This window comes from Neltuma alba, unplaced genomic scaffold (assembly GCF_004799145.2).
Source record: "Neltuma alba isolate B1F8T4 unplaced genomic scaffold, ASM479914v2 tig00010325_pilon, whole genome shotgun sequence".
NCBI classification, from domain to species: Eukaryota; Viridiplantae; Streptophyta; class Magnoliopsida; order Fabales; family Fabaceae; genus Neltuma; species Neltuma alba.
The window spans coordinates 21479-91468 of record NW_021635236.1 but is presented as its reverse complement, the minus strand read 5'-3'; the positions used below and the strand labels follow the sequence as shown (position 1 = coordinate 91468).

At 34.2% G+C, this 69990-nt stretch overlaps 1 protein-coding gene across 3 annotated transcripts; it reads left to right on the top strand.

Annotated features, from left to right (window-relative positions):
- The first annotated feature begins 23669 nt into the window (after positions 1 to 23669).
- On the top strand, positions 23670 to 28962 carry LOC114755735 (probable inactive leucine-rich repeat receptor-like protein kinase At3g03770). 3 transcript variants are annotated; one of them, XM_028944599.1, is made up of 7 exons: positions 23670 to 25388; positions 25629 to 25759; positions 26258 to 26498; positions 26710 to 26912; positions 27005 to 27054; positions 27865 to 27976; positions 28522 to 28962. In XM_028944599.1, the coding sequence occupies exons 1-7, from the start codon at positions 23843 to 23845 to the stop codon at positions 28786 to 28788; spliced, it is 2550 nt and encodes an 849-aa protein (XP_028800432.1). In that variant the 5' UTR covers positions 23670 to 23842; the 3' UTR covers positions 28789 to 28962. The 3 variants fall into 3 exon arrangements, with proteins under 3 accessions (XP_028800432.1, XP_028800431.1, XP_028800430.1); XM_028944598.1 differs by having other exon boundaries at positions 23671 to 25388; positions 26713 to 26915; XM_028944597.1 differs by having other exon boundaries at positions 23672 to 25388; positions 26710 to 26915.
- Positions 28963 to 69990: the final 41028 nt, after the last annotated feature.

Here is a 69990-nt window from a genome sequence, read left to right as displayed (position 1 = left end):
AAAAAGTATTTTATATTTATTAGAATTGGCTCTTCACCATGCTGATATATCAAAATCATCATCAACAAGGGTATCATCAGCTAAAGAAGATGAAAGATATCTATCTAATTCAAATTGTGGGTTTGAGGAGCTTTTTTCTTTTTGGGATGCTAACCATCTACGACCTGGATCTCTACTACCTTGGCCTTGTGGCATAGCTGATGTTGATGATCTTGGTATAGAAGAAACATTGCTTGAACTACTACTACTTGCTTGCCCCATAGAATACTCATCAAACATATGATACAAACACATCTCTAATCTTAATTTTCATGGCCATGCAAACTTCTACATTATGCAAAAGCTGATAAAAAATATGATATACAAAGCAAGCTTGTAGCGAGGATTCAAAATCACTACTACAATGAGAAAAGGATTCATGTTCTCTGTTTGACATCAATTTTTATTTATATTTACTTCTCATGCTAAGGGACATCTCCATAAGCAAAGGATCGGCATTCACAATGTTCTCTTCCAACAACTCATGAATTAGAGCAATTTGGTGGAAACAAGTGTTAGAAGTGACATTTAGTGAACTCAAAACATCAAAGTTAGGTCATAAAAACACCTTCAAGAATTTAAGAAACATTCTTGCCTTATTCCAATCACTAGCTTTAGGAGGGCCTTCATTCTTGGAACCTCTAGCAAAGTATGCCTTATAGTCATCATCTTCATCTTCCAACCGTTCAAAATCCTTTTGAAATTTCAAAGCAAATTTCAACATCAAATATGTTGAATTCCACCGAGTATTAACATCAAGACAAACAAGGCTGGTGGTGTCCACTTTCTCTAATTCAGCAATATTCTTGAACTTTTGGAGACTAGCTGGAGAAGAACGAACATATTTAATTGCATTAAGGATTGAATTAAAGCTATTCTTTAAGTCCTTTAACCCATCATTAACTACCAAGTTAAGTATATGTGCAGAATATCTAAAATGAAGGTAATCACCTCCACAAATAATGCCTTTCTAATTCTTAAGCTGCTTTTTCAAATATGACAAGGCAGTATCATTAGATGATGCATTGTCCATGGTTATGGTAAACACCTTCTCTATTCCCCACTCTAATAGGCACTTCTCAATGGTCTTCCCTATTGTATCACCCCTATGATTTTCAATCATGCAAAAATTCAATATCCTCTTATGGAACTTCCAATCAGGATCAATACAATGACAAGTCAAACACAAATAACTAAAGTTTTGAGTAGATGTCTAGCAATTAGTTGTTAAACAAAAACAATATGTAGACTTTTTCAACACCTCTTTCAATATCTTGATTTCTCCAAGGTATAGTTGCCAGCAATCTCTAGCAATTGTTGCCCGTGATGGAATCCAAAATCTTGGTTCTAGCTCTTTGACAAAAGTTCTAAACCCATGTTTCTCAACGATCCTAAATAGCATCTCATCACAAATAACAAATTTAGCCAATGCCCTTCTGCATTGTTTTTGATTAAAAATATCAGAGACTAAGCTCCCCTTTTGCCCACTTGGTGTCACATAGTTCAACATTGATTTGCTTTGTTATTGTGTCGACCCTGTTTGGGTTCTTGTGACATTTTGAAAAATGTCTTTTCAAGGATGTTGTGCCATGCTTGTTTGGGTCACAAGCATAAATTGCATGACAATATTTGCAAGCAACCTTAACTTCTCCATTTGTTTCTTCTAAAGGTAACTTGACAAAATGCTCCCAAACTTGTGATTTGTGCTTTTCTTCTCAGGCTCTTTCTCTTTCTACTCATTGTCTCCACCTTTATCTTGTGTATATGGAAATAGGATCATAGCGGTAGGAGGAGGAGGAGGGACTGGTTCATCAGGAGGGGGCATTTCAGTTTCACTAGTCCTCGTTAATTGTGTTTGTGTAGACAAGGATTGCCCATAGTAGCTGAAGTTCATCCACCATTTCTAACATGAAAAATAAATAATCATGCATTAAACACTAAACATATTAGATAATACAATTGGAAGATAATAAAATATAATATATTACTATTAGCACATGGGGCTAAGACAATCAACACCGCATTGGTCATTAATTCCTATTTTCCTTACTTTGAATATTCTATTTCCTATACCAAAAAAAAATCATCAAAGAAAACCAAAATATGAAGTTAAAAGTTCATAAAAGCATGATCTTTAATTATTTGTGTTCTTGTCATTTCATTGATCTTGATTATGATTGTTATCATGATCTCTCCTTTTTTTAATCTACATCCGAGAATATAAAAGAGGTTTCTCACATTTATAGAATTACTTCTTTTCATTTTGTTCCAGTTTGCAAACCAAATGGTACATAAAGCAAAGTTAAAAGGTCACGGCAAAAGTAAAAATATATATCAGAATAGGAAGGTCAAAGTAAACTTTGATTGAATGAATGTTTGATAAATATATATACATTCAAAAAGAGCTTCTTTTTTAAAAAATTTTAACATATGTCGGAACCAACAAATGTAAAGATCAAAATTGTTATTTTTGATAGTTGAAATTATAAATGGATCTTGACCCTGTGAAATAACTCAAGTAACATACATGAAAAAGATGTACAGAAAATACCCAGTAGCAACATTTGAAATCCCCATTGTCCTAAAAATTACAGATCGCAATCTTTTATAAATATTAAATAAATTTGACCCAAAAGTGTTAGAAAGACAGCTTGCAGGAAAAAAACTGGGTTTGAAGATAAGAGGAGGAACCATAGAGCTTTACTACAAGTAAATTTCATAAACCAAACAGAAAAGATATTCAAAAGAGGTAAAGGAGAAGAAGTTATTTTAACTCTTGGAGTTTCGAACGAACCTTTTGAGGAGAAAGGGCTACTCTAATGTTGATGGAGACAAAGATGAAAGGCAAGTCGGCAACTATTGAAGTCTCAAAGGAAAAGGAGGAAAGAGTGGCAGAAAGGTTAGGGCACAAAAGTGAAACTTGAAAAGGGAAAAGACGAAAAGTGTCTTGGTTGACTGATTATTGGGTTGGGCTTGGGCTCATATTTTGTATTCTAATAAGTCACATATATTTTTGAACATGTAATAAAATTCCACCTAGATCGGGCTAGACTATATGATCTGATTCATCAGTCCTTATCCCAGTCTTACCTGGTAATTTGGTCTAACCGATTGGTTTGGTCTCCTCTTCGGGTTGTTTTTTACAGACCGGGTCGGTCCGGGTTCATCCGGGTTAGACCGGGTTGACCGGGTCCCCGAGTTTTTTTGCATAGCCCTATCTTGAACTAACCAAAAAGGGCTTAGGTTTTGTCATGAGATTTCAACCAAAATAACACTTAAACCTAACCAAAATCAGGCTTAGACATACCTTAATGGATCCTTACTTGAAGTTTGATGATTTTCTTTTGATTTGAAAGGTTTTAGGTGTTATTTATGGGTGAGGTTTCAATTGGATAGAATTTTTTCTCTTTTTCCTATTTTTAGCTGAATTATGTGTAATTAGAAGGGTATCTATAGAACTCAAGATCTGACCATAATCCCTCTGAAATGGTGCCATTTTTTGTGACATAAGGGGACATGTGTCCCTCTTCATAAACCCCCAATTTTCAGCTCATGCCAAGTATCCTTTCCTCTTGATTTTTCTTTTGGATTTTGGGCTTAAATTGGGTTTAAACTCTCTTTTCATAACAGATCATGGCTGCACAAAATTTCTCAGCTCTCTTGGCTCAAAATGAAACAAAACTTATTACAAAAGAAGAGGAAGTGTGGCCCAATCACAATTATCAATTTCTAACCAAAACTCACTATTCCGGTTACTATTTCCAAAAATAGTTCTGGACCTTCAAAAATTTATTTCATTTCATCAAAAATCCTCTTTTGATATAGGAAAGCTCCCTGAAAATTTTTAGAATTTATCTCAACCTCTAACTATTTATTTTGAATTTTCTCCGAAATAGGGCTTTACCAATAAGATTTTGCTAATAAATATTTTAAAATTAATTCTTACAGTTTGAGGACCTGAAAATAATTTTATAAACTCAAATAAATCCTTAAAAAAAATTTCATAATTTTTTCAAAATTATTGAGGCCTCTACATATTTAAATTAATTATTTCTGCTCAATTTTCATTATTTCTCCCGAAAAACCTTTGTTTTTAGGAAATTTTGTAATAAGTTATTTTCATGCCATTTCCACCTTCACGACCTCAATTGTGGATCAAAAACCTCTAATTTACCTATTTACCATTTTTTTTGGAATGTTCTAGAATTTTTCTTAAAAATTTCCATTTTACCCCTCCTAAACTAATAATTTCAAAAATATCAGTCTGGATCTTGTCTGGATTTTATGTTATATTTGGCTTTGTTAGCCAGTTTACTTTTCATATTGGCCCTTGAGTTAATTTTTCATACCTATTGTCAAAGGTAAATTTTGCGAGATGTTACAAACTCCTCCATATCTTCCTAAAACTTATCTTTAAGATGTGCCTCTACCCTAACTTGATATGCCTGGACACTAATGATATTAATAATATCCCCTCTAACAATTAATCTTAAAGATATTATTCTATTCTCAAATCTTTTAACTTCCACCACATTCTTCTTCCATGCTCCATCAACAATGATACAAAAATCATTTCTTTGTACTCACTTTTTCTGTGTACCAAAGTTTATACCCTCCAAATTCCTTGAAAACTCCTCCAACCCATTTACTTTTTTGGAGGCACAAGATATTAATCCTTGTGTCCCTCATAACTCCTACTACCTGTATAGATTTCTCATTCAAAATCCCAATAAAGTGGGTTTTATCGATCATTCGATTCTAGTGCCAGCATCTAATGATCAAGTCTTCTCGACTTGGGAAAGATGTAATACAACGGCCCTGTCTTAGCTCACCCAAGCTTTATCACCTACAACTGCACAAAGCATTCTGTAGATATACAAATCTTGTAATGTATTGGAGGATCTATGTGACAGGTTCTCTCATAATGACATTTTTCGATTAGCTGATCTACAAGAGGAGATTCAGAATTTGAAGAAAGGTGACTTGTCTATGACTGATTATATGATTGATTATTTCACAAAGCTTAAAATACTTTGCGATGAGTTTCTCACTTTACGCCCTGTTATACCGTGTTCTTGCTCTCCCAAATGTTTTTGTGGTGCTGCCGATGCTTTCAATATACACATGGAACAAGAATGTGTGATCCGTTTCTTGAAAGGGTTAAGCGACAAATCATGTTAATTGATCCGCTGCCAATGCCAACAACTTACTCAAGTTCACTAAAAAAAATAATGGTCAAGTATATGACTCGAATATTAGACTCATTTGGCATAGCGAACTAAGGTTACAGAGATATTGTTCAAGTTGATGGCTACTCGAACAACTCGGAACATTTTGCACAGGTAACTTTGACACTTAAACATATAACATCTATTGTGAATAGATTCAAATGACTCATTCAGCTTTTATGCTTATTTGATAGGACTTTTGCTAAATAATCATTTCAGCTAATAATCATGTGAAAAACTTCAACCAATTTTAAAAATAATTGCTCCAAATAAGTTTTATATTATTTTTATTTTTAAATGCAGGTTTCAATCAACCAAAAAACAATTTTTTTTCCTCCCCAAAACTTGTTTTAAAAAATAATTTTATAAAACTATGCTAAAAACATAAAAACAAGAAACAGAATAAAGAAAAACCTAATTTCTATTAATATTTGCAGGGAGGGGAATGGAGGGAGGGGAAGAAGAGATTTTAATAAGTTCAACTTTTAAAAAATAGAGAAATGAGGGTAAAAATTTTTAACAGTGATAACGTCTAAGAGTATGCTTTTGTAATTTTATTGTTATAGTCATTTGTTTTATAATTGTTATCCCATTTAATTTTATACTAATTGAACTCTTGTAAATTTGTCCTTTTCTGTTATCACTGAATTAATAGAAGAAACTCTTGCACCTATAATACTCACAGAGTCGCACAATCTCGTGTTTAAGCGAGAACTAGCATTGACTTCCTTGTGCATTCATATTTAATAATATGAAAAAAAAAAATGGCCTCAATAGAAAAATCAACAAATACAAAGCAGCTAAAAATATCTAACAGCAAGAACAGAGTATTCTTGCCTCGGCATCAACAGAATAATGTCACCCACATATAACAACAAACGCGCTAAACAGAGGCATCAACATTCCGCAAGCAAGGGGGCATCAACTTCTCGTTGACATACTCGAGAAGGGAGCATTTTCTGCTAGCCATTTCGTAAAAGCAAGGATGACAAGGAGTTCAGGCAAAAGTCAATGTGAATATCTTAATAAGCTCTTGCTTGTGTGCGTAAAACCAACAGACCATATCATAACATATAGGCAAGAGAATTGACCACTTGGTGGGAGACCAATTTGAAGGTGCTTCAGATTCAGATATTGAAGTGAAGCTGCCCAATTCATTATTAGCTTCTTCATAATCCAGATAATGGCCACCTAAGAAATTTGGCTGAATTGACATGGAACTGCTCAAATATTTTCATGTTGCATGTATGTATAAACCATATTGGGCACACATGTTGGAACATGTGTTGGATTCTGAATAATGATGCATGATTAAGAATTACATGATTTCAATCTCAATTAGTTGGGACCCTCTTATATGTGTGGACGCTTTTTAATGAAGTAACCATACAAGCATAACTTATAAACACTACCAATTAGGATGTGTGGTTCAGTATTAACGATTTAACTATGAACTATTAACTAAGTAGTGAATAAATATACATGAAATCTCATGTGCTTCAATAATTAAGGGAATAAGTAGTTAAGATCAAACGTATGCAAGACTTTACCCACTAAACAAACAATATTCAAACAGTATTGCATGTCTCACTGACCCTGTAATCATAGTTTTGGGGTAGGATGTTACAACGCATGATGCTATGTAATTTTAATTGCAGTAAATATAATCTGCTGCCAAGATTTTCTGAGGCAAATCTGTACGCTGATTATATCTCTAGTATCACGGACAGCAACGGGTCAGCATCATTCATATAAAGGGTCCATAAGCAAGCACTAAGAGATATTGCTCAAATTAACATCAGCTACTTCACCTACATCTGATTCACAGGAACTCGTATACAAGTATTGGGAAGGAAAGAGATTTTGTTGTCATAACAGTGAGATCGCATAATATCTTCTTGGAGCACAATGTGATGATGAACATATAAACCAAAGGAGCACCGGCATAAAAAATGGAAGCTTGTCCATTGATAAACACAGAGGCCAAATCCTCATGATGGCATTCCATATCATGTTTATCAGGTTCTCAATGATATGGTTCTCAATCAAATTGAAAAGTTTACCCAGGAAAAAAAAAATGTAGCTGCCAAGACCAGTGAGACTGCAAGGTGGGAAAGCAAAATAACTCATAATAACAGAAGATGAGTGGATCTGAGTTTTGGATCACAAATTTAAGATTGAATGACCCATGTCTCGTGGCTCAATTACATGAAACCTAAAGGTGCAAGGTAGAATTGTTAACAAATCAACAAAATCATTTCTCACTAGCACCTACCCGACTAATTCTTACGAGTTATTAGAATAATTGCTTGCGAAACTGATATGTGATGGGACGATATATAGAGACCTGATTATGTCCTAACGCTATAAAGAAGAGAATTAGGGCTGGTTGCGTGTGTGTGTGTGTGTGTGTTGTCCCTACTCTTTTTATTAAAAGTATAAACTATGTGTTAACACTTGAACATCAGGATAACGGGCCTTAGCTCGGTGTCTTGCTGGATCTTGGCTAACTGCTACCTTTCAAATTCCTACTCGATTACAATGTGTGAGTGCTACTAAGATATCATTCTGTGATTTAATCAATTAACTAATTGTTATGATTCTCACAACTTTTTCATGTCAAATTAAGATATGAAATATCTTATACGTACTGATATTTGATTTCATATATGACATAACCCAATCTACCATATTGCAAGTAGAGCTATTAAAATATCTATGTTGTCAGCAGTCCTAGAGGCAGCTAGATGACATTCTAGAAAAGCTCCACCATTTTCCCAGTGGAAGGCCAGCTGCAAAAATCTTCCACCCCATTTAAACCAATAGAAAGCACTATACCAGGGATGACTCATCGGACTACTATGAACAGTGACCAATAAAAATAAAATAAATATATATATATATATATATATATATATAGTCCCATCTCTTCAAATTAGTGTACTGGCACAAAGATGATAATGCCTTAATGCATCTTCAAACGGGTATTAAATAACGTTGAGAGTCTCAGTGCATAAAGCAAATCTGCAGAAAATCCACATATATAAGGTGACATTATTAGCAGAAGATTGGCGAAGTCTAGTTGACGTTTTCCATAATGTTCGACGCCTTGACGAGGACTGCAGAAAACCTATACCTTAACATATGAGCAGTGACCATATCTTGATAAATCCGTTACAAATGATGGATTTCGAGCTCACCAGATAAACATATTACATGCCAAGCAATAAAAAGCTGTCACTCACAAGAAACCTGTAAAAACCAACAGCCAAAACAAATCCATGAGAGAGCGGGTTGGGGAAAAAAAAAAACACAGCTTCTACGCATATCAGAGCCATTGTGAATTCCAGCGTCTCCTTTAACAAATCAAAACTGTGTCGCTGACATGGCATACATACATCTCAAATAGCGTGAATTATATACCAAAAAAACAACATCACGTCCAAACATGAAAAAAGATAATTTAAAAAATTGTATTTGTGTGTGTGTATGCATGGGAGAAATATGACTCAGCTTTGTCCCTTTATTAATATCGGCAATATATATGCATGGGAGAAAAATATGCATGCAACATTGGGTCAGGAAAAGTTTTTAAATCTTATTACCCAAATTGCGAGGAACTAACTTCTTTTACTAGATTTAATCTTGTTGGTTTGAGAAAGCTATTGGATAGCTTGCAACGGCAGCCCATGCTAGATCCTGTCTACCAACGCACGTGTGCCTTGCATCGGGACAGTAAAACATTGGGCCCAATATATAGAGAGCAAGCGGGAAGCACGTAGCCCATCATGCTGAGCCTCAAAAGCTAAATCAAGCCACTACTGTTCAAATGGGGGAGCAGTTGATACATGGTGATCAGCTTGGCTACTTTTAGGTCATGCATGTTTCAGTTATGGAGATAAGAAGGCAGCTGGGGCAAACAACCTGACATTTAACACATATTTTTTTCATAAAAAATAAGCTTAATAATACTTATCCACTATTTAACTTTTATTAAATTTCAATGTTTCTGTGCATCAAAGGGTGTAAAATTTAGCTATGCATATATAGATCCATAGATAAACAGGGATGCTGAAGTGAGTGAAGTGATTTGTTTGTATCCCAAGACTCAACCCTGACCCGTGAACTCTGGTCGCACTCATTTGTGCAGCGCTTTGTCCTTTCCCAAAAGCTTTTTACCCTCACGGGCTCCCCATCATGCGCAACACAACAAAACTGAAGTATGGTGTAAATATTACGCCCAAGAGTTTTCTTCTTGTTTAAAAAAATGACACCGACCTTCAAAATTCATAAATTAATGTGTGGTGAAAATGAAATTTGTTTATAAGGATCATAAAAATAAGTTATTGGGCTGCCTAGTAACTCTTAAATGAAAAAATTATCCTACAAGTACCTATACTTTCTGGAGCTTGGATCCGTCCTTGATGAGCCGGATTATTTGACCAGGTATAAAGAGAATATATCAGTCAAATATCCAAGCGATATTGTGATATGTTTGACTTGGTCAAACACCATGAATCATATCCAATCGGTTACGATATAAATCTAATTAATTTATATTAAATTAATTAATTTATATTGTGTAGATTAAATATATATTAAGTATATATATTTAGAATTAGTTGTGATTGATTCTGGATTTAAATTCAAATATCATGATATTATGAGATAAGAATATATTATATCTTATCTCGGATTTTATCTGATGGGCTCAATGGATATTTTTATGCTACCCAAAATATCCCTGACAAAAGCTATAAATAGAGGCTTCCCCCCACCAGTTCAAATCACTCCAGTAGTAGAGTTTTCCTACTATCTCTCTCTCTCTCTTATTTTCTTTCTTGCAAAAGAGGTGCTCTGCTGTGCACTTAAAAGCTCAGACTTTTATAGTCTAGCTTAAGCGTGAGCTAAGAAGATCCGACCGACCCGACCCGAGATCCGACCCGGTATGTTTTCGATCCATTATGATATTTTTCTATCATTGGCATCAGAGCCGAGATGTTCTTGAGGCTCTCAATATATGTGTGCATATATATATTACACGCTCATTTTTTTTTCCGCTGCATCGTGAATATGCCGTATGCAATTCGAACTCTATATGCTTGTGTTTTAAATTCACATACACACTTCGTTTATATAAGTGAAGTTCGAAAGCATTACCTGTTATTCCGTAAGGCTTAAAAACGTGATCGAAGTCTACTTTCTGAAGCTTCCAACGTCGGTTGTTCGAACCATTTTTTTGGGTCTTTAAAATTGATGTTTTTAAAGAAAATAAACCCATAGAGTTGTAGAGCACGAAAATACGAGTCCATAGACACCTAAAATGCATAAAACGGAGCTCGGAGGAGGAAGATACGACGGTTTGAAAATGACGGGTCGCGACGGACCCGCCGGAGCTCCAGCCGGATCTGGGGCAACCCGGCTGGAGGTCAGGGACGACCTGACCAGCCCAAAACGGCGTCGTTTTGGGCTGGCCAGGACGCAGCGTTTCACTTTAAGTGAAACGCTGCGTTTCGGGTCCGTGGACCCGGATCCCCCTGGAAGTCGGGTCGGTAGACCGACCCGACCGAAATTTAAAAATAAATAAAAAAATAAAAAAATTTTGAAATAAAAAAAAAAGTTTTTTTGAAATTTTTTTGGACGCGCCATGTGGGCGCGTGGGGTCCACCTAGGGACCCTTTGGTCATAAAAAGCACATATATAGACTCCTTGAGACGCGGGGAATCAGATGGAATAGGTCAGGTGACGGCAAGAGGCTGGAAAGGCGGCGTGTGTATGACACGCGCCGGTCCCGAGAGTGGGCGAACCTAGCCCTTAAAAAAAAAAATTTTTTTGCTTATTGGGGCGCGTGAGGGCGCGTGAGGGGCTATTTTTGAGCCCTGTTTGACCTGAAATATTTCTAAAATCATGAGCTATGAATTAATATATTATGTGCTGATTTTTTATGACTTTTTGGGTACGAAAAATAGCAAATAAATGTTTTTGAATATTTATTTTTATTTTTCTTAACTTGTTCTTTTTGGGTTTAGGAAATGGCCAACTCAAACTCAAATTCTAACTCCTCTTTTGGAAAATATCTAACTTATTCTCCTCTTTCTGATGATTCGAAATCTTCAAATTATTATGCTGCCGAAAGTACAAATAAAAGAAAAGCGCCTCAATCACAAGTAAACTCTAATATACCTGAGGGGAGCAGTGGTGAAAGGAAATGTGTTCCTGACCAGACAAGAAGAAGTCTGCAGACCCAAGGACATAAATTTAATAGAACAGATAGCAGAAAAGCATGCTGATGAATACAAGCATTAAAAGTGCCTCTTTTCAAAATTGACTTATTATGCTAAACAAATTGTCAATGAGCAAGACGCACTCTTTTTCTCAAATATTGCAATCCAATAGCGAGAGGAACTGGCGAGGAGGGGACACATATTTACTGAAGCATTTTTTAAACAAAGTCTCTGTAGATGCTGGAAAGATGTTAAAGAGGGTTTGAGAGAACCAATGATAAAATATATCATGAATGAATGAGTTTCTGTTCACATTTATTTTTTTCTTTTCATTTAATGTTTACTCTTGAGACTTTTTTTTTGGAATTATCCAAATTTCTTTTGTAAACATTTATGCTTCAATAAATAAAGTTTTTTTCTTCAAATGCTTTATTTGAGTGGGAGTTTCAGGAGGAAAACTCCAATTAGGGATATGTTCAAGGAAAGTCAGAGGTAAGAAAGGTAAGAGACTAACCAGGAGTAATGGGATGGGAGCCAACCTAGTTGTCTCCTGATCATGAAAATGGTGATGAAACTCTTATCCGGACGACCTATGACCTACTTGAATAAAGTGTGTGTATTGCATATCATACTAAAATGCATTGTTGTCTATGTGATAGCACGATGTCTCAAAGAGGAATCAAATCCATTATAGCTGACCTCATAGGAGGTGACAAGCTGAACGGAGACAATTACAGCATGTGGCGTCATAAGATATCGTATGTCCTCGAAGAACAAGAAGTCACTGATGTGTTGACTACTTTTCTTCCAGAGCCTGAGGCGAATGCATCGCGAAGGGACCAGGACGGCTACGCGGCCTAGAAAAGAAGGGACACTATCGCCCGAATAACCATGCTGAGTGCCATGACTGACGATGTGTTGGTGCAATTCGAAACACACCCTTCCGCCTCTGCCATGTGGGCAGTGCTGAAATCTGAATTTGACGGTACCTCTGCTGCGAGGCTTAGGAGACTCACTGTCAAACTTGATAATTTCAAGCTGGGTCCTAACACTCCCATAAGGCATCACCTAAGGGCAATGCAGAACTTAATCAGGGAGCTTAAGGAAGCCGGAGGTGCCTTATCTGATGAGCAACAGATTCAAGCTGTCATGAGATCTCTCCCAGCAAGTTGGGATACCATGAAGCACACCATTACTCATAATGAGAGTATAAAAACCTTTGCTGATGTAGCTCGCCACCTCCAATTGGAGGATGATCGGATGGAAACTGTGAAGCCTGTTAGTAAGGCATATTTAACTGAAGCAAAGGGAGGGGCAACCTCCCAAAACCAGTCCAAGAGAAGCAAAGGCTCTCAAAATAAGAAAGGCGGCCCTAAAGTAAAGAAGGGAAAGAGTTCCTTCAAGAAAGGCAAGAAACCTGCAAAGAAGCGGAACATAGCAACCATCAAATGCTATACTTGCCAACAAAAGGGGCATTATGCCAAGGACTGCCCTGAGCAGAAAAAGACTCAGGGGCCACAGACCACGTGAGCAAGGATCGTGGGAACTTCACAGAATTTCGTCGGTTACCAGCAAGAAGCAGATGGCTTTATGTTGGGAATAACGCGAGAGTAGAAGTCAAAGGGATCGGTACTTGTGAGCTGACCCTGCATGGAGGAAGGACCCTAGTCCTGCAGAATGTCCTCTACGCTCCGGAAATCCGACGAAATCTTGTGTCTGTCATTTCCTTAGTTAAATTTCGTTTTAATGTCTTTTTTCATGATTTCACAGCAGACATTTCGTATGGGACCAACTTTTCAGTTTCTGGTTATGTTTCGGATGGTTTCTTTGTTTTAGAAAATTTCAATGATACTTTTTCTAGTTCTTGCTATGCGCTTTCTTCCGATGTCAATTACGATATATGGCACGCTAGATTAGGACATATTGGTCAAGAACGCATGACCAAACTGGCAAAAGAGGGTTTGCTAGGAAACGTGTCCAAAAAGGAAATGTCTCTGTGTGAACATTGCCTTGCTGGCAAGAGCACAAGGAAGCCTTTCGGAAAGGCAACCAGGGCTAACCATCCTCTTGAGTTGGTACACTCTGATATTTGTGGACCAATGAGTGTTAGGGCACGTCATGGAGCATGGTATTTTATTACCTTCATCGATGATTCTTCCCGATATGGCTATACTTACCTGATTTCCCACAAATCTGAGGCATTAGAGTGCTTTAGAAAATATCTCAATCTAATGGAAAATCAGCTAGGTTCAAGAATCAAAGCCTTAAGAACTGACCGAGGCCAAGAATACCTCTCTGATTAGTTCAAGGAGCTCTGTGAAGAAAGGGGTATTGTTAGGCAACTAACAATCCCTAGCACTCCTCAACAGAACGGAGTTGCTGAAAGGAGAAATAGAACTCTCCTCGATATGGTTAGATCAATGATGGCACAAGCTGAGCTTCCAACCTCATATTGGGGAGATGCTCTTTTAACTGCCACATTCATACTTAACCGAGTGCCTTCTAAATCAGTCACTACAACCCCTTATGAATCATGAACAAACCGCAAACCGGATCTAAGCATCCTAAGACCATGGGGGTCAGCGGCCTATATTCGTGATTCTTCCCATAAATATGACAAGCTAGAACCAAAGGGCAAAAAGTGTATCTTCATAAGATACTCTGAGAACTCTAAGGGCTATGTCTTCATTGGTGAAAATGATGACAGCTCAGTGACTGAGATAGAGTCAAGGGACGCAACATTCATAGAAACCGAATATCCTAGCAGAGGGAGTATTGATCGAACAAGCCGTCTTTATGAGGATGATGGCAATGAGGTACAACAAAGTGTTCCTCAGTCTACTGATCCGAGTGGGAGGGTTGAGCCATTTTCACAACAAGGTTTAACCCAGTCACAGGAAGTAAGTCCTACAACAACCCCACTTAGGAGAAGTAACAGAGATAAAACTCCTAAGAGACGCTTCTCAATTGAAGGAGCAACCTTCATCGTTAGTCCAGAACACGATGAAGAAGACCCCGTAAGTGTTAAAGAAGCATTAACAGGACCTGCTAAGGAAAAATGGCAGAAGGCCTTACAAGAGGAAATGGATTCCATGGAATCCAACCAAGTATGGGAATTAGTTGATCTACCACCTGGCCGAAAGGCAATTAGGAGCAAGTGGGTTCTCAAGTACAAACGTAAGGCTGATGGATCAATTGATAAACCCAAAGCAAGGTTAGTTGCCAAAGGGTATACACAACGGGAAGGAGTGGATTACGCAGACACCTTCTCACCCGTTGTACGTTTCAACTCGATACGACTGATACTGGCTTTAGTAGCAAGTTTAGACTTAGAGTTACATCAGATGGATGTAAAAACCGCTTTCTTGAATGGAGAACTAGATGAGGAAATCTATATGGAACAGTCTGAGGGCTTCATACAGAAAGGGAACGAACAAAAGGTTTGTAAACTCTTGAGATCCATTTATGGACTCAAGCAATCATCTAGGCAGTGGTACTTAAGGTTCCACAAAGCCATAAGCTCCTATGACTTTGAAATGATCGAGGAAGATCACTGTGTTTATATCAAGCGGTTTGGAGACAACTTTGTCATTCTATCCCTCTATGTCGATGACATACTACTGGCTGGTACCAATCTGAAACTAATAAAGATGATCAAAGAGTGGTTATCCTTGAACTTCGAGATGAAAGACATGGGCGAAGCAGAATATATCTTAGGTGTTAAGATAAGAAGAGATCGTTCTAGAAAATTGCTGTCATTGTCACAAAAGGCATACATAGCAAAGATTCTTGAGCGTTTCAATATGAGAGACTGCAAGCCTATGGATACCCCTGTGGTTAAGGGACATAACCTAAGTGAGGAAATGCACCCTACAAAACAATGCGATATAGAACGCATGAAGAGAGTCCCATACTCAAGTGCCGTTGGCAGCCTAATGTACGCCATGTTGTGTACCAGGCCAGACATATGCTTCGCAGTCGGACTTGTGAGTCGATTCCAATCCAATCCAGGAGTCAAACACTGGGAAGCTGTAAAGAGGATTATGAGATATCTAAAAGGAACCATGGACTATGAGCTATGCTATCAAGGAAATGGCCTTCGTGCGGAGGGTTATTCCGATGCTGATTGGGCAGGAGACCTGGACGAGCGACACTCGACGTCAGGCTATGCTTTCCTACTGAATAACGGAGCAATCTCCTGGAGCAGCAAGAAACAAACGTGTGTGTCTCTTTCATCCATGGAAGCAGAATATGTAGCTTGTTCTGCAGCTGTCCAAGAAGCTGTGTGGCTCAAAAGGTTCTTAGTACAATTAGGAATCCATGGTGGGAGTGAGGGACCAACTCTGATTCACTGCGATAGTCAAGCAGCAATAGCCTATGCAAAGGACCCTAAGTACCACAATCGTACTAAGCATATAGACATAAAGTATCACTTTGTAAGGGATATGATCGCTAAGAAACAAATGACAGTTCAATACTTGTCCACTCATAAGATGTTGGCAGATCCCCTAACCAAGCCTATAGCTAGAGATCCTTTCGTTAAGCATGTAAAGGCCTTGGGCATGCGTAGAGCATAATGTATTGAACTTCTTTTTCTTTTTGTTTTTTTTTGTTCAAATACGCAGGCATAAGGCATGTTGTACTGAACCCTTTTCCTCTTACTTAGTAATTCAATGCATTTCAAAGAAATTTTTCTTGTATATTTGTGTATTTATACATGCATAGGCACAAGGTATGCAATACAAATATGTCGTACAGGTCACAAGGTTGGCTCACTCACACGAGCAACCGCCTCGCTATGTTCTCATGGGATATAGAAGGTTTGACAGCAAATGATCACCATGAGATGGTAGAGAAGAATCACTGCACAAATGTCACCTCAGCTAGACTGAGATGAGACCCATAAAAATTTTGGGCTGAATCATGGATAATGTGTCGTCCATGAGACCTGTAGCCAGACAAGGAACTCTTCACTAGTAAGACGTCATATATAGTTGTGATGAAAGAGCTCCTGGTTCAAATGTTGGAGTGCATTTGGAACTTAAGTCTGTACGGTGCTATTAAAACCAAAAGCGACATACTCCACTTGGTGGATTGAGCACCGTAGCATGCAATTCATACTGCATGAGCTCACTCAAATCCGCAACAAGGGACGTAGATGGAAGATCCCTGATCCATTACGGTGTGAGTCCCAGAAAGGAAATAAAACTTTCATAATGCCCTTAAGACTAAGACAACATCACAAGGTTTTGGTTTAGTGGCAGCTACTCTAGCCTAAACCCCATGGTCAAGAATGATGCGATCTAACGGGTCAAGACTGAGAAAGCGACTATGTCAAAACTAAATGATGAACAGTCAGAAGGAAGATTTATCCTGAAATACACATCTACGTTGGTATCTGTGACATGTCCCTTGCAGGTTGAACAGAACAACTAAGCAAGTGTGGATACCATACGTATGAGAAGGCAATCTGAGTAAACAAAATAACTCGAGAGGGATTAGATATGCCACAAGTAAAGTGTATGGATAAAACTAGGGCATTCGAGGCAACAAGCATATAATTTGCAGGTACACCAAGGGTGTTCTTGTGTGCTGGTCCTGAATAAAGGATTCCTAGTGCACAGGCGCCCGAATCGATGACGTCATGCCCACGCGGTCACGGCAGACACCTAGTATGAAGCAATGAAAGATTTAGCTATCGCACGATGGGCAGCCCATCAAGTGCGAGTGGGAGATGTTAGATTTTTGGGCTTGGATCCGCCCTTGATGGGCCGGATTATTTGACCAGGTATAAAGAGAATATATCAGTCAAATATCCAAGCGATATTGTGATATGTTTGACTTGGTCAAACACCATGAATCATATCCAATCGGTTACGATATAAATCTAATTAATTTATATTAAATTAATTAATTTATATTGTGTAGATTAAATATATATTAAGTATATATATTTAGAATTAGTTGTGATTGATTCTGGATTTAAATTCAAATATCATGATATTATGAGATAAGAATATATTATATCTTATCTCGGATTTTATCTGATGGGCTCAGTGGATATTTTTATGCTACCCAAAATATCCCTGACAAAAGCTATAAATAGAGGCCCCCCACCAGTTCAAATCACTCCAGTAGTAGAGCTTTCCTACTATCTCTCTCTCTCTCTTATTTTCTTTCTTGCAAAAGAGGTGCTCTGCTGTGCACTTAAAAGCTCAGACTTTTATAGTCTAGCTTAAGCGTGAGCTAAGAAGATCCGACCGACCCGATCCGAGATCCGACCCGGTATGTTTTCGATCCATTATGATATTTTTCTATCACTTTCACTTAATTTTAATATGATATTTATATATTTTGTTTTCTTAAATTCATTTTTAATTTTTGACTCAGTGCTAACAGATAGAGCTGTCAAAACGGGCTGAGCCCATCGGGCTAGCCCGTTTAAACCCTTTTAAGTGAAGACCGGGCTTGTATTTGAGGATGCTGAAAACAAAATTGGGCTTAAAAGGCTTAGCCCTTTAGGGCTCAAAAATAAAAGGGCCAATCCATTAGAACTGAGGGCCAGCCCTTTTAAGCTCGCCTATTTTTTTAATTATCAAGATATTTATATAATTATGGATTCGTTTTTTATGGATAAGTCTAAATTAGAAAATTATTTAGAAGAACTAATACTTAATCCATATAATTGAAAACAATTAGATGTCTTGAACTGGTGGAAGGACAATTAAAATCAATTTTCAATTCTTTCAAAGATGACAGTTGATATTCTTAGCATTTCAATTACTACAGTAACTAATGAATCTTCCTTTACTATTGATTCACATGTCTTAACAAAGTATAGAAATTTTCTTATTCTAACAATTGTTTAGGCTCTCATTTGTACTCGTAACTACTATATGGTTTTACTTTAGACAAAGTGATGAAAACAAAAACCTTGATATTTTTATCATGAAAAAGAGCACACCTCTAGTGAAGAACAATCAAATATTGTTGATTTTGATGATAGTGATGAAGATGAAGATAATAATCATGTTGATGTTCTTAATTTTTAGTTGCTTAGTTTTTATCATTCTACTTTCCCTATTTTATTTGGTCTTTTTTTTAGTTTGGATAATAATTCATTAATGTTTGATGTTTTTCTTTATACATTATTAGTTTATTTTACTAATATTATAATTTGAATAAAAAAATTTAGAAGTTTTATTTTTTTTTAAAAATTCAAAACGATTGAAAAGAATTTAAATTTTAAACAAATAACATAAAAGAGCCGATCCTTTTAGGCCCTGAGCCCATACGTCTGAGGGCCGGGTTTTAATAACATAATAATTTTAAGATATGTGGGCTTTAAAGTGTTGGTCCTTTTAAGCCCTAGCCCTTCAAAGGCTAACCTTTTAGGGCTAGGTCGGCCCCTATTGATAGTTCTACTAACAAAAAATTTACAGGACTCGTGATTTTAACGAAACAAATTTAAGTAATTTAATTAAGAAAATAGATATAAATAACAAATTAAAGGAAAGTATAGGTAATTGCAAAATATTTTTTCTTCTAAAATTTATAACTTGGTTTACTTCATAGTTTAAAGATGTTAGTATTTATAGGGATCATAAAAAGCACAGTTTCAAAAAATTACGTGTAATTATGTGTTCTTACTTAAATTATAAGCTTCGTGAAGATATTTTTGTTTTTCAAATTTTGTACAATTAATTTTTGTGAGCTTGAATTTTTAGTCGTCATTTTCCTTAATCTATAATAAAAATATTTATTTCAATAAACATTAAATTTAAAAATTATTTTGATGAATTCAATTCGTCGAAGCTATAATTATAGTTTCCTTGCGCAGCTGAACTTTTTAGTTTTTGAGAGTGCAGCCTCTCGGAATAATATTTGCAAATTCATTTTGTGTCCATATATTTTTAAATATTTCTTAATTTAATTATTTTAAATCAAATATTAAAAAATAATCACAAGCTTAATAGTAGCATTATATATTATTTAAGTGCTTTGTCCACATTTTAAAATTATTACAGGAGAACGTGGAAAGACACCAGGACAGGAAAGTAACTAATATAGTATTAATAGTCATGCACTCATGCTTAACTTTATAATAATATTTTTCATGCTCAATATTAAAATTTAGGCTAAATTATATGTAGTTTTTAATCAACTTTATTGCATATATTAATAACCTTTAGAACTTTTAAAATTTTAGTTGGCCGGGGAATTTAACGCTTTCTATGCCCAAACGGAGATCGAACCCCTGACCTTGATTAAGAGAATATGAGCCCTTACCACTCAACCACACACCCTAGTTATTAAAAGAACAGTTTTCGTATGACCAGTAATAGAATATTAAAGTTAGCCAAAAAAAAAAAGTAACAAAAACATAAAACTGCCTACCGAAGAAACTGGGATTATTATTAATACAAAAATGAACATTTGAGAAGGATTTAAACATTCGAAGAATATTTTCTTACTATTAGAGTACCAGCTTTGTTTATAATTTATATATACATAATCTAAAATTTAAAGTGTTATTTGTGTATCAGTCAAAATTTGAGAATAGAAAACTAAAATTTAAAATGCATACAATTGATGGTTAATGTTTACGGGTACAAATTTAAAAATTTAGGAAGTTGAATATATAATTGACTGTAATGAGGCCTTAAGCATTTAAAAAAAAAAAAGATAAGGTGTTCTTTTGTATGTTTTTCCCTGAATATGAAGAACAATTAAAATTGCAGTTTAGGATTTTGTGTTGACGATATCATATTAAAGAGCGTTTTAAATTTAGAAATCAATTAAAAATAGTCTTACAATAAAAATGATCCGAAATTGACTAAACAGTAAACAGTTCGAATAAACATTTTTAATATAAAATTTTAAAATTATTACTAACGAAAAAAATTTAGGTCAAACTGCTTATATCCATTACACCAAGCTTTTCAATCACATGTGGCAATGTATCTTCTTTTGTTTCATATAGATTTATAATTAAATGTGATTAAATATTAATATTTTAAAAACAGGACACATGGTCATATATGATTAGAATACTTGACATAATAAATTTAAGTAACTTGATATTAATATAGTCATTAATTTTAACTAAAATTTTGAATTATACTTTTTCTTTTTCTCTTTCTTTAATTGTTTTATTTTATAACCCTTTGGCCACCAGATGATCAGTGCTTTTTATAGATCTTTTTATATATTCGAGTAATCCACTAATTTGAATCGAGGCTTTGTCATAATGATGCCTCTTCTGAGAAATCGTTTTTACCAGGAGGGTATTTATACTTAGTTCGTATCCACCATTAAACCAAATAGCTCAGATTCTCCTTCTTTAATTGTGCCAGAAAGTAGAGTGGAACTTAACTTGGGAGACTAGGGGATGTATAAAAACAAAAGAAAAGAAAAAAGGGTTCAACCTCTACCGTAAAAGACAAACGACGTTGTGGTCTTTATAGAAACACTTTTTTATTTGGCCTGTTTCACAACAATACCTTTTTAATATGCCACAGACTGGTTTGTGGAATCTCATGTGCTTGGGGAAGGCAAGACTTAGCATTATTGATCATCCTCTACTGCTACTTGTTTTCAACAAAATATATTGTTGTTCCTCCTATAATATTTTCTAGTTTTTGCTCACTTTTTAAAAAAATTAGGTTAATTCTTAAAATTAAATTCTGTCAACCACTTTCTTAAAATTTATAATTCTTTCGTTTGATATAAAAATTTGATATTAAGAAAATTAATTAAATTGGTTATTTGTTACTAATGTGAGTTGGTCTCTCTAAACTATCATCTTTAATCATATGCATTAGAATATCCTTTGATAAGAATTTCTAACAATCAATAGAGATATTTTAGAGAAAAAGAAAGACAAAATAAATTAAAATTATATATTTAGAACCAAATTTAACTTCTTAGCTAGCTCTTGTATTATGAATAAGATGTTATATATTAATAAACTTGTACTTCTATACGAAAAATACAGACGGGGTGTCAGCTGCCCTCAATTTTTAGGCGCTTCCCAACATTTTTGAGTTTCTTTTCATCATTAGATTTTACCTAAAACACGTGACATTTTGATAAGTTAAGAGTAAAAAATTGGTTTAGTTTTAAAATTTTTTTAATTTTTCAAATATTTAATACTCTAGATTAAAAAAAAACTAAAACATGTAGAGTATTAAATTTTGTTTTTGGTCAAATTTTAGTCTATTTGTCTCCCAAATTTATAATTTATTATCTAAGGTATCTATATTCATTACACATTAAGAATTTCTATTCAAAGATAATCATGATTGCAATCTTTTTATTATATCAAAATGAGTGAAAGCTGAATTTTGTTTTTATTTTTGGCTTAAAAAAGATTCGTTTAAATGCCTTATAATTATTGTATCTGTACATTAAGAAACATGTTTCAAAGCAAAAGAGGGACCACGAGTGGCTGTTAAGGGAGGAAAGTGAAGCAGTATAGGTCGGTACTATCATATCGTACTCATAATAAAATCTCATTTTAATGAGACACGCAAGTCAACAAATTGGTATTGACATGGAATAACGTTAAAATTAAAATATGCGATATTTAATGGTCTAAACAAATTCAACAAATTGTTATCATGATAGGATGCAAGATTACAAGTTATCACAAAAATGAATTTCCCTTGTTCCGTTAAAATTATCCTTCAATAGTTTGAAGTTATGCATTGTCGTGTAGGGCCAGGGAGCAACTTAGGAGGGGGAAAAAACAGAATTGTTAGTTAAAAACATACTATTTTTATCCTTAATATAAGAATTAGATGACCAATTAGAGTAGATTAAAAAAATTTGTTATGTGATTTATTTGTAACGTATTATTTGATAGAACCTTTAATATGTATAATTACTACAAAGATTATTTTAAAAAAATAGATAAATATGAGAGATAAAATGGATTGAAGTTTTATATTTATGACCAAATTGAATATTAAACTAACTCATATATTAAGAATCGAAAGTACTTATATTATACTTTATTGGTATAATATTTTATAAAAATTAAATTTTTAGTTTTAGTTTTATATTAGGGTTAATATAATGTTTAGCCCTTATAGTTTTCTCATTGGTTTTAATCTTTATAATTTCCAATTAAAAGTTTTGGTTCTTCAATATAGAATATTTTATAAAAATTAAATTGTTACTTTTAGTTTTATATTAGGCTTAATATAATGTTTACCCCTTATAGTTTTCTCATTGGTTTTTAATCTTTATAATTTTCAATCAAAGGTTTTGGTCCTTTAAAGTTCTTTCAGTTTAAAATTTTAGTCCTTGTGTTTTAATTACTTAAGTCATTTTGCCTATTAAAGAACAAAAATCTATTGTTTGAAGTTATATAGGACAAAATCAAAATGAAAACAACCTATAAGAGCTAAATATTGTATTAACTCTTCATATTATTTCATTAAAATTTATACTACCTCTAATATGAGAGCTAGTTAGATATTCAATTTGATTCTTAATATAAGATCTCAATTTATTTTGTTTTGAATATTTATTCATTTCACCCCAAGTAATTCTCATGATGATTGTATATGTTAAAGAGTCTCCGTCAAGGAGTAGTTTCAATACACATGATTAAAAAATATTTTAGAAAAAATAATACCAATTTGTTATGAATAATTAATTTAACTTTTTTTAATATTAATAAATCAATTATCTAAGTCTTCTATTAATGATAAAAAGTATTATTATCTTCAATTCTAAATATAAAAACTAATTTGTAATGTGATTTATACTGGAAACTAGCTTTTATATATCCTATTGAAAGTGGAATTGTTTTTAATTCTTTTTGTTTTTGCAGACGCAAGTGCATACCTACCGTGAAAGAGCTCCAAATACCACAGTCCGTTGCGAGGTGGGCGTAGGGATATGATACTTGTAAACCCCATAACTTCTTAACACTTTGTACATTGCTCGGCATATTAATTGAAAAATCACATAGGCAAAATCACACTTTCGCTTACTTTAATGGCCTCTCCTATGTGGGTAGCGGCTATAAAGAAGCTGGGGTCCACTGTTAATTATTTTAAATTTTTTTTTTTTTTCAATTGTTGTATTCTGTGCAATGTGCATGCGTTCTTGTGAAGTTGTCATGTCAACACTCATACAGTCAGATTCACTCACAAGCTGGATGCCAGAAACCAAAAAACACGAAGAATCACAGTGAAAAAAAAGGTTCATTATTATGTATTGAATGGCGCAGACTGTGTCAACTTCTTCACCTTGTTCCCTCGTGAACCCACTTTGTGGCTTATTACTCACATAACCATCCATTTTTCTTCTATCCACTGGAACAAGACTAAGCTAGAGATGGCGATGGCGATGGCGAAACAGCTTTGCCATTTTCACCATTTCTTCTTCGTTTTGCTCTTCTTTCTTGCCACCCGCCGTACACATCAGTTACAACATTCTCAGTCTTATGCCCTTCTGAAATTCCAGAAGCTTCTGGGGTACCCATCAGCTCTAAGCAGCTTGAGAAGTACGAGAGATTTCTGCAACATCGAGCCCACCAGCTATTTGACAATAGTCTGCTATGAGGACAATGTAACGCAGCTTCATGTTGTTGGTGATAGTGGGCTTTCTCCTTTGCCTCAAAATTTCTCTTCAGACTCTCTGTTTGCCACTTTGGGCACTCTTTCGAGCTTGAAAGTACTTTCTCTGGTTTCTATGGGTGTCTGGGGTCCCATACCTGAAAGCATTTCTCAACTGTCTTCTCTGGAGATTCTCAACATTAGCTCAAATCATTTTAGTGGAGCCATCCCAAACCAACTTTCTCTGTTGAAGAATCTGCAATCGTTGGTTCTTGGTGATAACGATTTCACAGGTGAAATTCCCACGTGGATAGGTTCGCTTCAAGGTTTAGCTGTGCTGAGTATGAGAAGAAATTTTCTTAGTGGGTCTGTACCAACTTCAGTTAATGATCTCCAAACTCTGAGGGTGCTGGATCTATCAAATAATCATTTACAAGGTGAACTGCCCGGCCTTAGTAATTTGAAAAATTTACAAGTTCTTAATCTGGAAAACAACACACTGGGACCCCATTTTCCTTCTCTACCCACCAAGTTAGTTTCATTAGTGCTTAGAAATAACAGCTTCCGGTCTGGTATACCTTCAAACTTAAGCTCTTACTACCAGCTTCAAAAGCTGGACCTTTCATTAAATGGATTTGTGGGACCATTCATACCGTCTTTACTTTCTCTGCCTTCCATCAAATACCTGGATGTTTCAACAAATAAATTTACTGGGATGCTATTCAGTAATTATTCTTGCAATTCTAATATCCTTTTTGTGAATCTATCCTCAAATCTCTTGAAAGGAGAACTTCCCAGTTGTTTGAAAGCAGAGAACGAAGTGGTTGCTTTGTATGCTAGGAATTGTTTTTCAAATGAGGATCAACATCAGCACCCTCCCACCTTCTGTCAAACTGAGGCTCTGGCAGTGAATGTAATGCCTCATGAACAGAAGCAGAGAAAAAGAACAACTGGTAAAGCGGTTCTTGTATCAAGCATGGGAGGAATTGTTGGAGGAGCCCTTGTTTTTGGAGTGGTTTTTTTGGTCGTTGCACGAGTAAACAAAAAGGGCTCTGTGAAAGCACCTGAAGGATCAACATTGGAGCAAGTTAAAAGCCAGATGAGTGAAAAGGATGATGAAGCTAAAACTCCCAGAACTGTTCTATCAGTAATGGAGAATATCATCAGCCGAGTCCCTAAGCCTAACAAGGAATCTGTGAGAACAATTGCACGATCGATGATGGAGCAAGTTGTTAACAGGGTTCATCACAGACATGTGAGACCTGCAAGGTCCATAGTAGAGCACGCCTCATCAGTGAACACAGCAAAACTGCTCACGGATGCAAGTAAATATATAAATTCTGTCTTTGTTCACAAGTACACCATGTTAACTTTCTATGCAATTTCTTGATTACATGAATTCTATGAAGAAATTTCTTGATTACAGCTTCGTTTTCTTGAGTAATTAGAACAAAAAAGGTGAAATAACAATTAAACAAGGAAATAGGACATTGTAATTCAAAACCCACTTTCATGTTAAGTATGAACCAAACAAGATATTCTCACAAAGCATTGTTCGCTTGCAGGGTATATCTCCCAAACGATGAAGATGGGTACCAGCCTTCCTGCTTATAGGACGTTTGCTTTGGATGAACTCAAGGAGGCCACAAACAATTTTGATGCATCATGTTTTATAAGTGAAGGTGCGCGTGGTCAGGTATGAATTTTTAGTCTTTAATTGGTCATATCATATTAATGCTGGAGATGCTCCAGAGGTAAAGACCATGAATTTCATCGCTCAAATTCATGAATTTTGATGGAAAGCTTGCTAAATAAATGCTAAATGCTCAATCTGTGTCTTTGAATCTGGTCCTTTTGGAACTCTAACATGATTTATGCTTCAAAGTGATACAAGCTTGGAAAGATATTTTTGGAATGGGATAAGTTTTATGTGGACTATCTTAGAGCTTTGAATATGGTAAGTTTAAGAGCTAAACCTCATTTATCACCAGATGCAAAATTTCAATTTAGCAATCATGCAAATAATGGGATGCTGATACTTTCCTAGTGGACAACAACACGGATATGCACAGCTTTGCATTGCTTAATTGTCATTCACACTGCTACTTATAAATAGTTCAGACTGTCTATAGCAGCCATATACCCTTAAACTTATGACTCACAAAGTTTTGATGTGCTTCAACTATGGTGTCAGATCTACAAAGGGTCACTCTCTGATGGAACTCAGATTGCTGTAAGAAGTTTGAAAATGAAGAAAAGACATGGCCCTCAGAGCTATATGCATCACATTGAATTGATTTCGAAACTGAGGCACCCACACTTGGTCAGTGCTCTAGGACATTGCTTTGAGTGCAACAACGATGATCCAAGTGTCAGCAGTATATATCTCATATTTGAGTTTGCACCATATAAAAGTTTAAGAGGCTGCATATCCGGTATTAAAAGCTTTGAACTAGAATCTTCCTACATGCTTTTTCCTGCATTTTGTAACATAGTGATTACTTATGGAAATCAATGTTTGTATGCTTGATAAGTGCATTACAATTCGAAAGTGTCGCTGTGCGCTGACGGTCTTGTCAAATTTCTTATATTTCTTATTTTCACCTTTTAAGGAAATCAAAATTTTCTCTTAATATTTATTTCCAGCAGGACCTTCTGGAGCAAAGCTTTCTTGGGCACAGAGAATAGCAGCTGCAATTGGAGTTGTTAAAGGCATTCAATTTTTGCACACTGGGACAGTGCCTGGATTGTACTCAAATAATCTGAAGATAACAGATATTCTACTGGATAACAATCTCAATGTCAAAATATGCAGCTATAATCTTCCTCTATTGGCTGAAAATAAGACCGTGGTAACTGGAAAGAAGTTTCACTTGCTGTATGCTAAGTCTTCTCTCATTTCTGACTTTCTCTGATTAAATCTTTGCTTTCAAACTTTCAGGTGGGGAATGGAACTTTTTCCTCTGTAGTTAAAGGAAATGTTCAAGCAAGGTAAAATAATATCAGTTTCTGTTATTGCAATAGGAATTAAGACTCTGAATTGCCTTGGCTAAAAAAAAAATAATAATAAAATAAAAATAAAAATAATAAGAATAATAAATAATATAATAATAGTAAAATAAAATAAAGACTCTGAATTGCATACAACGGTAGCAAACTTCTTGGGTGTTTAAGTAATTGAACAGAGGATAACATCTTTTTTTTTTTTTTGGGACAAAGAGGACATTAGTAGCTCGGATGTATTAGAATCCTTGATTAAATCATTGTGCTTAGTGAATATGCTTCCTTCTGGACAAGTTTCTAACAACCACTTAATTCTATCTTATACTGTATATGGCCTCATTGTTGCTGATATCGTAGAATATCTCACAATGCAATCCCATTGTTTTCTTACACTACTCGTCTATCTGATCATAAAACAATAGTCAGTTGCATCGGTTAGCTGCTTTCTGGCCATTTTTCACACCTAATATATAACCTCTACTTTATAATCAATAACTTCTTGCGAAATTATTAAAAGCTAAGTTATCTTTATTCGTATCTGATAATGCTGAAATTCTTTACCTACTACTTCCAAGAAGTTAAATGAAAGAATAAAATTCTTTTTCTCTGCTTTTTGCAATTCTTTAACAGAGACTACTGTAAGCTGCATGTCCCTTCAAGCAAACTCTTCATTGGTTATATGCTTTAAACAAAATACAAAGATAATGTTATCAGTATAATTTATCTCTATCTATTACATGTAACGCTTAGCTTGTTTTGGCACTTAATTTAAGGTAGTTCAATTATTTCTTGTTGCAGGACAAAGGATGGCGATAAAAATGATGTCTACGATTTTGGTGTAATCTTACTTGAAATCATTCTAGGACGTACAATCCTGTTCCATAATGAAGTTGGAACACTAAAGGATCTCGTAAGTGTTATTTATTCTGGACTCAAAACTTTTAAGCTATATAATAAGTCTCCTTCTAGTTATAAAAAGCTTTGATCAATTTATCTTGATATTGCCGAAGTTATATATAAATCAGAAAGTATGAGCATGATATCGGCTTTGTTACTATGTTTAATGAATGTGCCAGACGCATGTTATAGATGTAGCTCTTTTTCGGAGTTTCTATGCTTCATGGTTTAGGGGCATAACGCCATCCACGCTGGAGTTTTTGGAAAGCTGCGTAGTGATGTGTCAACCTCTAGTGCTGCCACATCACCCTGATGAAGAACCGATCAAGATAAGCCTTCCCACTTGATCAGTTCGGCTAATCCTGACCAGTTTAAGTAATGTTTCACTAGTCAAGTGACAGAGCTTGACCAGACCATATTCTGGTTCCTTGTTCAATATATCGGGTTGTTTTGGTCCGTTTCTGAAAGTGTTTCATAGCGGGAGACCTAACTCTACTAATTAAGACGTAGGAAAGTAGTATCCAGTTTTAACATTGTGCTTCTGTGGCTGTTTTGCAGTTACAAGTAAGCCTAGCAACTGATGATATAGCTAGAAGGAGCATTGTTGATCCAGTAATTCATAAGCAATGTTCAGATGAATCAATGAAGAGGATGATGGAGTTATGTGTGAGATGCGTCTCAGAAGATCCTACTGATAGACCTTCTGTGGAAGATGCTCTCTGGAATCTGCAGTTTGCGGCACAGGTTCAGAATTCATGGGGAAGAGACTCCATTGATACTGGAGAATCACCTGCTTCACCTGCCCAAGAAACACAAAGTTCCTAAATTGCATGATCATAAGTACAAGGACTGAGGAACGTGTTCATATATGGTATTAAGAATGTAGTGACTTGTAGTTATGGATAAAATGATATCAGAGCGTTGAAGGACAAGTTCAGGGATGAATTTTTTATGTTTAATCTAGATGGTGTTCATATGTGAATTCTGTTTCTATACCCACGTTTCAACTCAAGCATCGCAAATTTGGGAAGCTTTTCACTAAAATAAACACACATACATACGCACTTGTAAAAAAAATGTTTTCTTTATTTTAAAAATTTATTTATAGAAAATGTAATCGTTAATTTTGATTTTGTCTAATTTTCTCACCTTGCAGTACTGTAACTACTTGTAACTTTATTCTCGTAGCATGCGCGTACCCATTCACTGTTATGTAATCATAATAATGACATGACGGTTACTAAGAGTTAGTTACAGGTCAGAGTATATAGCTATTAGGGTCAGTCCTGTTGCCTATATAAATAAACCCTTCTAATCCATTGTATGCGAAGATCATTGTGAAAATATGTGAATTGGTTCAGCCCTCTTGTCCTCCCTCTGTTTCTCTATTCTTCTCCTTCTTCGTTTCTCTCTCATATCTCTTCTTCTATGTTTATCTTTCCCTTTCCCTTTCTCCCATTCTCTCTCTTTCTTATCAACATTCTATATCATTCACACATTTAATCACATAAAGGGTTAAGATGTAAATGTACTCATCAATTTCATGAACTATGCACCAGACAGCATAATGTTTCTTTGGGCGTAAAATTGTACATAATACCATAATATTACTGTAACATCTTTATTTTTATCTAGTATTTAATTAAATTTATAAGTAAATATATTTTAGTATTAAGTTAATAAAAATCTAGATATAGGCAAATTATTATTATTATTATTATTATTATTATTATGTTTTTGTGTGTGAGTGTGTGTGTGAATGTGTGTGTAAATGATATTCTAGAAAATTATCATGGTATAGAAGTCCCACATTAGCTAATCTTTAGAGTGAAGAAGTTTGAGGAGCCTATATATAGGAGATAGTGGATGGAGCTTGAAGTGAGTAGATAATTTTCGCATATATCTGAGATAGTCTAAAAAAAGTGCTAGTTTTGAGTTTATTAACCGTTGCATCGGACTGAAATTTGGTCAACCCATTTGAGCCATTGAAATTGTTAATTTCAACGGTTGGATCGTCATTTTGATCTCCGAGTTACAAGTTATTATGTATATTTTTAACTTTTTTTTTTTAGATTTAGCATATAGAGTCTTGAATAGAAAATTAGCATTTTAAAGTTCGTTTACCGTTAGATTAAGCTATAATTTGGAGGATAGTATCATGATAGATAGAAAATTAAATTTAACAGTCAGATTAAGGGTTTAACTTCTGTAGTGAGAATAACCTGGCTCGTATTAAATCTATTTATCTAAGTCATGCGAAGATAGAACAAAAGTTATAAATTACGGTCTGTCTATTTACGTTATGAATTTGATGATTCTAATAATATAATCTAATAATTAAGAAAAATTTAGGAATCGAGTCTAAATTATATATATATTTTCTCATTCCAAACCTTAGAAAAAAGTCTTTTAGGCTAGAATTTGAGTAAAAATTAAAGCTTTTAAAGGAGGAATTAAAAGCTAGAATTTTGTGAGTAGTCTACTCTAATACTATAGGAATAACATTTTAATTTCGTTTGTAGATATAAACTCTATTGTGGCATTTTTGAGGTTGGACTTTGGTTGTATTTGACTGTTAGTCAGGAGACCAAGTAACTAAATTTCTATCTGTTGCATGCTCTAGTATGAAGTTGGTGAGTAGTTTTATAACTAATTCTATAGAAGTATATTATGATTTGTATGAACTGTCTTGTGGGATGCTATTTTAAAAAGGATTGACATAGTTTGTATTGCAAGAAATTGGTGATCATGATTATGATGTGTTATTATGAAATTTGGTTGATTATGTATATAAATATGTCATTTTGAATCCTGTGCATCTATTTTGGGTGGGGAAAGGAGATAATTGGAGTTATTGATATTCATATACTTGCCACGTGGTATTGGCCTCCATACAAAGCTCTATGGTTGGCCGCTATTACTGTCCCACTAGTTCTTCGAGGGATTGCGACACCCTACTAGTTCTTCAAGGGGGGACCCATGGTCCACCAAGTGCTCTGTAGTCTTTGGCCGGTCCACATCACTCATGTAGTGAGCTTGTCATAGTTGCCAGTCAAATGGGAAGAACTTAGCCCACGAGTCCAGTCGGCGGAAATAAGGAGGATATAAGGATGGATTTGGATTCAGGAATTGCATATGACATGAGACATTCATTGATATTTATATCTTTTAAACAAATGAAAAGTATGTTATTCCTTTTGAAATGTATCAACTGCATGAGATTAGTGAAAATATTTGTCTTATATGATTATTGTGAGTTTAAATGTTAAATAGATGTCTATCAACTGTTGTTAACTCCGTGTATCCCACCTGACACCTCACTAGGCCATGCTAGAGTGTGTGATAGGTAAGGATTTAGTTACTGAGATGTTGCCTCACTCCCGTTGCTTTATTATTTTCAGGAAACAATACGTTAACGAGACCTTCAGGGAAGACTCTTGAGACTCAATATCTGTAGCTGATAATGTAAAGCTTCTGGACCTTATTTTATGCAATCTTTTTGTATATTGCCACGCATCAGGACTGAATTCATTTGGGACTTATTTTACCTTCTCATATTTTTATGTCGTTTGACTTAGTGAACGTATTATATCTTCTATCTTTGGTTTATTTTGTCTGAACATTAGACTAGAGTGCTGGTAGTGGGCCTGAGGCCCTTAGATTGCATGTGATTGAATTATTGTGGATCCACGATGTGATAATGGCAATTTTCGCAAGTTTTGTTGTTGCTAGTATTGACTATATAGTCAAATCTGAATTGCTATTATAATTTATTGAGGCTTATTGTTTTATAACCTTATTAGCTATGATTACAGATATAGGTCATTCTTTTTCTAACTATGATAGTCTTATTTGAGGTCAAATGCTTTTCTATCATGGTTAGTCTCTTAGTAATGTGATTGCTTCATAGTGTTTACTAGTTTTATTCCTTTCTATCATAGTTAGTTCTAGCTAGTAAGTGGTGATGTTACAGTTACTTTGCATGTAAAATTGTACACAAATCTTTTTCAAATGGAACAAAAATGTAATCTCTATTAATTGTTACAAACGTCTATTACTTTTAGTTTTGGTATTGTCCATGTCAGCATAGTCAAATTCCTCTTGCTCCTTGGAGATTTTAGTCAAATATTATCTTGGGATGATGAAAATGAGAAAATCGGATATTCTTTTGCCATTTCTAGCTTTTTAAATTGTCTGAATAAAACTAATTTAATTCCAATCTTTTAGTATGGTTCAGTTTTTACTTGGACGAACAAAAGAAGGGAATCAGAAAATGTTATGAAGATACTAGATATGACTTCTTGTAACTCTAATTAGTTACAAGTCTTCCCACCTTCTCTTGTTAATACTATCCCCTTAGCTGCTTTAAACCATAACCCCATCTTATTCTCACATGAGTGCTGTACTTGGAAATTACAACCAAGAAGATTTGAAGACTTCTAGTATCACTTTAAGGAGCTCAAGACCAGTATTCATGATTGTTGGAATCATCAGGTTTATGGGTTGCCTTCTTTTAAAGTTCACAATAAATTGACCAATACTCTTTCTAACCTAATCAATTGGAGCAAATCTAATTTTAGCAATCTACCTTATCGTATTTCCCTGGCTAAGAAAAAGCTCAATGACTTATCCATGAAGATTGGTCTTAGCAGGCCAACTTCTGAGTCTCAATCCTCTCCTTTTCTTATTGTTAAACATGTTTTAGGGTTCTTGTATGAATGCGAGGCCAGCTATGGGGCCCAAAGAGCTATGGTCAAATGGTATAAAGGAGGGCAAGAAATAAAAGATATTTTCATGTGATGGTTAACAAAAGGGCGGCCTCTAATGCTATTAGGAGCTTACAAAGATCTGGTGGTAGTTGGACGTCTGATGAAAATGAGCTCTTTGATATGGCATCACATCATTTTAAAGATATTTATCAGCAGCAACCTGTGTCATCTTATGAAGAAGTTTGAAATGGGCTCTCTCATCTTCCCATACCCTCTCTATTGAATGATGATCTACAATTATTAATGAAGCCTATCTCCTGATCAGAAGTTAAAGAAGTTGTTTTTTATCTCCCACAATACTGCTTCCTAGACCAGACAGGTTTCATGCTAGCTTTTACCCCCCAAAAAAAACAAAAAACTAGGAATTAGTAGTTAAGGATATTTTTAATCTGATCTTTCATATCTAGTATTTTGAACATATCTTGAAGTCTCTAAATAAAAATACCATTATCCTTATTCCCAAGACAGATAGACCCAAACTTTTAAAGATTTCACACCCATTAGCCTTTGCAATGTATCTTATAGGATATTACCCAAAGTCCTTAGTGATCATCTTAAAAAGGTGCTTGAGGCTTATTGCTCCAAACCGATGTGCATTTTGTAAAGGGAGATCAATTTCTGACAATGTACCATTGGCAACAGATACTACATCTCATATTCATTCAGCAAGGGAGGGTAGGAAAAGACTTACGGTTCTCAAGGTAGATTTTCCAAAAGCTTTTGACAAGCTATCTTGGGTTTCATTGTTGCTATCATGAAAACAATGAACTTTCTTAACAAATGGATCAATTTGATTCAACAATGCATCTCTACTGTGCAATACCAAATTCAAATCAATGGTAAGCTTTCTAGTTTCATTTTTCCTAACTGTGATATTCGTCAAGGCGATCCCTCTCTCCTTATGTCTATATTCTCTTTGCCTATTATCTTGTATGATCTCTCCCCTTGAATCTTCAAATCTCTAGGAAGCTATTATGATTTGTTAGAGAGCTCAAGCAATCTCCCATTTGTTTTACATTGATCATTCCCTATTCTTCGTTGACAGCACTGAACAAAATCTTTGTTTTGTCAAATTGGCTCTTGGCATGTACTGTCTTTGGTCAGGGCAAGGTAATAGATGCAAGTCTTTTCTTATTTTTAGCCCCAATATATTTTACAATGCCAAGACTCATTTTTCTAAATTCCTGGGATTTCTTTTTTTCCCTCTAAACTGTATAAGTAAATTGCTTATTTAATAGCAAGTTGTTAGTTCAATTGGAAGAAGAACTAGTGCTTGGCATGTTAAATTGTTTTCTCAAGCTTCTAGACTCACTTTTATCAAGTTGATTCTGGAAACAACAAATATTAATGTGCTTTCGTGTATTACGATGCCTTGTGTATGTGTGTGTGACTGCATAGATGCTTTCTGCGTGAATGGTTTTTGGGGAACTTAAAGTAATGAAAGGAAAATTCATTTTCTTAAAAAGGATAAGCTCTTCTAGCCATTTAAGGATACGGATAGATTGGGACTAAGGCCAACCGCAATAGGTAATCAAGCTCTCTTGGCTAAGCGGGATTAGAGAATTATTTCTTTAGAAGCCCCTTCTTTATTACTCCCTCCGTTCCTTATTATAAGAGACATTTGATACTTATAGCATGTTCCCATATATAAGAGACACTTAAAAATTGTCTCTATTTTTTTGTATTGATTTCCTATTTTACCCCTATTTATTTTGTTTCCAACTCATACTCTCTCCCTCCCACTTCTCTTTCTTTTAATAACTTAATTGTTCTCTCTCATACTCTCTCTCCTTATTAATGGGGGCATTGTTGGAAAAAATATTATACTTTTTACATATTAATTGTCCTCAACTAATTTTAACTGTTTTTTTATTAACGTAATTTGGTTATTTGTCTCTTATAATAAGGAACGGAGGGAGTAGCAATTTAGCATTTACTATCAAAATGAAGTACATTGATTTTCAATCTCCCTTACTCATTAAAAACCCTTTAAGCTTCTTGGATTTGGAGAGGGATTACTAATAGTGCAAGTCTTATAGTTAACAAACTTAAATGGGAAGTTGGAAATAGTACTTCCATTCAACTCAACCATCATCTTTGGTGGCCCATGAAGCAAGAACATACTCCTATGATAACTTCCCATGAATCGTGTTCCTTTTTTTTGGAATTAAATTTAATGGAATGCTTCACAGGTTCAGTCTTTATATTCTTATATTGCTAAAGCTATACTGGCTACTCCATCTTCATTTTGCTTTCTTTTGATAAAATTTTATGAGTGGCAATTCCTTGGGTTACTAAGCTAAAGATGGGGTTCATTATCTCCAAGCTAATAATGGTGATGAAACTAATGTTTTTTTTTTTAATTCCGGAAATTCCTTTGACATCTTCCCCTTTTGTCCAAGCAGCTACAGACTTAGGGTGCTTTGCCTAACTGTGATATTTTGAAAAATCATCATTTAAGTACTTATGGTCTTTGTTTATTTGGATGTGCATCTCAAGAATTTGGAACATCTTTCAATGTCTTGCCCCCTCATTGGATTACTATAGATTGGATGCTTTTTTATTATAATTCCCTAAATGAATTTCTCTGACTTTAAAGGATGGTTGAAACAAACTCTGCTTCAACTTCACAAGGATGATCATTCTTCTTTGCTTTATGGTATTATTTGCCTACTTAATACTACCTCGTATCATTAATATACGACCTAATGATATAATTTGAACAGATTAAGAAAATTTTGAATTACTTAATTATAACACATATTACATGATCTCTCTAAAATACGTAAGTGGATCATTAGATTATACATTAATTTATAAATGAGGCAAATTAGTTTGGAGAAAAAAGAATATAAGTAGCTTAAAGTAATTTAACAATTTTCTTAATTTTTTCAAATTAATTAATTAGATCTTATATTAATAAATAGAGCTAGTACAATATGAAGCAAAACGGAACGTGACTCTATACAAAAGTAAATCTAACTCGCTTCATCAAAAAAAAAAAAAGAGTAAATGTAACTCTCATGCAATTATACAAGAAGTTATTGGGGCGACTTCTAATGGCAGGGTAAACAACATCATCACGCGTGCTCCAAAATCTAAGCTCTTCATCTTTAGCAAGGGATTGGATAGTCTTCTAAACAAGTATATATAAAAGATAGAGGCATCATTACTAATGGAGGCATCATTACTATCATGGCATAATTTGCTATCGCAGTTCACCAGTTAAAGAATTACTTTGGAAGAGTGGCACTTCAGCTAGATTCCCTTCACTGCCAGGAAAAAAGGCTTTTAACGGTGGTTATTTAAGGTTTTTCACAGCGGTTTTGGAGGCGAAACAGATGCCATCGATGTTGAAAGGAGAATAAAACATGGCGGTTTACAACTGCCATGCAAAATAGACTTTCCATGGCAATTTTGGTTAAAATTGTGTTGCTAAATAGTTTTAACAGCGGTTATTCAAATAACCGCTGTTAAACACTTGATTTTTTTTTTACATAGTATGTGAATTTCTTTTACTACCTCCTTGCTGTTTACAGACCCAAATACAGAGCAGAATATGCAAAACAATTTTAAGATGACCATATAAACACTAACATCCAAATCTTATTGAATCACATAATATATCAACAAATAATCAACTACTTAATAATGAAACAATGAACTTTGTAAGGAATGACCTAACTATTTTACATTTTCAAAATTCTGCAGCAATGTTGTTGACAAAGTATCCCTCATCAAGTTGATTTCCTCCATGTGATATGGCACAGTATTTTTGAATACCTGTAAATAAAAAATAACATAGTCATTAGTCAACTTCATCAAAAATATGAAAGGAATTAAAAAAATACATGCAATGTAACCTATATTTACCTCGTTTAATTTCTCAACCACCCTGTCTCAATGATGTCATTCATGTAACGAATGACATAATATCCATATTCAACACTCCCTTATTGACAACATTATTAACAAAATAAAATATAAAATTAAATATTAGACTTTGATTATAAAAATTAACTTTGATTATTGAAAAATATTTATAAGCATATATTTAGTTCAAAACAACATACTTGTGGGAAAATCCAGGTTGGTGGTTGCCTATTTTGCTTGATGGCCACAACATTGAAATTATGAAAAACCCTACCAACAATAAAAAAAAAATGATATTAGAGTATGTTTTTATAAACTTTACACGTAATAAATATATAAACATAAACTAACATGTCGATGACATCTTTGGCTTTTTTAGTTTGACTTGCACAAGGGGATTCGAACTAGAAGACTTTGTTATCAAAAGGGACACAAACAATTAGGATTCAATGATAACAGTAAAATATGAACCATGTTAATTATAATCCTATATATATAACTTGTGTATCTCAAATACAATAATGTCGAAATTGAGGAAGTCCAACTGTCTTTACCCTATCAAGATATGCATTACAAAACTCAACTACCTTCTCAACTACATGTATCTTAACAATTGAAGCCTCAGGCCGATAAGGATTCTTAAAGTACCTTTTTAAGATTTTCATGTGTCTTTCAAATAGGTACATCCACTTTAAACATACAGGACCACAAAGTCTTATCTCTCACATAAGGTAAGCTATCAAGCAGACTATGATGTCAAAAAATCATGGAGGAAAGTGCATTTCCAATTGGGAGAGGATCACATAACTTTCATTTTCTAATTTATCTAACTTAGGATCAATGACTTTGCTGCAAATGGCATTGAAAAACATACAAAGTTTTGTAATAGTGCTTCTCACATCATTTTTCATAATGCCTCGAATAGCAAGTGGAAGAAATTTGCATCAATACGTGACAATCATGAGACTTCATTCCTGTTACCTTCAAATCTTGTGTTGAAACAAGTTTGCTCAAATTTAGCAGAATAAACTCATGGCACCTTAATGCTATTGATAAAACCACAAAAACTTGTTTTCTCTTCTTTTGGTAATGTGTGTGCAGCTGGATGTAAATAAGCCCTCTTGCCCTCTCTTTCTTGTGGGTGGAGGAGTTTTCTTATTCCAATTTCGACTAAGTCCCATCTTGCATTGATTCCATCCTTAGTCTTTGCACTTATATGTAAAAGTGTACCAGTAAGGCTCTCACACACATTCTTCTCCACATGTATCACATCTAAACTATACCTCACATCAAGATTTTGCCAATATGGAAGATCAAAAAAGATAAATCTTTTTTTCCATATATTTCTCTCACTGACAGTCTTCTTCTTTTTACCGAATACCATATAATTCCCTTCACCCGTTGATAAACTTCTTCTCTAGTTAATGATATTGGAACCATTTGATATTCTTGTGAGCCATTAAATGCCTTTTTTAACCTATGATAAGGGGCTGCCGACTAAGGCTATGTTTGGATTGTAGTTGGAGAAGCCAAAAGTGTATGGGAAAGCATGAAACTGAGGTTAGTGGCTTATTGTGGCTTAGAAGATTGTTTGGATGTGGCTTCTTTTCTAACTGACTTATGGGAAAAAGTAACTTTTCTAACTGACTTATGAAAAAATTGTGCAAAGCTTACAATCTAATTAGTCATGTGATTTCATTTACTATAATTAGAGACTAAATAAATTTTAATTTATATTCTTGTTTATCTATTATGTATAGTTAATTAATTATCTACAATGTGTTTTCAAATTTTTCTCCGTAACAAATATTTTTATTTTATAATCTGACAAATAAACTATTTATATTTTATCATAATAATTTTACATATTTTTTAAACTATTATCACATTAAAAACATAAAATTTCAAACACTACTATTCAATAAAGTCCATGTCCTTTTCAGTCATTTACAACTAAACTAACTTTTATATTAATCATCCAAACAACTTTTAACCTTTTCAACTGACTTTTTATAAGCACCTATTCAAACATAAATCATATTACACTAACTGACTTTTATTCTAACTTCAGTTACAAAAGTCAGTCAGACTATAAGTCAGTTTTGTCCAACACCAATCCAAATATACCCTAAGAAACCTTCTGTGACCAAGGTAGACCGTCTTCTTGCCGTATTTAAGTTGCATGTAGTGGGTGCCTTCTTCGCATATCAGACATGCTTTATGCTCCTTAACACTGTATATTGACGAATTTCCATATGCCACAAAATCATTTATTGTGGTGAAGATCATGGCACGTAAATTGAAGATCTTTTGTTTATATGCATCGAACACATCAACACCTTCCTCCTATACTTTCTTCAGATCCTCAATCAAAGGTGCCAAATACACATTGATATTGTTTCCCGGCTGTTTTGGCCCTGAGATCATCAAAGATAGCATGATATACTTTCTTTTCATACATAACCAAGGAGACAAGTTGTAAATTACGAGGACCATTGGCCAAGCACTGTGTGTGCTACTAAGATTACCGTATAGATTAATTCTATCAGTACAAAGTCCTAACTGAAGGTTTCTTGGCTCACTACCGAATTAAGGAAATTTTTGATCTATTGTTTTCTATTGAGGAGAATCTACTGGGTGACGAAGCTTTCCATCACATATTTTCTCATCGGAATGCCATTTCAAGTTCTTTGCTTCTGTGGCATTAGCAAATAGGTGCTTAAATCGTGGTATTATTAGAAGATACCACAGAACCTTCAAAGAAGGACCTTTGGTCATCTCATTATAATCACCATCGTCTTTTTGAACTTTGTATCTTGAAGTCCCACATTTAGGGCACTTATTCAACCCTTTATACTCATTTCTGAACAATATATAGTCATTATGGCATGCATGTATCTTTTCATATTTCAAACCCATCAAACACAAAATTTTCTTTGCTTCATATACTTGTTTTGGAAGTGAATTCCCTGTTGGAAGAATATCACTCAATAGTTCAAGCAGTTTCGTGAAACTAGCATCGGTCCAACCATTTCTTACCTTCAAGTTCATTAATTTCAACATAGTTGTCAACCTTGTGTAATCATCTTTACACCTTGGGTATAAAGGCGTCTCTACTAGAGCCGGAAAAATAGGCTAAGCTCATCGAGCTACCTGTTTAAGCCTGTCTAAATCAAGGGTTGGGCTTGTGATTTGAAGCCTCCAAAGGTAAGTTAGGCTCAAAAGGGCTAGTTCTATAGGGCCTATAATTAAACAAGCTGGCCCTGTAGGCCACGGGCTGGCCCGTTTAAGCCTGCCAGTATTTTTTTTAATTTGTAAAAAAAACCCTACATGGCTACACACTCCCATAGTCTACTAATCCACCCCCACTCTCTCTTTCAGTTTCAGAGTTTTAAACGCCTTTCACAGTCTCGCTCTCGTACAATCCTATCCAACTCTTTGCTCTTCGACTCTAGTTTGAATCATCGCTCCCTGTTTCCCGAATCCCAGACTCAATCTCCCTTCCATTCCATTCATCTCTCACAAGTCACAGCCACTCCTACCGTAGCACGCCAGCACCTACCAGTGACCAGACAACCAGATCTAGAGTGACAGAGTCCCAACTCCTAGTCTCCCTCACCCTCAGTAACACCGTCAGTAGATAGTCTCACTATCACACACCGCGACATCGTCTGCCTTACCGTGCATCCAGCATCGACCAGTTGCCCCTTGTTTCCCCTCTGCTTACCTAGTTCAGTGATTCCCCTATCATCGACCAGCATCCACCATCCAGTGCATGTGTCTGTCCAGACTTGAGTCATAACGTCCAGCGAGTCAGCGACCACCTCTCTGGCTCTCTAAACTCTAGCAATAGTAACACTGTCCAGTCTGATAAGCCTCTGATTTTAAACCACCTTATTTTACACTTTGTGTTCACTCCTAATCTTTCTGATGTAATTTTTTAGTAATTGTTGGCAACATCATGTCTTCCTTACCATAAGAAAGAGAGAAAGCTCAAGAGACCAATTCATCACTAGCTACAGATCTGAAAGGTAAGTCATTTTCTCTTCAAGAGACCGAAGAATCAAAGCCTAAGAAGCCTAGAACTTTGACGTCTGATGTTTGGAGGTATTTTACTAGAGTTGAGATTGATGGGGTAATCAAGGCAAAGTCCAATGGTTGTCAAAGTCCATATGCAACCAGTGGGGATAAAGGGACTTCACACTTAAATCGTCATATTAAGACTTGCAAAGGTCTTGAGAAATTTCATAACATTGGGATGATGATGATGGACAATGAAGGCAATATAAGGTCTAGAAAAATTGATCATAATAGTGTTAGGGAGGTTATGACTATGGCCATAGTTGAACATGATCTTCCTTATTCATTTGTTGAATATAGATGGATTAGAGAACTACTTAAAATGTTAAATCCTGATGTGAGGCTCATGACTAGAAAAACAATTGTTGCTGATGTTATGAAGTTCTTCTGCCAACAAAGAAATAATTTGAAACAAAAATTACAGAAAAGTAGAGGTAGAATATGTTTGACTTCTGATTGTTGGACTGCTGTGACTTCTGAAGGATATATATGTTTGACAGCTCATTTTGTGGATGAAAAGTAATGGACACTAAATAGTAAGTTACTTTCACTTTGTAGAATGGAGCCTCTACATTCTGAGTTACAATTGTCTAAAAAAGTGTATGACTGCTTGAAAGAATGGGGGATTGAGAATAAAATATTCTCAATTACTCTAGATAATGCATATGCAAACGATAACATACAAGATTTATCAAAACAGAAGCTACTTTTACAAGAAAACTTTGGCTTGATTTGTGATGGTGAATTTTTTCACATAAGATGTTGTGCCCACATCCTAAACTTAATAGTTCAGGAAGGTTTGAAAGTAGCAAATAGTGCTTTGTGGAAACTTAGAGAGAGCATTAAATGGTTGAAGGCATTTGATGCAAGGATGATTCAATTCAGGTAATGTGTTGAGCAAGTAGGTGGCATTGACATTGCAATGAGCCTACGATTAGACGTGCCCACTAGATGGAACTCAACTTATGCAATGCTTGAGAGTGCACTTAAATACCATTATGCTTTTGCAAATTTTGCTTTGTGTGATTTAAATAACCCAAGATGTTTTAATCTGACAAATGATGAGTGGAATAGAGTAGAAGCAATGTGTAATTTCTTGAGGCCTTTTGAAAAGGTAACAAGGTTGATTTCTAGGTCATCATATCCAACTGCCAACTCTTATTTTATGCAAATATCAGAAATTGAGACGTTGCTTGATACAAACATGAAGAGCATTGATGAAGTGATTAGAGAGATGTCCAAAAAAATGAAAGAAAAGTTTGACAAGTATTGGCAAAATTACAATATTCTTCTTGTACTTGCTGTGGTTTTCGATTTGAGATGGAAGTTTAACATCATCAAATATTGTTATGTAAAGACTGACCCTGTCATTTCTTTTGAGAAGATTGCCAATGTCAAGAGCAAGTTAGATGCCATTTTCAATGAATATTCAAATATGTGGACATCAACCACATCATCTTCTAAACATGGATTTGGAAGTGTATCAACTTGTAGATCTTCAACACTAACAGCTCATCATTCTTCTCACACTTCAAGTGCTTCAACAACAACAACCACCTCTTTTGATGATGCATTTGATGTATGTTTTAATTTTGTCAATTAAATTTGTTCTCTATTTAGTTGATTTAATTTTTTAATGATGCAGGATTACCAAGATATCTATGCCATCATAGATCATCCTTTTATGGACAAGTCTGAATTGGAAACTTATTTGGAAGAACCAATACTAAAGCCTGATAATTGGAAAGATTTAGATGTCTTGAATTGGTGGAAGAACAATCAACTTTAATTCCCAAATCTTTTAAGGATGGTAGCTGACATTCTAAGCATCCCAATCACAACAATAGCCAGTGAATCAGCCTTTAGCATTGGTTCATGTGTTCTCACGAAGTATGGAAGTTCCATTCTTCCAATTAACCTTCAAGCTCTCATTTGTACTCGTAATTGGTTGCATGGATTTGCATATCGAGGTAATTCACTAATTTATAAGTGTTCTATTGTAGTTATTTATGCTTTTAATTGCTCAACTTGTCTATGATTTTGGTTTATTATTTGTTGCAGAGAATACATGTGATATTGATAATGGAGAAGAAATCATTGATATTTTTAGAAGTCAAGAAGAGCCTATCACTAGTAAAGCACAATCAAATGTCCTTGCAATTGATGATAGTGATGACGAGATTTCAAACAAATGAAGATGCCATTGCCACCTGATGCCTGATGTTGCTTAATATGAACCTTGTGCTTGTTTAGTTGTTTAATGTGAACTTATTAGTACTTGTTTAGTTATTTATCCCTGTCTTTTATTTAGTTTGTCTATTCAGCAAACTCTATTGCAGTGTGATGGATGCTTTGGATAATTACATTTGATGTTGTTTACATCTCTAACTTAATTTTATTTATATTTATATATGTTATTAGTAATTTTATTATTTTATGTCTATTATTTCTATAAAATATGCAAGAAACATAGAAAAATTACATTTATAGTTAAATGGGCCAAAAGCCCGTTGGCCAGCCTTGAGCCCGTCACCTCACGGGCTGGGCTTAAAAAATTACCACATTTCTGAGAGTCGCCCGCTTAAGCCCAAGCTCGTGACGCAGGGTCGGGCCAGCCCGTTTTCCCAATGCTAGTCTCTATATCACTAGACAATGTTTCACATGTGGGAAAGAATTGTATAGAAGACTCAGACCTTATGTCACAAAACATATCCGAAATTCTATCACCAAAGTCTTCATTCACAACCTTCTCCTTTCCAGATAGTGTAGTCTCTCTAATTTCTCCATGTCATGTCCAATTTGTATACCTCAAATTTATCCCATCACAAATAAGATGCCCTCTTATCTTAGGAATACTCCACCGATTATTATTTAAACATTTGACACAAGAACAATAGTACAATCTATCTCTTTTACTAGGGTTCTAAGCAAACTCCAAAAACCTTTCAACCCCATCCTCGTATTTTTTGCTAATTCTCTTAACTTTTATCCAACTATGATCTATTGTTCTATAGAGTCAATGAGCACAGTTGTCAAGCTTAATTCTAACTCCTTAAATCAAATATTAAAATAAATAAAATAATTAAGTGTTAGTCAGTAAATTAAAATTGACTAACACTTAATTACAAATTAAAGGTAATTCGGCAAAATTTCTCCTTAAATATATAACAAAGGGAAAATTAGAGTGAAGGACAAAAAAAAGTTATATTTATTATAAAGAATCTTAAAAATTTTGATTATTTAAAAGGACCATAAATAAAAAAATTAAATATATAAACACCAAATTAGAAACAACATACACTCAAAATTTTTAATCAAAAATAAAATTTTCTTCAACCACTAAGATGAGGACAAATTATTTATCTCTATTTTTTTCTTAACTTGTTAAATATATTATAATTATAATAAAAAATCAAATATGTAATTACTTTTAAAAATTATATTAAGTAATTTCTAAAAAAAATTGTTATATATAGTGAATGAGCAAAAATATTGATAAAAATATATAATCAAACAAACATATATAAGTTTTGCATACCAATTTTTGCTTTTTATAAACATAAATTAAAACACATACATAAAGAAGTAAATTTTTGTAAAAATATTATTCCCTTTAGGTCCTCCATTATAATTTTTCCTATAACAAATTTCAAATTATTTAAAAAATAAATAAATCAATCAATCAACCAAACTAACTTAATAATGAAATAAACAAAGACAGGATAAATTTGAAGAAATATAACAAATAAAAACAAAAATAAAAATTCAATCTCAAACAAATTCAATGAATAATGATTTTTAAAGCTAAAACTTCTGAATTCAAAACGAGAAACATAAATGATATCCATTTATAATGAAATTTTAAACAACACTTTATCATCAATCAAAGTTCATAACGAAAAAAAAAATTCACAAAACATTGAATAGATTATTTATTACTAAATTCTCAAGTTTATTACATAAAAAATACCGAAAATTCAAAATAAATATAAAAAATTATAAAAAATCAAAAAATTCAAAATTAATCAACTTTAAATATTTAAACACGTTTCTAATGAGTTGATCATTTGGACCTTTCAATTCATAGATGTGGATCTCAAACCTATGAATGGGGATACTCCCGAAACTCACAAAGAAAAAAGGAAGCGTATATTGGAAGGAATTGAGGTTTTCTCACACCAAATGCCATCGATCAACTACTCAAGCACATAAAAAATGCAAAATCAACAATGTAAGACAACTAAAATGTAAAACTAACCAACCCATTTGAAATACAATAGATTTTTATGATCAAAACATCCAAGAAACCACGAAAAATTGAAAAGAAGAAAAGAAGAGGATACTCACTCAGTAGAGACGATTCAAATATGAGAAGATGGGCGTTGAAACGGCAATGGATGGCAGCAAGCAACCACAAGCTTAATAGAGGAGTTTAAACAGCATGAAAGAGGGGGGAATGGCCGGTAATGGCAGTTCGGCGGTGGTGGAACAGAGGGGGACCACATCGCTTTGATATGAAACTGTGAAAATGATGAAAAGTGAGCCCTATTGCGGTATATTTTAAAACTTTCCACGGCGGTTTTCTTAATTGTTAGGATTATAGTTTTGATGATAACAAAGTTAGATTCTTTGAGTTAAGTATATTGATCGATCATCTGATCGATCAAACGTTTATCGCTAAGGTTACAGATAATTGTTCAAGTATAAATCAGTTTTATAGTAAGTGTTTTGATCGAAGAGCTATTCGATAAGTTGTTGATCGATAAAATGATCGATTATCGCTAACATAAAAATCACTTAAGGTTACAGTTAATTATCGATCACTTGATCGATAACATCAGATAAACAAACAGGTAACAGTTAAAGAGAACCAAATCTGGAGTGTATTTATCGATCACATGATCGATAAATCAGTTATCAATAACGACTTCGATAAGAGGTAACACACTCTATTCGTTCTGCACATTTATTCTGTTATCATTTATCGATCATATGTTCAATCACTTGTTTATCGATCACATGATCGATCATTATGCTCTAACTCTGAATGCAGGTAATCATCTTAACTGCTGGATCGATAACCTTATCGATCAAGAAATTATCGATCACATGATCGATAATCAATGTCTTTATCTACTCACATTTGGTTTTTCTACAACCACATTATTGATAACATTATCGATAATTTAACTTGTTTGCATATTATCTTTTCACATAACATGATCGATAAAGAGTCTAAGGATTGCTATATTCGCATTAACTTATGTTGAACCATTTTTCGATCACCTAATCGATCATTGACTTTTCGATAATATGATCGATCATTCGATTTCTTGAAACTCATGTTTTCACAAAACGTGATCGATAATCAGTTTCTTCACCTTACAGGATTAAATTTCTTTTCTCACTTTATCGATCACTTATTCGAAAATTCATTGATCGATCACCTGTTCGATCATTCCAGATAGTATGTGTCTTTCAACAAATATATTCTTACTCATGGTTTATCGATAACCTTATCCATCACCCATTTATCGATAAGTTGTTCGATCATCCATGACTAAAGTTTCATTTCAATAACATTTGAATTATCGATAATCTGTTCGATCAACAAGTGTTCGATCACTTGTTCGATCATGGAACGATTTCCGTTTACTATGATAATTCTTAAAGTCAATGATCCAACACTAGATCGATAATTTTGTTGAACTAATTCGAGAAGCTTTTATTCAGTTTATCGATAACCTGATCGATCAACAAGTAATCGATCACCACTTCGATCAACATACCCAGAATGTTTTTCTGCTCTTTTCACAGACAAATCATTTCATCCAAGATCATTAAATGTTAAATTCGTCTTTCTTCTTGTTCTTAATTAAAACTTACACCACAAGACTCCTTGTTGCTTAAAGTTTTAAAAATATGCAGATTACCAAGAAAGAATACAACGGCTCTTCAACGGGATTACATAAACTGCAATCTACAGTGTCAGAAGCTCAGACGCATTAATGGCGGAACCGTTGAAACCGACGAAACACGCAAACTGAGTCACAACGGCTAGAAGCTCTTCCGTCTAACGGCTAATTAACGACCTCAACTATAAAAGGCACGAAGAAGCATTAATGAAGAGATTGAATACCGGAACTACCACCTGTGATTATTAAGTCTAGCATTCAATACTCTATTTTCCGCGATACTACTGAGCATCAGTGTTCATCATTAAATTCACTCTGTAAGAGAGCCGATAACTACTCTTCATTAAATACTATTGAGTGATACTCAAGAGTGTGGACTCTTGAGAGGGCTTGTATCCTTACGGGAGTAAGGGGGAGTGATTGAGCGATTCAATTACTGTACCGAGGCACCAAGAGCCCTGTCAATCTTGGAAGATAGTGAAATACTCAGAAGTGTTCTGAGGACTGGACGTAGGTCAAGTGATTAAGACCGAACTAGTATAAATCTTGTGTCTTCCCTCTTCGGTGAAATCTCTCCTGACTCTGACTCTCTGTTTTTCAATACTATCTCGTTTTAGTTGTTAAATTTTTATAACTCACCCAATTCACTCCCCTCTTGGGTGAGATTGATTCTAACATTAATAACCGTCGTGGAATGTTAACATTTACATAACTCATTGATCGCCCTGTCGTGTAAGCTCTCAAATTACTTAACTAAATTAACCTTATATAGTATAGAGGTCAACCTAGGTTGTTTCTCTCCATGAGGAGTTTTGTTAAAATTTTGAAAACTTTTTAATTAAGAAAAACGTGATGTAGAGAATGAAGGAGTAGGAAAGAAAATTGATTGATTTTTTTAAGAAAATAAAAAGAAAATAATAGTAAGTAAAAGAAAGCAAAAGGAACAAAGACTTTACCAGAATGATGCACTTCCTAAGGACGTTGATAAGTGGCTATCACTGTTCAAAAGGATGAGGAGTTTGTATAAAAACAATTACTCAGTCAAAAAGAAAAACCCTATATAACATCTAAGTCGTGATTAATTAATTAATAATTATACCTAGAGAACTAGCATATAATCGCCTTTCAATTAATCATTTAAAAACTAGTTAGCTTATGAATTCAATTAAACAATTATATCTTATTCCTTAAAAAGAGTAATCTATCGAAAACCCTAGAACATGAACTAATTATGCAAATCAAAATAAAAATCTATAAAGATAAACACTCATAGAATCATAAGGAAACTAAAAATATATTTATTAAAAACTTCAAAACATAATTATTCAACTAAAACACAAATCAAATATCAGTCTACAAAAAAATAAAAATCCTAACCTAGGAAATTCATAAACGCAACGTACTAGTGTATTGAAATAAGAAAACTATCAAACTCCCTAATATAAACAGAAACACAAGCCATGCCATCTTGTCCTTAGGAACATAGAAGACTAGCCACACATATGGCTAGATATATGACACCATAATGATAAAAAGAAAATAATGAAGAGAAGACAATAAAACAACTGGACACAAGAGGAAGCCAAGTTTATGCTTGTACTTGTGTAGTGTAGATGGCTTCGTTGCTTCTCCAAGACTCCTTTGATATCTTTTTATAGCTTTTGAATCTGTTCTAGTTAGATGAGAAAACCCTTGAGTCTTCTAACTTGATATTTTATCTTCTTTTATCTTGTAATCTTGATAGAACTTTGAATTTAAATTCTCTTGATTTGGTGTGATCTTCATGGCAACCAAAGTAAAAGAGCTTTTGAATTTAAATGATATTGGATAAAGAGATAATATGTCAAATTTGAATAAAAATATGGTGGTAAGATGAATTAGAGTTAGGGTTTAGAAAGAGGATAAAAATGATAACATGGATATTTGGAAAATTAAATGGATAATAAAATATGAATAAAATATTTATTCAAATTCAAAATATGATAGAGGAATTATCCACAAAAGAAATTAATTATTCAAACTCTTTAATTTATGGTGAAAGATAAGAGATATTCTTGCTAGATATTTTAGATAATTTCCAATTAGATAATTAGAAAATCTTCTTGTAATGCCACATGACTGCCACAAATGTAGTTTTCCAAGGGGTCCATATTTTGCTTGATAGAATATTCCCTAGAATCAAAGCAGAGATACCTTTTAAAAGGAAAAATATAATTAAAAAAATACACTTTTAAGCAATTAATTCATATAATTTCCTTAAATCAAAATATGAGTATCTATTACATGTTAAACCCTTCAAACATTATGAAATCCCTTAATTATACATAAAAATATATTATAAAAGAGGGATACATTATTTATTTATAAAAATACCATCGTCTTTTTTTTCACAGCTTTTTTTTTCTTAACCGACAACATTGTTAAATGTTTTTTCTCTAGTAGTGCTTCCCCATTATGTGCTTCTTTTGGATGCATAATTTTAATCTCCTTGAGGAAGATACAGAGTCACTTTTAACTATTAATCATGTGAAGAAATACTTCATTCATCTACCTGCGGAGCTCCTATCTCTTTCAAACGTCATTTGGTAGGATATTTTACATTTTATTACCAACTTTTTCTACTGCTAAAGTTATTTCATTCCTTTCCTTTTTAGATAATTTTTTTATTTCATCAGTACATTGTCTTATTTCCTTTAAAATCATCTTGTATATTTTAGCAAAAAATATATACTAACCATGGGATTATAATTGTTAGAAATTACTTCTATAACTTTATTTACTTATATTAAGTATTATTATATTTGGTTCTCAATATAAGAGCTAGATAACTAATTTACGAATATTAAAAAAATTAGTTAAGTTAGTTATTTGTCATACATGAGTGTTATCTTCCTCAAAATACTCTTTAGTTATATGCAATAGAATAAAAATCATTGAACATGCATAATTGCCATGCGATCTGCTTTAGAAAAAAAAAATAAATATGAAAGATAAAGTGAATTGATATATTATATTTAGGACCAAATTGAATCTATAATTAGCTTTTACCTTAAGGATCGGAGGTAGTATTATATATATGTAATATGCCAAACAATTTTTATACTGAAATTCTGTCTTATTTTCTAAAATTTTTACTAGTTTGACAAATAAACAACGCATGACACCCACTTTTCCTTGCATGGTATATTACCATCGTTGTTGTTATCTTTTATAGTATACATTTACTATTTAATTAAATCCCTCAAAAGATCCAACAAATAACACGTTAAGCTCGGTACAATTATTTTCAATGGATTTTATATAATTTTTTAAAAAATTTTTTCTACATTTTTTTTGTATGGTGTAAACATGAAATAGCAGAAAAATGATACAATTATTAAAAAATTCGCCAATGAATTTTTAAAAATCTTTAAATTAATATCCATATATGAGAAAATAAGTTCATAAAATCTACTTAACTAATTTGGGTAAAATAATAAATTAAGAAAATTAATTGAATTAGTTATTCATAAAAATATTTGAATTTTTTATTCAAACTCTATTAACATATGTAACCAATAATATTAGTTTGAATGAAAAGGTGACAAAATGAAATGGGGACTAATGCTAAGACCAAATTCAATCCCCTTACTAATTCTCATTAACTCTTATCTCAGACAAAGGGTGGTATCTGATATATGGGACAATTTCATTATAGTACCGTGTAGACAATTTCATTTCCATTCAGTCTCAAAAATTTCTAACTTCACACTGCAATCATTTTGAACCAAAATGAAAATAAGTTTTAAAGCTAAATGACTTTACTACCCTTGATGAAATGAAAAACCAACTACCTACGATGCTTGTTTAAAGTTAGTTGTTATTTTTCTATCCTTTGTTATAAAGTTTCATATGTTGAGCTGTTACTTTTCTATTTTTTGTTATTAAAATTATTTCAACATATAACTTAGCGAAATACTTATAGATTGAGTTGTAAATTGTCATATGTTGAGTTGTTATTTTATATTCTTTATTGTTAAAATTTATATCTCCACTTGTAACTTACCAGAGCACTTGTAAATTGAGTTTTAAATTTTCATATATTGAGTTATTATTTTTCTATTGTTTGTGGTTAGAATTGTACCTCATTTTCTAACTTACCTGAGCCCTTATAAATTGGGTCGTAAATTTCTAGAAAAAATGACCACAAAATACTATATAAATTTCAAAAAGACAAAAAAAGCATCCAAATAAGCAAAATGACAAAGAAGGCATCAGGTACCAATATAGAATTTGGATTTTTGGCCTAAAGACCAAAATGTCCTTATTATGTTTTTTACAAAAAAGTTGCCTAGCCCCTCAAAACAGGTTACAAAACCTATTGACGAAGTAGTAAATATCACTATAAAAGTTATAAATCCCGCTATGTATTTTATAAAATTCAGCGTGGAATTAAATTGTTTTTTATAGAAAAGTTGCTCAGCCCCTCAAAACCGGTTGCAAAACCTATTGACGAAGTAGTAACTCTCACTATGAAAGCTGTAAATTCCACTATGTATTTTGTAAAATTCAGAATAGAATTATTTTTTTTTTACAGAAAAGTTGCACAGTTCCTCAAAACAAGTTGCAAAACCCATTGACGAAGTAGTAACTCTCACTATGAAAGTTGTAAATCTCACTATGCGTTTTGTAATAATAAGTTAGGCTAAAAATTAAAATTCTATATTGGTATCTAATGTCTTTTTTGTCATTTTATTTATTTCGATGCCTTCTTTGTTTTTTTTGAAATTCATATGGTATTTTGTGGTCATTTTTCCAAATTTCTATATCTAGAGTTGTTATTTTTCTATTCTTTATTATTAAAATTTTTATACCTATCTATAACTTATTTGAGCACTTGTAAATTGAGCTGTAAATTTCTATATATAGAATTGTTATTTTTCTATACTAAAAAAAATTGTTATTTTACTATTTATTGTTGTAAATTTTCATATGTTGAGTTGTTATTTTTTCTATTCTTTGTCATTAAAATTCATGTCCCCATGTGTAACTGACCTAAACACTTGTAAATTGAGCTATAAAATTGGATATGTAGAGTTGTTATTTTTTATTCCTTGTTGTTAAAATTTATATTCCCACTTATAGCTTGCCTGAGCACTTATAAATTAAATTGCAAATTTCTATATGCAGAATTGTTATTTTTCTATTTGTTGTTGTAAATTTTCATGTCTTAAATTGTTTTTCTTTTTTTTATTATTAACGTGTAACTTACCTAAGCACTTGTCAATTGGCTCATAAATTTAGATATGTAGAATTGTTATTTTTTAATTCTTCGTTGTTAAAATGTTTATCACTACTTAACTTACCTAAGCACTTGTAAATTGAGTTATAAATTTTCTTAGGTAGAGTTATTTTCTATTTTTTGTTGTTAAAATTTATATTGTCATTTATAACTTACTAGACCCTTTGCACCATTTTGAAATTTTCAAATATGATAAAATTACAAAAATACCCTTCACTATTTTTTTTTTAAAAATATTGCCACCTTAGCACCTTTAGTCGATTTTTGGCAGTTAAATCTAACATCCCAAATTTTAGGCATAAAAGTATGAGAATTAACCTAAAATAGGCAGACTACTAGACGGCTTTTGGCAGAAGTTTCAAAAGCTCCCTAAAAGGACAAGAGGATTTTGAGAGACTAAATTGCAAAGTAAGAGTTTTTTGAAACCACAAGATAGGTTAGTTAGAAACTCTAATCAAGTGTCTAAGACTTGAGTATGGGAATTAGAGATGACTAAGGGTCAAAAGTTCTACTAGGAACCTCAGTGAGTAATTCCTGAAGTTAAACCTGAGTAAGGACCTAATTATAAATCCAAAAAGTTTCAGGTCGGAAAGGGCCATAATAGAAGGTACAACCAAAAATTCTAGAAAAATTCCAAAGAATTCTAAAAAAAATGAGAAAGAGGTTCTGAGACCCATAGGCGGCAAAAAATGACAAAAATGCCTCTGTAGCAAATTGATGAAATTCTCATGGTTTTGGCTAATTATGAATATTAGTCGAAATTGAATTATTTAAAATACGAGGAGTCGAGAATGCCTCAGATCATTAGAAAAAATTAGGTAATAAATGCTTGAGGAATTATTGTTAGTGGCAGTCTCACCCAAGAGAGGGGTGAATTGGGTGAGTTATAAAAATTTGTGAAATTAAAACTAAGAACTATCGGAAACAGAGAGTGCGAGTTAGAAAGATTTCACTGTAGAGAGGAAGACACAGGATTTATACTGGTTCGGTCTCAACCACTTGACCTACGTCCAGTCCTCAGAACACCTCTGAGTATTTCACTATGTTCCAAGATTGATCAGGCTCTTGGCGCCTCAGTACAGTAATTGAAACTCTCAATCACTCCCCCTTGCTTCCCGTAAGGTTACAAACCCACTCAAGAGTCCACACTCTTGAGTATCACACAAGACGTGATTAATGAAGAGTAAGTAAACTTTCTTATAGAGTGAATAAGTGATAATCACTGACGCTCGGTGTTATGGAAGAACAGAGTATTGAATGCAACAGTAAATAATCAACAGAGGATAGCTCGCGTATTCAATCTGTTCATTTAATGCTTCTTCGTGCCTTTTATAGTTGAGGTAGTTTAGTAACCGTTAGACGGAAGAGCTTCTAGCTGTTGAGAGTCCAGTTGCGTGTTTTTCCAGTTGCAACGGTTTCCGTCATTAATGCCTTTGACAAAGTAGGTTACAGGCTACTTGAACAACCCTTGGAGAGCCGTTGGGATTTTCTTCATAATCTACAAAAATACATTGATTCAATAAGTTTTTCTCTATAGAGTAAGATCAAAAGTAGAACTGAACAAATGATAAAACGAATATTCATAGTTTACGGTTAGAATCAATCAGTTGTTAAATGTGCTGGGTAACAACTAAACGTGCTTGATCGAAGTGATGTTCGATTACTACTTGATCGATCAGGTTATCGATTATTCTATGTCAAAGCTTTTGAAACAGATAACTAAGATTATCGATCAAGTGATGGATCAATGATTTATCGATCAAGTGATCGATAAAAGGAAATAGCGACATCATACTGGTATGCGTAGAAAAGGAAGATCAAGGTCACTTTTGATTTTGAAACTCTTTAAATAGTGAATTAAAACATTTATGAAGGCTGAGAAAAGCTCGAATGAAATAGATGATACATTTGGAAAAACATCAAGACTAGTTAAAGTTTAAACCGAAATCGCCTCATGATCGAACAAGTGATCGAACACTTGTTGATCGATCATGCTATCGATAAACAAAGTGTTATAGAAATAAATTTTGAATCACTAATTTTCGAACACTTTATCAATAAATAGATGATGGATAACCTTATCGATAAACAATAAGCAAAAGTATATTTAGTAAAAACACAGGCTATGTAGATAGATCGAATAGGTGATCGATAATGTTATCAATAAAGAGATTTATTCTTGTAAAATGAAAGAGCTGATTTATTGATCATGTTATGTGAAAACAAGGTAAACATGAAGTGTGGTGATCGATAATATTATCGATAATCTGATTATTGATCCGGTGATTGAAGGGCCACAATCTAATAAAGATATGCTGATTATCGATCATGTGATCGATAATTTTCTGATCGATCAGGTGATCGATAAGCTACTAAAGTAAATACCTGCACGCAGAGTTATGAAGCGATGTTCAATCATATTATCGATAAATGGCTGATTAATAATGTGATCGATAAATGGCAACTAAATCAAAATATAGAATGAGTAGAGCGCATTACTGTTTATTTGTTTTTTCATCGATAATTTGTTTATCGATCATGTGATCGATAAATACCTATCAAATTTATATCCCGATATTCGATCATCCTGATTATTGATCAAGTGATCGATAATTTACTTCAGACTTTCATTCATGACTAAGTTAAGAATGATCGATCAAAATTGATCGATCAACACATTATCCAACACATTATCGATCAAAATTTCTATTAAGTTACTTAATTGAGCAAAGATATTATCTATCAGCTTATCGATAAAACCTTGATCGATCAGATGATCGATCAACATACTGAAACACAAATTACTTACTTTGTTATCATCAAAACCTTAATCCTAACATTCTCCCCTTTTTTGATGATGACAAAACATAGGTGAGAAATATTAACTAAATAACATCAGAATCAGTAAAATTAAAACAGCAGAGGTATTTGACAAATCAAAGTGAGAAAAAAAATACTTTACTGAAGGCATGAACTGTCAGAATACATCAGTAAGCAAAACTCAAAATACATAACAGTAGAAAGGTATATCAGTAAAAAGCTAAACATAAGAAAAAATAAAACAAAAACACATCAAAAAAAGAGACTCTAACATCAAAAAAAGTGACTCTAAGCATCAGAATCCTTCTCCCCCTTTTTGTCAGCATTAGATGAAGAAGGGGAAGGAGTAGAAACAGTAGGAATGGGCAGGGAATAGGAAGAGGGGGAAGGTGAGAAAGTGGAGAGAATGGTGGAATATGAAGAGAAGGAACCGGCTGGGAAACAGTTATCAGAGCCAAAGTAGGAGAAAGAGTGGGAGAGGTAGGGGGTACTGGTAGTGAAGTGGAAATAGGAGAAGTGGGTATAGGGGAGGTAGAACGTCCAGGCTCATGATGAGGAGGAGATGGTGGATGATGGAGTAAGTCATCAAAGCTAAAAGTAGTGTTGGGGGCAGCGAAGTTGTTACAGAGAGAGGCTACCATCCCTTTGAGCTCTCGAATCTCTCTGTCAACATAATCAAATCTCTGAGAAACCTCCTTTTCCAAAACCATCATTGCTTGTCGGTGAAGGTCTAGGATTTTGGAAATGCCCTCAAATTTTCTATTTGAGACTTCCCCATATTATCCAGCAGTGACATAAACTCTCTTCTCAAACTCTTGGAGTTCAGCCTAAAACATCTTCCTGAGAGATCTCTCCATGAATGAGGGTCCAGGGGTATGAGAAGGAGTTGCAGTGGATTCAGCCTCATCCTGAGTCCTAGAGGTGCTGACAGCTGGTTGCTTCCCTTTGTCCTTCTGGGGCACCTTTTGTGAGGGTCTAAAAGGTAGAGGGATCCTCATCTTGTGCAGCTATGTGATGCCAAAGGCAGAAACCTTAGTCTTGGACTCTCCAGGCTCAAAAGGGGCAATGTTATTTGCTTGTAGGATGTATGTGGCCAACTGTGGGTAGGGGATTGGTGTAGACTTGGATTTGTTGAGAACAAAATCCTTCATCTCATTATAGATCAAAGCCCCTATATTAATCTTTTCTCCACTGATTATCTGAGCCAGTAGCAAATAATCATCTTGAGTTAAGTGTGAAAAGCTCCCGGATTTGTTGATCATACTCCTTGAATAGATATAGTGGATTATTCTATAATAATCACACATCTGTTTAGGTGGAAAGTTTAGCTTACCGGGGTAGTCATCACTTTGCATCAAAATCTTATAAGCTTTAATTTCATTCATATCTCCCCCTCTTACCGACTCTTGAGTTCCTAGCAATTCATTGATCTTAGTACCAGTAAGATGGAAGGTTCTACCTCTAAGTTTGACCCTTAAATAGTCATTTACCTGATTGTCTTGCTCATCATATTCTTCTACTGATTCCATATTACAGTAGAACCTTTTAATCACTTCGGGACAAAATTCTCCACCAATTTATCAGCTAGTTTGAATAATATTCCAGAGGATCACTCAAGTCCAAATTAATCTGTGTATTTTTCTTTAAACTGTCAATATCCATAGATACAACAGGACAAAATCTTTGATTTGCAAAATCTACCTTAAACTTAGCCCAATTCACGTCTTTATCTAGGTTTCCAACTAATAACCCAGAAGAATCAAATAGAATACCTTTTGTGGGAATTTGCTGTGCCACACCTTCACTGGCTCTCTGCTTTTTTTTTCCTCGGTTGCTTGGGAATGGGAATTCTTAATGCGGTCTCCATAGCTTTCTAAACTGAGGCTCCGTCATTTGACTTGGTTTCTAATTCCTCAGTGACTACTGGTAGCTTGGATTTGGACCGAGGAGATTTTCTTGGAGGAAGGGGTTGCTCTTCAGTCTAACTTTCTCAGATTTTCAGGACACCTCTCTTCTTGGATGATTCTTCCTTCACTTTCAGTCTATACCGCTTCTTAGTGCCCAAGGGAGTAGTGTCGCTCGATTGGACTCGTTTCTCAGAGATTTCTTCCCTCTCCACATTTAGCTGTTCACTCGTGCCATTTCAGAGGTACCGACGAATTTCTGAGAAATTAATCAGTTGAAAGAGAGTATTTCAAGTTTGGTGGTAGTTGAGAAAGTGGTAGAGATGGATTCGAGTAGATGGGTGACCGGAAATTTAATGGAATAGTGATTTTGGACCGTTGCTAGAAACAGGGGAGCGGTTTTGTTCGAGTTAGGGTTCGATAATAGACAGGGAGTTTTCAAAATTTTAACGTTATAAACTTCAAAATTATCGATCATGTTATTGATTAGTAGATGATCGATCACATGTTCGATAAATATGAAGAACACATAAGAATACTGAAGACAATTATTGATCACATTATCGAACAATCAATTATCGAACATGTTATTGATAAAGTTGGTAGAGGAAATGCGTACCTAGTCTTTTTATTGATCAGCTTATCGATAATCATCGTTCTGAATCTCTTCTTTTTCTTCACATGCTACATTTATCGATCAGGTGATTGATAAATTATTCCTTTGTGGCTTCATGATTATCGATGTCTTGTTCGATCATTCCATACTCTGTTTACCTCTGTTTTTCTTCGACAAAACAGAGCTTCTTGTAAAAAAAAATTTCTATCCACTCCGATGCTTAAGTTAGTCATTTAATCATCAAAACATTAAATTTAAAGATTCAAATTTGAGAGATAATATGAGATTTCTTACAACTCATTGGGATTTACCATTCCCAATTCTCTTCGAAAGAAGTTGAACTTCTGTTGATCTAGAGGCTTCGTGAAGATGTCGGCTATTTGATATTCAGTGGGGATGAATTCTACTTTTACATCTTTCTTTTGAACATGATCCCGAATGAAATGATGTCGAATATCGATATGCTTAGTTCGGGCATGATGGACTGGATTCTTGGACAGACTTATCATACTCGTGTTATCACATAGGATTGGAATCTCTCATAAGTTGATTCCTAGATCCTGTAGTTGTTGCTTTAACCATAGAATCTGAGCATAACAGCTGGCAGTGGCCACATATTCTGATTCTGTTGAGGAGATTACCACAGTATTCTGCTTTTTGCTTGACCATGAGACAAGGCACCCTCTGAAAAATTGACATTGTCCACTGGTGCTTTTTTCTGTCTGTCTTATATCCTCCATGATCTGCGTCTGAGTATCCCATTAGATATTCTGCTCCCTTCTTTGGATACCAGATTCCCAAATTCTAAGTTCTGATAAGGTATCTGAGAATTCTCTTGACGGCTTCTTCATGTGACTCTTTTGGAGCTGATTGATATCTTGCGCACATTCCCACACTGAATTGAATATCTGGTCTACTAGCAGTAAGATATAGTAAAGAGCCAATCATTCCTCTATATCTGGTCAGTGTAACACCTTACGTTTGCATCCTTATATTATGCAAAGTTAAGATATTCGGAAGCGCATTTACAGGTTACTGGGTTGAAAAATCTGAGTTTAAAAATTTCTTCTCCCGCATTACTATTCACTGTAACCTTAAACTTGGCATAACTTTGAAAAATCACAACTAATTCTAGAAAAATTGAAACAAGGTCGTTCCAAGTCTCACTCGAAGCTCTTAACATCATCTATTAAGGAAAAATGACCTCAGGTTCCAATTTAATCAGCAATGCATCCAATTTTAATTTCAAAAAGTACTATTCATTTGGTCATTTTTCTATTTTCCAGGATTTTTGCCTAACTTCAGAAAGGCACAACTTCTTGCACAGAGCTCTGATTTTGATGCTTTACCACTCATTTTAAATGGAAAAATAAGATCTATTTGCATGCCAAAGTTTAGGGGAAAAGTCAACCATTAATTGGTCAAAGTTTGGTCAAATTTAAACCATTTTTTATTCCCCTTTTTCACTAATTCTAGCACCATTTCGTTTTTCACCATAAGTAGACCATACTCGCATATAAAGCTACTCTACCATTAATATACATTCAAAAAGGTTACCATGTCATGTGTTCATGCTCAGAATATACTTACATGGCTTGAAAAAGAAAGATTTAAATCCATATAATACAATACATAGATCATAATTTCCTCAAGCCATGATTATTTCTTTTCCCTTCTCCTTAGAGGTAGTGGCACCTAGGATATCATGTTATAGGAGGAATGAGATTTTATAGAAATCCCAGTAGCATTGAACATACAACCATCAAGTTAACATGCATAAGATGTCATGCTACATGCAGTAAAATAACATTGCTAGTCATTATGCCATGCCATAACCATTCCGTATCCATGTCATCATCATGGAGCATATAATCATTCCAATCAAAACTCAATCATGCAAGAGCCAAGGCATACATTGCAAGGAGTTCACATCATCAGTGCATAAACATTCTCATGGCACATAAACACACATAGCAGAAACACCAAATGCAAGTCAACAAAATAATTGTAAGTTCACGCTACCTCGGTTCTACGCTCAATGTTTACCCCTTGTTTTCCTTGCTTGAGGTCCTCCTAGGTTTCCAGAAAATTGCCTATCAACCAGACAGTAAGGGTATGGTAAATTCCATATCCAGTATACAATTCTTTCTCAATATAATACTATCCTTGTGCCTTTTAATTTATAACTTCTGTATACCTTTCCTAACCCTTTGACTTTGGTTTGACCAAGCCTTAATCCTCAGTTAAGGTCTTGGAATTCTTCCTTAATCCATGATTAATCATGCTTTCTTGGTTAATCACTAACCTTTAATCCTTAATCAAATATTTAATTAAGGCCTTCAAGTCACATAGTCATTAATACAACATAATCCTCTAAGATTAAATCACTAATCCCTTATGGATTAACTATTAATCATTCTCTAATCAACATGATTAACCTTTAATCATTCCTTAATCAACATGATTAATCATAATTAATCATCCTTCAATTAACATAACTACTCACTAGTCATTAATTAATCAGGGTAACTAACCTTAATTACTTATTAATCTTTAATCAAATAACATGATTAATTTTAGCTATCACTAAACCATAATTAATCAAGGTAATTAATCCTAATCTTCCTCAAATAAATCATTAACTAAAAATAATTAACACTTAGGGAGGTAAACATACCTTAATTAGCTTTTAATCGGCGATTAGAGGCGTTTAACCTTTCTTTCTCCCTTTCTCTCTCTTCTTTCTTTCTTTCTCTCTCCTAGAACTTAAGAGCAAAACATTCCCTCTCTAGGAAACCATCTTGGCCGAAATTATGAAGGGTGAGGGGTATTTATAGGCTTGAATTTTTTAAAATACCAAGAATGCCCTTGGAGAAAAAGATGCAATCTCGGCCGTCCATTTTTTTCTTTCACTTTACACATGGACAAATCTTAGAGCACAAGCCCTGAGATCATGACACATGGAAGGACACCTATTCACCATGTGATTTTCATGTGGTAGAAAAATATTATTTTAATGTTTTGTCTCTTATTTCCCTTTATGCCCTTGAACAATTTGGAAAATTCCAATCTTGTCCTTCGCCCCTTATTTTGGCCGAATTATTACTCTAAAAATTGGGAGAAAAATGACTTGTCCAATATTCAATGCAATCCACTGATTATTTGTGTATTTTTGGTCCAATTTTCCAATAATCCTGTCCCATTTACTATCACAAAATTTTGATTTCAACACCTCCTTAAATTCCTCTCATTCCAAGGATATTCCATGATTTTTCTCAAATTTTACCTCGCTCTATAATTTTCTAAATTTTATTCCGTCAAAAATCAATATTCTACCGATAATAATTCGGTAATAAATATTCTTTAAACTAACCTCTGTACTTCCAAAGGTGGAAAGTAATTTTATAAATTAGGATAATATGTCACATAATTTATCCCTATTTTCCTTGAATTTTTGAGGCCTCCATATATTTTAAATAATGGAAATTGGCTAATTTTCCTTAATTAACCAAAAATTCTAATAATTACAAATAATTCCCTGATAAATTATTTTTTATCCTATATTTACCTTCTAAGCCTCAAACATTATTTTTTACCCTCCTTTCTATTTTTCATGATTTTCTGGGAATTTTTAGGAATTTTGGACATTATTTCCAATATTGCCCTTTCTTGACTGATCTTTTCAAAAATGACCGTTATGTCCCTATCCTGATTTTTCCTCATAGCTTGGATACTCTACCAGTCTACTATAGTACTTGACCTTAGTCAGTCTCAAATCATTCATCAATTAGGATAATATTATCAGGGTGTGACAATCAGATTCACGTCCTTGTCGTTTTTCGTCTGCATCTAGCGAGATGGTTGAGCTCATAGGAGTTTTTACACTCTTGGCATTTTCTAATCCATATTTCTTTAGTAACTCCTTCAGATACTTCATCTGGGATGTAAATATGCCATTTTTCTTCTGCTTGATTTGTAATCCCAGAAAGAAATTCAACTCTCCCATCATCGACATTTCGAACTCTCCCTGCATTAGCTTAGCAAAATCTTGACAAAGATCTTCATTAGTAGCTCCGAAAATAATATCATCCATATAAATTTGAACAATCAAAAGATCTTTCCTACTTCTTTTAATGAAAAGAGTAGCATCTACTTTACCTCTTTCAAAACCTTTTTCTATCAGAAAATTGCTAAGTCGTTCATACCACGCTCTAGGAGTTTGTTTTAAACCATATAAAGCCTTTTTCAGTTTATAAAAGTGATCAGGAAAGTTTGAATCTTCAAAACCAGGGGGTTGTTTGATAAAAACTTCTTCTAAAATATAGCCATTCAAAAATGCACTTTTAACATCCATTTGATATAATTTGAAATCTTTAATGCAAGCCAAGGCTAAGAGTACTCGTATGGCCTCCAATCTAGCTACTGGAGCATAAGTTTCTTCATAATCAATGCCTTCTTCTTGATTATATCCTTTAGCTACCAATCTGGCTTTGTTTCTGACGATTTGTACAGACTCATCGAGCTTATTTTTGAATACCCATTTGGTGCCTATGACTAAATGATCATTAGGTCTGGGTACCAGTTCCCAAATTTGATTTCTCTCGAATTGGTTAAGCTTTTCCTGCATTGCGACTATCCAGAATTCATCGGATAGGGCCTCATCAATATTGGTAGGTTTAATATGGGATGTGAATGTAGAGAAGCGCATTTCATTGAACACTTGTCTTCGGGTTTTGATCCCTTCATTGACTTTACCAATGACTTGTTCCAGTAGATGGTCTCGGTTATGTCTCCAAGCCTTAGGCTACTCTAAATTTTCTTGTGAAGAAGGTTCATTTAAATCATTTTTGTTTTCTGAATATTCTTCTGAAGGTAATTTGTTTGAAGACTTGTTTAAATCCAGTTTTTGAAAATTTTGAACGATCTCAGCATCATCATCTAGAGGTTTTGAAATTGGTTCAGTTTCAGCAAACACAACATGTATTGATTCTTCAATTGTAAAAGTACATTTGTTGAAAACCCTATAAGCTTTACTACGATTAGAGTAACCAAGAAATAAACCTTCATCAGGTTTAGGATCGAATTTACCTAGATTCTCTTTGTTGTTGTTGTGAATATAGCATTTACTCCTGAAGATCCTTAGATGAGCCAGGTTAGGCTTTCTTCCTTTGTATAGCTCATGTGGTGTTTTCCCGAGTAGCATTCTAATGTAGGCTCTATTGGAGATGTAGCCAGCCGTGCTCATTGCTTCTGCCCATAACACTTGTGAAATTCCTTTCTCGTTCAGCATTGCACTTGCCATTTCTGTGAACATTTTGTTTTTCTGTTCGACAACACCGTTCTGTTGAGAAGTCTTGGTGTTGAAAAATTGTGATCAATTCTATGCTCGACACAACAGTCTGCAAATTCATTGTTTTTAAATTCTCCTCTGTGATCAGACCTGATTAACACAATGGAAATACCTTTCTCATTTTGGACCTTTTTGGCAAAAACAATGAATGTATTAAAGGTTTCATCTTTTTTGGAAAGAAACAAAGTCCAAGTGAATCTTGAATAGTCATCAACTATCACAAGAGTATACAAGTTTCCACTAAAACTTTTCACTCTCGACGGACCAACCAAATCCATATGAAGCATTTGGAGTGGCCTTTCAGTTAAGATTGTCTTCTTTGATTTAAACGAAGACTTTGTTTGTTTACCCTTCTGACAGGCGTCATAGATAATATCATGTTCGTACTGAATTTTCAGTAAACCAACAACCAAATCCCTTTTTGTTAATTTTGAAAGTTGATTCATGTTAATATACGCAAGATGTTTATGCCAAACCTAACTTTCCTCCCATTTACTAATAAAACAGTTTTCAGAAGATTTAGAGTCAATTTGAAGTGTATAACAGTTACCGTCCCTTGGAACTCTTAGCTTTATATTCAACTCTTCTTTCTTCAATGGCAGGTCGTCTTTACTTATTACTAAGCATTCTTCGGAATCAAAGATCACCTAGTTGTTTTTGTCAGTACTCTAATTGACGCTGAGTAGATTGTGACACAAACCTTCCACGTAGTACACATCTTCAACCTTCATTCCTTTGTTACTTCCTATCTCTCCGATTCCAGCAATTCTTCCAGATTGATTGCCACCGAAACTTACTTTGCCTCCGTCTTTTGATTTGAGTGATGTGAACTTCTCAGTATCACCTGTCATGTGTCTGGAGCATCTACTGTCGATGTACCATTGGTTTGTTTTGGATGCTTTGAGGCATACTTGCAAAAAACACAATCATGTTTTAGGTACCTATACCTTCTTGGGTCTTTTTTTGTTAGTATGAGTTGTCCTAGGCACATAAGTACCTTTGGGCACCCATTTTAATGTCCCGTAAATTCTTTTCTTCTTGTGATAACAAAAGAGGTTGTATGACCTTTATAGTTGCAATAAGAGCAAAGTGCAAAAGGATTAGAGGAATGAATAGTATTTCTAAAGAATGTAAGATACGATCGACCACTACTCTTCTTCTTTCCCTTCGTCTTATCCTGAACAGGATCATATCCTATTCCGGTTTTATCTATCGAACACCATTGAGCTCCCAAAATCACTTTGAGCATTTCACTACCCTTAGTGAATTTTTCTAAGGTTTTTGTGAGATCCTTGGCCTTCTTTCTATTCTTTTCACATTCCATGCATACTGGAGGCGAGACTACGTTGTCTTTAGGCTTCGTTTGCTATTCTTCCAGGAACTTTATTTTTTTCTTGGAGCTTACCAACTCCTTTGCACGTCTTGCTAATTCCAAATGTAATGCATTGTATTCAGACTGTAATTCATCATAAGAGGGTTCAGAAGTGATTACCTCATTTGTCTCTGATTCTTCGTCTTCCTGGGCCACGAGACAGATGTTGGCGGCTTCTTCATCATCACTTTCTTCTTCTTCTTCTGAAGAACTATCACCCCAGATTGATGTGACAAAGGCTTTCTTCTCTCTAAATCTTTCTTTCTTCTTTTCTTTGTCATTCATCTTGGATAGCTGGGGACACTCTGCTTTGATGTGTCCTGGTTTCTTGCATTCGAAGTAGATAATCGGTTCTTTTGACTCATTCCGAGATGTTGAGATTTTGCGTTTTGACTGGAACTTCCTTTCAGCTCTGCTCTTGTAGAATTTCTTGAATCTTCTGACGATAAGACCCACTTCATCATCCTCCAGATCTTCTTCATTGTCATCTTTGCTCTCTTGAGTTTTAAGAGCGATACTTTTACGGTTCTTCTCGTTCATCTCCTTTTTATATCTTTGCTTGCTCTCATATTCTACAAGGCTTCCGAATAGCACTGCAATAGAGCCAATTAATTTTCCTTTTGTTTCTTCAATTGTTGTTACCTTCGGCTCCCATTCTTTTGTGAGACCACTTAAAATTTTTCTCACTTGGTCCTCCTGACTATACTTCTTTTCGAGTGCCGTGAGATGATTTATGAGATGCGAGAATCTGACTTCCATGTCTCAAACACTCTCTCCATCCTTCATTCTGAATAGCTTGAATTCTGTGGTGAGAGTGTTGATTCTACTCTGTTTTACACCGGTGGTCCCTTTGTGAGCTATCTCCAGTGCTTCCCACATTTCTTTCGCGATTTTTAGGCTTGAAACTCGAAAGTATTCTCGTTGGCTCAGTGTCACACCCTGATAATTTTATCCTAATTGATGAATGATTTGAGACTGACTAAGGTCAAGTAGTATAGTAGACTGGTAGAGGATCCAAGCTATGAGGAAAAATCAGGATAGGCACATAACGGTCATTTTTGAAAAGATCAGTCAAGAAAGGGCAGTATTGGAAATAATGTCTGAAATTCTTGAAAATTCCCAAAAAATCATGAAAAATAAAAAGGAGGGTACAAATAATGTTTGAGGCTTAGAAGGTGAATATAGGATAAAAAATAATTTATCAGGGAATTATTTGTAATTATTGGAATTTTTGGTTAATTAAGGAAAATTAGCCAATTTCCATTATTTAAAATATATGGAGGCCTCAAAAATTCAAGGAAAAATAGGGATAAATTATGTGACATATTATCCTAATTTATAAAATTACTTCCCACCTTTGGAAGTACAGAGGTTAGCTTAAAGAATATTTATTATCGAATTATTATCGGTAGAATATTGATTTTTGATGGAATAAAATTTAGAAAAATTATAGAGGGAGTTAAAACTTGAGAAAAATAATGAAATATCCTTGGAATGAGAGGAATTTAAGGAGGTGTTGAAATCAAAATTTTGTGACAGTAAATTGGACAGGATTATTGAAAAATCGGACCGAAAATACACAAATAATAAGTGGATTGCACTGAATATTGGATGAGTCATTTTTCTCCCAATTTTTAGAGTAATAATTCGGCCAAAATAAGGGGGGAAGGACAAGGTTGGAATTTTCCAAATTGTTCAAGGGCATAAAGGGAAATAAGAGACAAAACATTAAAATAATATTTTTTACCACATGAAAATCACATGGTGAATAGGTGTCCTTCCATGTGTCATGATCTTAAGGCTTGTGCTCTAAGATTTGTCAATGTGTAAAGTGAAAAAAAATGGACGGTCGAGATCGCATCTTTTTCTCCAAGGGCATTCTTGGTATTTTGAAAAATTCAAGCCTATAAATACCCCCTCACCCTTCACAATTCAGCCAAGATGGCTTACTAGAGAGGGAATGTTTTGCTCTTAAGTTCTAGGAGAGAGAAGGAAAGAAAGAAGAGAGAGAAAGGGAGAAAGAAAGGTTAAATGCCTCTAATCGCCGATTAAGAGCTAATTAAGGTATGTTTACCTCCTTAAGTGTTAATTATTTTTAGTTAATGATTTATTTGAGGAAGATTAGGATTAATTACCTTGATTAATTATGGTTTAGTGATAGCTAAGATTAATCATGTTATTTGATTAAAGATTAATAAGTAATTAAGGTTAGTTACCCTGATTAATTAATGACTAGTGATTAGTTATGTTAATTGAAGGATGATTAATTATGATTAATCATGTTGATTAAGGAATGATTAAAGGTTAATCATGTTGATTAGAGAATGATTAATGGTTAATCCATAAGGGATTAGTAACTTAATCTTAGAGGATTATGTTGTATTAATGATTATGTGACTTGAGGACCTTAATTAAATATTGGATTAAGGATTAAGGGTTAGTGATTAACCAAGAAAGCATGATTAATCATGGATTAAGGAAGAATTCCAAGACCTTAATTGAGGATTAAGGCTTGGTCAAACCAAAGTCAAAGGATTAGGAAAGGTATACAGAAGTTATAAATTGAAAGGCACAAGGGTAGTATTATATTGAGAAAGAATTGTATACTGGATATGGAATTTACCATACCCTTACTGTATGGTTGATAGGCAATTTTCTGGAAACCTGGGAGGACCTCAAGCAAGGAAAACAAGGAGGAAACATTAAGCGTGGAACCGAGGTAGCGTAAACTTACAATTATTTTGTTGACTTGCATTTGGTGTTTCTGCTATGTTTGTTTATGTGCCATGAGAATATTTATGCACTGATGATGTGAACTCCTTGCAATGTATGCCTTGGCTCTTACATGATTGAGTTTTGACTGGAATGATTATATGCTCCATGATGATGACATGGATACAGAATGGTTATGGCATGGCATAATGACTAGCAATGTTATTTTACTGCATATAGCATGACATCTTATGCATGTTAACCTGATGGTTGTATGTTCAATGCTACTGAGATGTCTATGAAATCTCATTCCTCCTATAACATGATATCCTAGGTGCCACTACTTCCAAGGAGAAGGGAAAAGAAGTAATCATGGCTTAAGGAAATTATGATTTATGTATTGTATTATACGGATTTAAACCTTTCTTTTCCAAGCCATGTAAACATATTCTGAGCATGAACACATGACATGATAACCCTTTTGGATGTATATTAATGGTAGAGTAGCTTTATATGCGAGTATGGTTTGCTTATAGTGAAAAACGAAATGGTGCTAGAATTAGTGAAAAAGGGGGATAAAAATGGTCTAAATTTGACCAAACTTTGACCAATTAAGACCTTGGTCAAATGGTTGACTTTTCCCCTAAAATTTGGTATGCAAATAGATCTTATTTTTCCCTTTAAAATGAGTGGTAAAGAGTCACAATCAGAGCTCTGTGCAAGAAGTTATGCCTTTCCGAAGTTAGGCAAAAATCCTGGAAAATAGAAAAATGACCAAATGAACAGTACTTTTTGAAATTAAAATTGGATGCGTTTCTGATTAAATTGGAAGCTGAGGTCATTTTTCCTTCATAGATGATGTTAAGAGCTTCGAGTGAGACTTGGAACGACCTTGTTTCAATTTTTCTAGAATTAGTTGTGATTTTTTAAAGTTATGCCAAGTTTAAGGTTACAGTGAATAGTAATGCGGGAGAAGAAATTTTCAAACTTAGATTTTTCAACCCAGTAACCTGTAAATGCGTTTTCAAATATCTTAACTTGGCATAATATAAGGATGCAAATGTAAGGTGTTACACTCAGTGCACAGGTAAGTATGTTGATAGCTTTGTCGTTTAGGGTCACCAACTTTCTGTCTTCTTCAACGAACTCACTGGGACTCTTGCATACTTGCTGTCCGTCTACAATTTTCATAGGGACATAGTTATCATGCTCTATCACGTCCCATAATCCATACTCGGTTGCCTTGATGAAGATTTTCATCCTTATCTTCCAAAAGGTATAGTTTTCACCATTGAAGCCTGGCGGTTTGGACATTAAACACCCTTCAGGCAGTATGTTGTCTCCGAATCCTGCCATGGGATCTCTCTTCGGACTGTTAAGTCTTTACTGAAGAGACCTACTTTGATATCAAATGTTAGTGGTAGTCTCACCCAAGAGGGAGGTGAATTGGGTGAGTTATAAAAATTTGCGAAATTAAAACTAAGAACTATCAGAAACAAAGAGTGTGAGTTAGAAAGATTTCACCTTAGAGAGGAAGACACAGGATTTATACTAGTTCGGTCTCAACCACTTGACCTACATCCAGTCCTCAGAACACCTCTGAGTATTTCATTATGTTCCAAGATTGATCAGGCTCTTGGCACCTCAGTACAGTAATTGAAACTCTCAATCACTCCCCCTTGCTTCCCGTAAGGTTACAAACCCACTCAAGAGTCCACACTCTTGAGTATCACACAAGACGTGATTAATGAAGAGTAAGTAAACTCTCTTACAGAGTGAATAAGTGATAATCACTGACGCTCGGTGTTATGGAAGAACAGAGTATTGAATGCAACAGTAAATAATCAACAGAGGGTAGCTCGCGTATTCAATCTGTTCATTTAATGCTTCTTCGCGCCTTTTTAGTTGAGGTAGCTTAGTAACCGTTAGACGGAAGAGCTTTTAGCTATTGAGAGTACGGTTGCATGTTTTTCCAGTTGCAACGGTTTCCGCCATTAATGCCTCTGACAAGGTAGGTTACAGGCTACTTGAACAACCCTTGGAGAGCCGTTGGGATTTTCTTCATAATCTGCAAAAATACATTCATTCAATAAGTTTTTCTTTGTAGAGTAAGACCAAAAGTAGAACCGAATAAATAATAAAACGAATATTTATAGTTTACGATTAGAATCAATCTGTTGTTAAATGTGCTGGATAATAACTGAACGTACTTGATCGAAGTGATGTTCAATTACTACTTGGTTGATCAGGTTATTGATTATTCTGAGTGAAAGCTTTTGAAACAGATAATTAAGATTATCGATCAAGTGATGGATCAATAATTGATCGATCAAGTGATCGATAAAAGAAAATAGTGACATCATACTGGTATGCATAGAAAAAGAAGATCAAGATCACTTTCGATTTTGAAACTCTTTAAATAGTGAATTAAAACATTTATGAAGGCTGAGAAAAGCTCGAATGAAATAGATGATACATTTTGAAAAACATCGAGACTAGTTAAAGTTTAAACCGAAATTGCCTCATGATCGAACACTTATTGATCGATCAGGTTATCGATAAACAAAGTGTTATAGAAATAAATTTTGAATCACTAATTTTTAAACACTTTATCAATAAATAGATGATGGATAACCTTATCGATAAACAATAAGCAAAATTATATTTAGTGAAAACACAGGCTATGTAGGTTGATCGAATAGGTGATCGATAAAAGGCTGATCGATAATGTTATCGATAAAGAGATTTATTCTTGTAAAATTAAAGAGCTGATTTATTGATCATGTTATGTGAAAACAAGGTAAACATGAAGTGTAGTGATCGATAATATTATCGATAATCTGATTATCGATCCAGTGATCGAAGAGCCACGATCTAATAAAGATATGCTGACTATCGATCATGTGATCGATGATTTTCTGATCGATCAAGTGATCGATAAGCTACTAAAGTAAATACTTGCACGCGGAGTTATGAAGCAGTGTTTGATTATATTATCAATAAATGGCTGATCGATAATGTGATCGATAAATGGCGACTAAATCAAAATATAGAATGAGTAGAGCGCATTACCGTTTATCTATCTTTTCATCGATAATCTGTTTATTGATCATGTGATCGATAAATACCTATTAAATTTGTATCCCGATATTCGATCATCCTGATTATCGATCAAGTGATCGATAATTTACTCCAGACTTTCATTCACGACTAAGTTAAGAATGATCAATCAATTGATCGATCAACACATTATCCAACACGTTATCGATCAAAGTTTTTGTTAAGTTACTTAATTGAACAGAGATATTATCTATCAGCTTATCGATAAAACCTTG

Bases quoted from the DNA above. Each gene is read 5' to 3' on its own strand.
- LOC114755735 (XM_028944597.1), top strand. From the start codon at position 23,843: ATGGCGATGGCGATGGCGAAACAGCTTTGCCATTTTCACCATTTCTTC. The intron at 25,389-25,628 runs GTAAATATATAA...GTTCGCTTGCAG, and splicing joins AAAACTGCTCACGGATGCAA to GGTATATCTCCCAAACGATG. The intron at 27,977-28,521 runs GTAAGTGTTATT...GCTGTTTTGCAG, and splicing joins TTGGAACACTAAAGGATCTC to TTACAAGTAAGCCTAGCAAC.